Source organism: Myodes glareolus, chromosome 16, assembly GCF_982192425.1.
Source record: "Myodes glareolus chromosome 16, mMyoGla1.1, whole genome shotgun sequence".
Lineage (NCBI taxonomy): Eukaryota > Metazoa > Chordata > Mammalia > Rodentia > Cricetidae > Myodes > Myodes glareolus.
Genome location: NC_142041.1, coordinates 73579951 through 73652039, shown reverse-complemented (window position 1 = coordinate 73652039; position 72089 = coordinate 73579951). Strand labels below are relative to the sequence as shown.

At 38.3% G+C, this 72089-nt stretch overlaps 2 protein-coding genes across 5 annotated transcripts in view; both read right to left on the bottom strand.

The window, feature by feature from the left end:
- Nucleotides 1–10362, bottom strand: part of E2f5 (E2F transcription factor 5) — a 15593-nt gene extending 5231 nt beyond the window's left edge. Inside the window, exons 1-3 of the mRNA XM_085677399.2 lie at nucleotides 10054–10362; nucleotides 2177–2286; nucleotides 1160–1321 (exon numbers count right to left, since the gene is read on the bottom strand). Coding sequence (XP_085533525.1) covers nucleotides 1160–1321; nucleotides 2177–2286; nucleotides 10054–10254 — 473 coding nt within the window. The 5' untranslated portion in view covers nucleotides 10255–10362. The remainder of the gene's footprint in view (nucleotides 1–1159; nucleotides 1322–2176; nucleotides 2287–10053) is intronic.
- A 1624-nt stretch (nucleotides 10363–11986) lies between these two features.
- On the bottom strand, nucleotides 11987–52288 carry Lrrcc1 (leucine rich repeat and coiled-coil centrosomal protein 1). 4 transcript variants are annotated; one of them, XM_048420070.3, is made up of 19 exons: nucleotides 52106–52286; nucleotides 48343–48548; nucleotides 48031–48096; nucleotides 47180–47347; nucleotides 45305–45480; nucleotides 44986–45201; nucleotides 43607–43803; nucleotides 41939–42086; nucleotides 41097–41245; nucleotides 37523–37727; nucleotides 36474–36613; nucleotides 35600–35801; nucleotides 34540–34725; nucleotides 33567–33741; nucleotides 32637–32800; nucleotides 31715–31923; nucleotides 31492–31629; nucleotides 30672–30807; nucleotides 11987–12208 (listed from the first exon to the last, which is right to left on the bottom strand). In XM_048420070.3, exons 1-19 carry the CDS (start codon nucleotides 52192–52194, stop codon nucleotides 12185–12187), a joined length of 2994 nt encoding a protein of 997 aa, XP_048276027.1. In that variant the 5' UTR covers nucleotides 52195–52286; the 3' UTR covers nucleotides 11987–12184. The 4 variants fall into 4 exon arrangements, with proteins under 4 accessions (XP_048276027.1, XP_048276026.1, XP_048276028.1 ...); XM_048420069.3 differs by lacking the exon at nucleotides 11987–12208 and adding an exon at nucleotides 20844–21531; XM_048420071.3 differs by lacking the exons at nucleotides 11987–12208; nucleotides 44986–45201 and adding an exon at nucleotides 20844–21531 and having other exon boundaries at nucleotides 52106–52287.
- Nucleotides 52289–72089: the final 19801 nt, after the last annotated feature.

Genomic DNA, 72089 nt, shown 5'->3' with positions numbered 1-72089 from the left:
AGTTCCTAAAGACAGAAGTGTCATAGACCATATGGGAAACAGAGCAGTGAGTTTAGAAGATAAACAAAGCATTAGTCCAGAATCTTTGTTTGGGCCTTCATATGAAAAGTAAGGCAGGGAAGGAGAAACAGAAACACTTCAGAATTGGTTAGTTTGAATAATTTTGACCAACTCTTTCCTATAAGATCCCAGGTTGCTTTTCCTAGTCCTGGGATGATGAAGTAGAAGGAATATTGCCTCCTGGGTGTATGGGCCAGATGTATGGTCTAAGACTACAACTTCACTCCTGGCTAAGCCCTTGTCATTTTTAAGAATTGGCTAAATGTAGGGCATCCTTTTCCCAGACAGATATATTTTTGACACATCAAAAATCACCACTATAAGTTATATAGTGTATGTACAGTCATAGTTTAGACACTTGTTAAGCTATAAAAAGCAGGGCAACAAATTCTAGATCACTTAAATAGTTTCCAAATCTTCGGTTTCCATGGGATACAGCTTGAAAATTCCCATTGTTCTCACGTGATTATGGAGCTCTAACTCCCACACAAAAGTAACACGACAACATGAATATATTGTATACATTACTGAACTATTTCTGTGAGGTGTGTGGGAGGGTTAGCTGCAAAGGAAGACAAGCACAAGAGATCTCCAAGGTCCCTAAGCATAGACAGTGATGTGAAAGGAACATATAGCCTATGGCATTAACATCCCTTTATGAAGTAGGGGAAACCAGTCTTGGGTTAGTATTAGGAAGAAACATCAAGGACTGTAAACTTATGATATTCCTTAAAAAATTAGTTTTTCAAAACTGAAAGCTGCTGAGTTTTACTGCCCTAGAACTGAACATAATTATTTAAAGTACCTTATATACTTAGCAATAATATTCAGACCCCTGTACTAAGCTACAATACTGCATCCTGCCAGTCATATGCTGAGAGAACATGTATCTTTTCCCCTCAGTACAAGGATGTTAATACCATACAACTTAAAATGATAGTATTTTTAAAATACCAGTCTGATATTAGAGAGCTATAAGATGTTATATTTATTTGTAAAACTTAGTTGCTTAAGCACCAGACAACTGATTTGAGTACTAAAGATGTACTACATATATACATTTTGTGCTATATGATTAATAACTTACTCAGAAGGATATCTGTTATTAATGGAGTCTTCCATCACATTTTTGATGCTTTGTTGCAGCCACAGTTTCTGCTGGTCGAGTTCTCTTTCCTTCAATTCTAGATCTTCAATTTCAGCTTTAAGAAATCTTAATCTATCTATAACTTCTTTAGTATTACAGCCAGCGCCTACACCCCTTAAAAGCATGAGAATAAATACTCACAGGATCAGACACCCATTTAATATCATTTAATTTTATAGTAATAAAATTGACTTATAGGTTAACCAAATGCGTTTACATTCTTCTGAAAACCACACATTAAAATCCTTACAAAATTTAATCATCAAAGCTCTAAACGTACTTGCTTAGGAAATCTGAAAGGGGACTACAGAGATGACTCACAGCAGTTAAAGGCTGTTCTTTCAGAGGACCCGGGATTCAATTCCCAACACCCACATAGGAGCTAACAACTGTCTGTCACTCTAATTTCAAGAAATCTGGCATCCTCACACAGACTTACATGCAGTCAAAATACCAAATGCACATAAGTAAATCTTAAAAACCAAAAAACTTTTGAATAATACAAAAAATTAATGACAAGAAATATGTCTTGGAAATTTTAAGTATATGCTAGAATGCCTTTTTAACACCTGGAAAAATCTAGTGGAACACTGGAAGGCCAATCTAGTGACTGAGGGGCCAAAATCACATCAAAGCTGAACAGTTAGTCTCCTGAGGTGCTGGTGAAGATAACTATATCTGGTTTGGGGGCAGAATTCTAACAAAACAAAAGACTAAGGCCAAGGAAAGTATTCTAAAAGCAGAATGTACTTGTCAGAAGCACACAGTCATGTCATAGCTAATACATGAAACAGTGGAGAGAGGAAGGAAGCATCCAACATATAATGGACAGATAGGCAAGTCCAGAGAGTCTACCCTTGGGGTAGAAGTCTGATGTGATTAGTCGGCTAAAATTGAACATCTGTGAAAAAGAAAGCTCTGAAGTTCATTTTCTACCTCGTATTGGTTTGGGTAGGCTTTGTGACTTACTTCCACTGGATACTATTCTTTGATTTTTTTTCAATTAGATCAATTCCTTCTAAGACGTTGGTGATATCATATATTCTTCGCTTTTGCCTTACAGCCAAAGTATCTGCAGCCTGTTTAGGACAAAAAGAACAAAGAAAGTATCATGGATATATAAAGCCAGAGAGAGAGATGATTGTCAAAGTCAAAACAGTCTAATTAGAGTCTAATCCCAAATATGACCCACTCAGTCTCTTGAGAACATTAACTAGATATATTTGAAGCATTTCCCAGACTTTGCAAATACCAGAGAAATTATTCCATCTAAACAGTAGAAGATGTTAAAGAAAAATACTGTCACAACATAAGCCCTATACCAATAAAACAACACGGTAGTAATTTTTTTCACCTCACAGACTAAGCTGAGGAGGAATTACTAATTGTTAAGTTTTTCACTTTCTATAAGAATCTCATCAAAAGACAGCCTTACTCTTATGTATTTGGGCCTTTTGATAATTAAGGAATAAAGGGAGTCAGCATTATATGCAAAAATTGTAAATTTTTTAAATAATGATTTGTGTTTTAAAAGCTTTATTGCATGGATGAATTTTTCTACCCCAACACTATTAAATCAACAAGAAATAAAAAGCTTTAACATAGCGGAGTTTCTAGCAATTATTTTTTTTTTTTAAAAAAAGCATGGTGGTTTCTTTCCTACAAGGTAAGAGAAACACAAATCCTATCATGATGAACCCGAATGAACATTATGAAGACGCAGGAGTTCCTGTGATCAGCTCCCCACTGAGAAAGAACTTCAGAAAAGAGGCTACTCAGTAGCTGTGTTCAGAGTCAACAGCCTCAATCAGTAATGGAAGGTGCCACTATACAATCATGGTACTAATGAAATAGTAGTTAAATGGCCCTCCTGACAATTGCCAGCACATATTCTATATTAACAAATGTGATTTAGCAGCCTAAGACATGTTTACCAGCTCTCGCAGGTCATCACTACTTGCTTGACTCACTCACCTATCTTAATTAGGGTTTCTACTGTTGTGACAAGACACCATCATGAAAAGCAATGGGAGGAAATATTTGACTTATATGTCCCAATCACAGTCAATCATTTACATACATACATACATACATACATACATACATACATACATTCCGTGTTCAGAACTGACAACTTGCCACTGGACAACCAATTGGATTGCTCTTCCCTAGGGAGAACCACCTCTCTTGCTCCCAACTTTCCTCACTTGCCTATAGTTCTTTGTGTGGGGATGAGGCCTCACTGGCTTTTCCCTGTCTGTTTTGGCATATTTGCTGGTGTCCTCCTTGTTCAGCTCATGTGTGAGCATTTCTGTAGGCGAGAATCTATGGGTGTGGTTTCTGGTAGCACTAAGAGAGAGACAACAGACCTTCTGGGACATTGTGAAGGTATCAGCCTTTAATTCCAGGGACATGGAAAGCCACTAGGCAGTTTTGAGCACAGGGATAATTAGACTTCATACTACAAAATGTCTTCTCTGTTTGCTATCAGAAGAGTCTTAGAAGAAAACAGAGGAAAGGAAATCAATGTGAATGGCATGTCCTACCATGATAATAACGGACTGAGCCTCTGAACTGTTTTTCTCTATAAGAGCTGCCACAGACCAAGAGGTGGTGGCGCATGCCTTTAATAGCAGCACCCAGGAGGCAGAGGCAAGCAGATCTCTGTGAGTTTGAAGCCAGCCTGGTCTACAAAGTGAGCTCCCAGCCCAGGCTCTTAACGCAGTCAAACTTTGTCTTGAAAAACCCAAAATACACAAAAGAGTTGCCATGGGCTCTCTTCACATCAATAGAAACCCCAAGACATGGCACTTTATGCTGATCTATTTCCTTAATTTAATTATTACCGCATTTCACACACAGCTCATTATAATTAATATGTAAAATGCTTGATTTTAACCTGTAGTAATAGGGTAACAGGACTTTATAGATGTTATTTAATGTAAACATCACAATAACTCAGCAAAGCCCATAAAACTAAAGATATTATTCTATCTTTACTTTACCTATTATGGGTAAAATTTTACATTAGTCCTATATTCAAAAAATAAAATTGTGACAAAACATTTTATACAACTTAGAAGACTAAATCATTTGGGCATATGAATTCAGTATATGCTCGACCTAACAGGTGACTTAAGTAAAACTTCATTATAGGTTCCATGAGGGGGTTGATAACGGCAGAAAAGCAGAAATTTTAATTTCCACTTACTTGCTTACTGAAAATTAAAAAAACTCACACATACTTAACTATATCTATGCAGATAGCATCTCATAAAATGGTGTTTAAACATATATAGATACTCCTGGAAATTGGAAGTAGACAAGATCGCCAGGCAAAAGTTGGAAGCATGGGGGCGGCTGGGGTAGAGGGAAGGGGAGAGGGGAGAAGGAAAGGGTTGGGGAGAGCTTGGAAGAGTGGGATGGTTGAGGTGGAGGAAGTATGGATATGGGAGCAGGGAAGGAGATATCTTAATTGAGGGAGCCGTTCTGGGGTTGGCAAGAGGCTTGTCTATGGAGGGATTCCCAGGAGTCCATGGGGATGACCCCAGCTAGGACGCTGGGCAGTAGAGGAGAGGGTTCCGGAATTGGCCTTGTCCCGTAGTCAGACTGATATCACCACAGAACCTTCGTCTGGCGATGGATGGAGACAGAGACAGAGACCCACATAGGAGCACTGGACTGAGCTCCCAAGGCCCAGATGAAGAGCAGAAGGAGGGAGAACATGAGCAATGAAGTCAGGACCACGAGGGGTTGGTTCACCCATTCAGACAGTGTGCTTGAGCTAATTGGGGAGCTCACCAACTCCAGCTGGACTTGGACTGAACTAGCATGGGATCAAACTGGACCCTCTGAATGTGGCTGACAATTGGGGCACACTGAGGGGCCAATGATAATGGCACTGGGATTTGTCTCTATTGCATGTACTGGCTTTTTGATCCTATTCTCTTTGGATGCATACTTTCCCAAGTCTGAATGTGTGTGTGTGGGAGGAGCTTGGACTTCCCACAGGGCAGGGTACCTTGCCCTCTCTTAGGACTGGAGGGAGTTGAGGGGAAGGGTTGTGTGTGGGAGTGGGAGGGAAGTGGGTGGAGGGGAGGAAGTGGGAATTTGATTGGTATTATTTATAAAGTAATAAAAAAGAAATAAAAAAAGAGAGGAAAAAATGGTGTTTAAAGCATCAAGCTGTAGGGACTGAAGAAATGGCCTCGCTGTTAAGAAGAGTACTTGTTGCTCTTCCAGAGGATCTGGGTTTGGCTCCTACATGGAGGCTCACAAGCATGTGTAACTAACTCCAGTTCCAAGGAACCAACGTCTCTACCGACTTCCACTGGCACTGCAAGCAGGTGGTGCACATAGATACGCACGAGGCACAACAATAGTACAAATAAATAAATCTAAGAAGGAAAAGAAAGAAATAGTAATCCAAAACCTACAACGACTGCACTTGCCAAACCTGTGCAGATCCCTAGGTGAAATCCCTAGCACAAAAATAAATGTTAAAAATGCTATGAAACTGGGAAGAAAGGGGAGTATGCAAGGTGAGAGCAAAAACATTCTGTTTCCAATGGGCTTTGTTAAGTTGGGAGCATAGACCCCCAACCCCTTGCATCTATCCTAGCCTCCAGGCCTGAGAGTTTGTATTGGTCTGGACTCCATATCCCAGCAGGCCAGGGGGGTAGGTCAGGACCACTCCCAAGAATGTTTAAGGGAACTCCCAAAAGAGGAACACGTGGTCTCCTTTTCTTCCTCCCTGGGGTCACCCGAGAGTGCAGAACTCCCATTAAACCTGGATATCCTTAATTTTGCTTGTTTTGATTTGGCTTGATTGGGAATTTGCAGAGAGCTCACATTAGGAAAATATTCCTAACAGGCTTGTAGGGTCCGTAAATCAACAAGGAAATGAAATACCAAGAAATGCTGACACGAAGAGCAGAAGGCCCCTCCTGCAGCACCATTTATTTACACAGTAAGTGTTTCAATTGGCATCAGTGCTCTGCCCAAAGAAACTGCACCTAAGAACACCCTCTGTGCTTGGCTACTCTGACTGCTACTGTACTATTTCGAAATATACAAACCTTGAATATTTTTCTGATGCTATTTTTAATCAAATCTTTAAAAGCTTTTAAAAAGGAAGTTCTTTTCTTACACAAGTCACCAAAGAATAATCAAGGAGAATAAAGGTATTTGATAGTGTCTATATAACTAGGAAAATCATAGTGATCCTCTGAAATCTATGAATCGAAATCTGACTGTGCCCACTAATTGCATAGTTTGAAAATCCTTCTTTGTAATTATTATTTTGGCTGGCATACAAAGGTTTGGCTGGTACACTGGGACCTGTTCTTATTTGACGCCCCGTCCCACTGCCCTCCCTCCCTCCTGCTTTGTTCTACTCTATGTGTGAACTGTCCTACTGTCCTGCAGGTCCTGTGTATCCAAGTTTGCTGTCACAGGACACTGATGAGGTTTAATTAGGGCACACCTTGATAATGTCATTTAACTCAACCTTCTTTTTATGAAATTTCCCTCAAATGTGGTTCCATATTAATGAATAGGGTGGGGGGGGGCACTAAGAGTTTTGACAAGTTTTGACTATTCAGCCTAATCCCATTATCAATTACAGAATTTTTGTTCTATACTGCCATATCTTCTGGCAGGCATTCTCCTGCTTTGTTTCTAAGAATTTGAGTACTCTTAAATACTTCAAATAAAAATCATACAACAGGGTCTGGAGAGATGGATCAGCACTTAATGTAAGAGTACTGGCTGCTCTTCAAGAGGACCTATGTTTAGTTCCATGGAATGGCTCTCACCTCATCTGTAACTCCAATTTCAGGGAATCAGATGCCTTTTTCTGTCATCTGCAGGCTCCATACACACATGTAGTACAGACATACATGCAGGCAAAACACTCATACACATAAAATAAAAATTAAGGAAAAGGATTATACAGCATTTATCTGTTTACTCAGTATAAAGTCCTCAAGGATCACCTTCGCTGTATATGTCAGAATTTCTAAAGCAGAAAGTCCCTCACTGGGCCTGCATATCCCAATTGAATACCCATTGAAAGACATCTGAGTTACCCATCTTTTGACTATTAGAGTAACACTGACATGAACATAGATTCTACAAATACATCCTATCCCACACCCCACTTTCTATTCTGCAGGCATAGCAATATCCAGGAATGATGTTGTCCTGAGAAACCTCAAGCAAGCTTTGAATTCTTGAAATGTTTCATGCATACCTCCCTATGTCAACTACCTCAGAAACCTTGTTACCTACCAGAGCCTGTGGATGAATTATGTCTCATCTAGGGTGTATCAGTTTGGTCAATTGTTGCGTATGTGTCTGGATCGGGGAAAGAATGCACCAATATTTAGGTGTCATTCAGGTAACTGTAACTTAGGTTACACAATACACAACCTACACAATCCAGATTATGTATGCAAAGATCAAGACAGCACAAAGATGTTAAATAAAATATAGAAACTCCATCTGTAAAGTATAGTGAAAAGGAACTTTCAGAACACCCACCCACACTCTTGTTCAATTACTAAGCTACAGAAAAAGAAAACATTAGTTTAATCTATCTCTACAGAATCTGCCATCAGTGCCCTCTTGTGCAGACAGATGCCCACTGCCTACCGTAGGAGTAAAATGATGCATTTTTCTTTCCAGAAAGATTCACAGAGACATATGAAAACTTAAGTTCATTTCTAAGTACTACTAGAAAGGCAGTACAGCACAGAAATTAGAAGCCTAGCTTCTAATGCTCACTCTCATTTGGCAGACCTAACCCAGAACTTCCCTAAGTTTGTGTATTAGGCTCACACTGGGGCAGGACGATTTACACAGTCCTCAATATTTTACAGTCACTCAGGATATTTGAGGGGAAAGTTAGTATATTTTTATATTTCTGATTTTTCACAAAATTGAATTCTTTTATTAATTAAAAAAATAGATGCAAAGCCTGGATCAATGGCTTATACAGAAAAATGTTCTTTCCTTAGAGTTAGAATAAAAAATAATAAAGAATGTGTTTTAAATTTTTTAGACAGAAATTTAATATCAGTACAAGACCATCATCAACATATATTGTTACGATATCTTAATGATATTTCATGATGTACTATGAGAAGCATCACTAGGAATGCCTCACTGTAAGTTGTCCTGCATATTTTATATATATTTATAAATATGAAATGTATGTATAAATAAAATGTTTTTCTACCTAGGAAACAGAATAAAATACACTGGTCTCTATAAATCATTAACCCTACATCATTACAGTAATCTGAACATTCCTTTAGGACAGATCCAAGATAACCAAAATAGGATTCTTGCATATCAAACTGCTATTTGATGCCTGAACCTGCTGCCATCCAGGTGAAGGAAGCCAAATAACCAAGTCTGGAAGGGAAGACATCTTGTTCTGAGTTTTGAGCATGTTTCAGGATGAACCATCAAACCCCCATTTTACCCAGAAAGTCCCGGGATTTCCGACTTTTTATTTTATTTTATTTTTTAATATTGACAGTCACTGGCTACAGCTGAATTTAATTCTGAAGAGCAGATTTCAATGGGGATTTGTAACTTCAGTGGTTTTTCTGCTGCCCTCATTACTGTCAGTGAAATTGGAAACCATACCATTTTAATTCATTTCAACCTGAATACTGTAGATGCCCATTAAAGTACTTTTAAGGAGGGAAAAAGATTGAGGCGAAAAGGGGAGGGGGGAGGGAGAGAGAAGGGGAAGAAAAGGGGCGAGGAGAGGGAAAGAGAGAGAGAATCTGAATGAGAATACAGATGAATTTTGAATGAGAATTTTCAAAAGTCCCCCCCCCCCAAAAAAATCCCAGGAATAATATTTCCAAACAAGAAGGGAAGTCTACTGGCATCTACCCACACGAAAGAGGGGGCAATTTCAGAGCAAACAATCCAGTGCCTCCCACTGGACCACAAGAGAAAGGCACTTAGGAGAGTTCTGGACAGCAAACTTCTCCAGCTCGGACACTTTTTCCGTGGCTTGGGCACAGAAGTGAGGATGGTAACCGCTCCAAGCCAGGAAGGTGGCATAGTACTTAGTCCCTGGGTGCTGCGAGTTTTCCCAATACAGCCAGGTAAAGGAGTCACATAGGCGGTCCTCTGTGATTGTAGACGCCTTAGCAATTTTGTTTGTTTTTTTAAAGTAATGGCTCTTTCTTAACCTCAGTATACTGGCTGGATTTTAATTCACATGATCACATACCCCTCCCCCCCCCGCGCTGTGGAATCCTTCCAAGTCCTGCCAGGAACGGTTAAATCACTGTATGACTGAACAGCTTTTGATGAACGTTTTTTTTTTTTTTGAAAAAGCCTGAACCGTAGCAAAGAACAAAGCAAACATTGTAATAAAACCACATAAAGTTTACTAAACAATTCCACCGCTTAGTCTATAAGTCACAAAACTCTCCGTGCGACAGCAAATCTCACATCTAGAAACCCGGAAAATTCCAAATTATGTCAACAAAGCCAATCTCACTTCCTAACTGTCGATGAAGAGTTTCCCCTTCTAAAAACTATTATTTTAGCGGCGAGGTGTGGAAGTTTTCTCGTTTTTCTTTCATTCGGAAGAACTAGCAGGAAAGTTCTTCAAACAGAAATAAAGTCCTATAGAGCGGTCCATTAAGGCGTCCGTTTCCAACATCAAACCAACCTGGAGTGAGTCCAGAGCAAAGCGCCAATTCCTGGGTGCTCTTTGTGGGCAGGGCCGCGCGCCTACCCGCCGGTGGGGCCCCGCATCCTGCACCCCCACCGCGTCCCGGTCGACCTGACGCCACGTCCCCGCCCCCGCTCACCGCTTTGAGATCCAAGACGCCGTCCTGCGCCTCCTGCAGCAAAGACACGAACTTGGTGGTGAGCAGCCCCAGGCTCTTCTCGTGCCGGCTGCTGAGCGCCGCGGGCGGCTGCGAGGACGGCGCCCCAGGCGGCGGCGGCGGCGGCTGGGCCTGGGTTTGCGGCGTGGGCTGGGCAGAGCTCGTGGGCTCCGCCGCCGCCATCGCCGCCGCCCGCCGGGAGCCGCTCTGCCGCCGAGCAGACGAAGAGCTCGGACTCCGCTCCCGGCCCTCGGCGCCCTCGCGTCCACTAGCCGCCGGGAGCCGAGAAGCGCGCGCGCGCACCACAGAGAGCGCGCGGACTCGGGCGAGCGGCCGGCGCCTCGAGGGTGGGCCAGAGTTTAAATGGCAGGAAGTGACGCCGCCGGCGTTGCTTGGAAACGCACTCTCCGCGGAGGGGCGGGGACTCGGGCCCCGCTCAGGGTCTGTGGAGTCTCTTTCACACTTACATCAGGTGCAAGTGTTAAGACTCATTTCTCGGGAATAGAACGCCACATGAATCCTCAGCCTTTCCAACGCCTGTTGAAGGCTGGATTCCCAACTCTTGCCGTACCTGCCTTTAAAAAGCAAATTATATATTTGTTTTCCAGTAATCATATTATTTGGGCAACTCGCAGCATCTTGTGCTTAGTGATACCCTAAACTACGAAGGGACAGTGAAATCACAAAGGTATGAGATGAGGAAATCTGTTTCCACCCTTCATTTTACTTGCAAACTTGAGAATCAGTATAAACATCTTTGACAACTTAGTGTTCACATACATGGAATATTGCTCACATTTAAGTATTAGGTGACTAAAAAACATCATTTGGCAGAAAATAATGTTTCTCCATGAAGGAATAATACCCAATTTAACAGTAGAGAGAAAAAAGTCACTGAAATGAGAAGGAAAACTGATATCATCAACTAGTAAATCCTGAAAACCATTTTAAATAAAATATTGTTTTGCCTTCACAGACAGAAGTTTATTAGCCACTGTTTTAGTGCGAAGAACATAGTAAACAAAAATTTTACTTTTTTTTAAACAAAATTTGGGATAAAGAACTAAAATAAAATGAAAACAATCAGTTAATCCAACTACCTATATAATTTTATATTAAGCAAATCAACAAATTTTACAAATTAATAACTAATATTGATTATAATAAAAACGTGTCTTGAGATTTTAATCAAGGAACATTCTGCTTTGTGTGCTAGGTCAGAAACGGTTGTGAAATGAAATTATTACTATTTATAAAACAATTATGTGTGTGTTACTTAGCTTAGGCTGCCAAACTACATCAGAAATTGGCTATCTAAACTATAAAATTTATAGTCTCATAATCTGAAGGCTGCAAGTCTAAGATCAAGGCCTAGGGATTGCTGAGTTCTAGTCGGGAGCCTCTTCAAGTTTGTGGATGCAGGATTTTTTGCACTGTCTTCGTCTCTGAGAGGCTACTGAACAGCTTTGCATTTCTGCTCCTACAAAAGCTCTAATGCCAGCATGAAAACCTCAGCCTCAGGAAGACATCAACTGGTAATGATCTCCTAGTCTCCAAACAGCTTAAGTTGGGAGGGGGCTGGGGGCCTTAGAGTTTCAAAAGGTTAGTTTTAGGGAAGCAAGCATTCGATTGAACTTTATCACTATTATCATGATGGGTAATTTTGTAAACACATTTTAATATACTATTTTAGATATTTTTAAAAAGGTAATATGACTACTGACTAAACTTTTTAAGTTGTGGTTTTCACAGTGGAATTTTCATTTATTTGAATTTGCTGGATTTCAAGTATTAGAGTATTAACAAATTAGTAAACATTTCAATTAGCCGTAAAATCTTTTGTGTTTTGTTGACTGATATTCTAAAATAAAAAATTACACTGTTTTACAAATTTCAGAGAGAAAACTGTCATAAATGTTTTTTATTCTTTTATTTGTTGTAAAAACATTTGATAGATGTAAAATTTATAGACAATCCAGTCTTTTCATGTGGGTTGTAATATATAGAGCTGTGCAACTGCCATCTGCATACTCAAACGCGGAAGAATAAATGTGGGTACTTAGTCCAAGCCCTCGGAGCACAGCGGCGGATGGGGACGAGGTGCTCTCCAGTCTCAGTCCGCACGCACGCAGTCTCCCTGCGAACAATCAACAGCACAGTGAACAATAAGGACGTTTCTTTCCCACCAAACATTGCTGAAAATGAGATGAATGGTAAAATGTCGTTTTATTACTGCTGGATCTTGTTGAAATTTCTGCTCATTAAAAACCAGAATACAAATAATCTTAAGACACTACTGGCCACTATTGCACACTGTTCACTTAACAGATATTAGGTGACTAAGAATGCACTTTTTGTTTCACTCTGACTTCGATTTTCATGTTCTTTGGCTATAAAGAGACAGTTATCGACAGGGGGCCGGTTACTACACACGAATGACTGCCCTTTTGGAGAAAAACCTCGGATCTCTTTGGCAGATTTTTGTTCACTTGCTAGTCCAGTGGAGCTAACATGTATTTCACTGACTCGTGGAGCAATATTTCCACGTCAGCAATCTTTCAACAAATTTGGGTTAGTCACATAGATTTGTAGGACAGATATTATGATGTGTTGTAATATTATTGAATAAGTTTTAATTCATTTCAGAATAATTATGTAATTCAGGACTAGGTTGAGGAATGAATGGCAAGAATTTGATGATGAAAAGAATAATTTATTTTTTTTAAGATTTATTTATTATGTAAACAACATTCTGCCTCTATGTATGCCCGCATGCCAGAAGAGGGCATCAGATCTCATTACAGATGGTTATGAGCCACCATGTGGTTGCTGGGAATTGGACTCAGAACCTCTGGAAGAACAGCCAGTGCTCTTAACCACTTAGCCATCTCTCCAGCCGAAAAGGATAATTTATTAGGCCAGAACGTACTGGATTTGAAGTATGTGACATTTGTGGAGAATCACACACGCCATTTTCATATATACACATAAATAAAAAATATGTACTCTTCTGCCATAGTAAATATTTAAGAAAATAAAAGTTCTTATTTGATGATGAGAGTAAACTATTTTTCTTTTTCTTTTTTTTTTTTTTTTTTTTTTTTGCCTCCCCTCCAGGGGAGTAAAGCAGTGCTTTGGATTGAAGTTGGGGCACTGTACATGCTAAATAAGTACCCAAGCACTGAGTTACGTCCTCAGATGTAACTGAGTTTTAAATTATTAATTCTATTTAAAGGTCATAAATAATTACAGCTTTCAACTGTTCTCCCTTGAGCTAACAGTCCATCAAAAATTTCTGTATTAACTGTATTACCTCTTTATTTTATTTTTTCTGAAACTAGGTTTGCCTATTTTTCCTTTCAAATGCTTATAACATACAAATATCTGTCTTCTGCATTTTATTTTATTTTTATGTGCACTGGTGTGAGGGTGCCAGAGTCCCCGGAATTGAACTCACAGACAGTTGTGAACTGCCATGTGGGTGCTGGGGATTGAACCTAGGCCCTCTGGAAGAGCAGTCAGTGCTGTTAAGTTCTGAGCCATCTCTCCAGCAATTACAATTACAATGTAAAGGGTAGTTAAGGCTTGGTTGTGGTGGCACATGCCTTCTGTCCCAACACTTGGGAGGAAGAGGCAGGCAATCTCTGTGAATTTCGAGGCCAACGTGGTCTACAGACTGAGTTTCACGACAGGCTCCTAAACCACGGAGAAACCCTGTCTCAAAAAAACCAAAACCAAACCAAAACAACAACAAAAAAAGTAGTTAAAAGACGTTTCAAGGATAGTTAATCCTCTTATGATAAGTGACATGGCTCATCGCACACATGGCACAGCACTATGACAGATAATGCAAAGGCCTTTTGAAAGTTTGTATCCTGTAAAGTACAAATAGCAAGTGCAGATTGTATGTAAACATACAATTTGCATGCACACAGCAGAATGATTTTGTCTTGTACTTCTGTTTTGCCAAAGAGGATACATAATATGTGATTAAAAACATGCTGCCCTGGAAGAGTGGCACTGACAATGTTTTCCATTTTGCCATCCATTTTTAAAGGTAGCATTCAAAGCAATGGTTGTCATCAAGTCTCTCTTCTCTGTTCTCATTTTATCCTCCCATTGCTTTTCCTTGAACCCTCCCATTCTACAGTTGTTTCTTCCATTTTGTCCTTCTGCTTTCCTATTACATGTACTCCATTACTGTTTTTCTGACCCCTGTAAAAGTTCTTCATTACCCCCATCTTGATACATGATTTACAAATATACAAGCACACATGTAAACATAATTTATATATATAACTTAGTTCTTGCATGTGAGGGGAAATTAGTATTTTTGAGTCTGTCCTATTTTGCATAACAATGATTTAATCACACTCATTTCACTACAAATGTCAGTTTTTCTTCTAAAAAGCTGAATAAAATTCCAGTGTTTATGTACCACATTTTCTTTTTTTTTTTAAATATTTTTTATAGTTTATTTAACTTTATTTTATGTGCATTGGTGTGAAGGGTGTCAGATCCCCCGGAACTGGATTTTCAGACAGTTGTGAACTGCCATGTGGGTGCTGGGAATTGAACCCGGTTCCATTGGAAGAGCAGTCAGTGCTCTTAACCTCTGAGCCATCTCTCCAGCCCCCAATACCACATTTTCTTTATCCTTCATCTGTTGATGGTCAACGAGACTGGTTCCATTTCCATAGTGACTAATACAGCAATAATCACCTGTATGCTATGTTCACTTAGAGTCCTTTAGGTATATATCCAGTGGTGTACAGCTGTTATGTGGCAGGAATCTCCATGCTTGACTTCAAAAGTCCTTGCATGAGATTACATTCTCTCCCATTAGTAAATTAAAGATCCTCTTCCCAGCATCCTTCTCGCCCCCACATCACCAGCCTTTACCTTCTACTTTCTTGAGGATAGCATTCCAACTGGGGCGGTATGGACTAGCAAAACATTGAAGTTTTTGGTGCTAAACTTTTGTAGCTCGTCGTATTTCTACCTCTGTCACACAGCTTTTGTTTTCTATTTTATAAGCTGTCTTTTCACTCTGATGGTTGTCTCTTTGGCTGTGATGAAAATTCTTGATTTCATATGATTCCTATTTATTAATAAATCATGGCATTATTTCCTGTGCTGTTGGGGTCTTTTCCAGAAATTTTTGCCTCTACCCATTGATAAGTTAGGAATGTTGTTTTTTTTTTTCTTCAGAAATGAAGTTTCAGAATTGTAGATCTTACATTAAGGTCTTGATTCATTTTTTAACTGATTTTGTGTAGGGTAGTTAATATTGGCATACTTTTACATTTATAAACCCAATTTCCCAGCATCATTTGTAAAGGATTGTTTCTTCTCTAATGTTTATTCTTGAGAACTTTATCAAGTGTTAGGTGCTTCTAGCTCTGTGGACTTCCTTCTGAGTCCTATGACCTATTCCTTTGCTCTCCATGCTTATTATTATACCAGTGCTATGCTGTCTTGTTACTGGGTTCTGTAATGTAAATGGGCATCATATTATGGAGCTTGCACTGCTGTCAAGGACTGCTTTAACTATTCAGAACCTTTTGTGCTTCCACTTGCATTTTAGGATTGTTTCTAGTTCTGTAAAGAATGTCATTGGGTTTGATGAAGGTACATTTATCTGTAGACTGCTTTTGGTAGAATCGTCATTTTCACAGTATTAGTTCTTCCAGTCCTTGAGCATGGATGGTCTTTTGATCTTCTAGTATGTAACATTACTTCTTTAGTATCTTAGTTTTAATTGTATAGGTATTTCTACAACTAAATCTGATTCACATTTATTATTTTTTATACTCTATTGTGGCATATAGATTTTAAAAACTGCATGATGTTTATGTGCAAGTACACACATGTGTATTTATGTGGCGGTCAGGGAACAACTTGTGAGAATCAGTTTTTTTTCTTCCACTATGTGAGTCCCAGGGACCAAACTCAGGTACTCAGGTTTAGCACCAAGTGCCTTTACTAGCTGACCCATCTCACCAGCTCAGCAATGAGATTTTTAATTCTCACCTTCACTAGGGTAGTGTTTATAATCTGATATGTGAACTTGAAGTCATACATATTCATGGATAGAAATCATGTATATTAAAATATAAAGGAATCTAGTTTGTCATAACAAAAAATAAAGAATATACTGGAGGAGCTGGAGAGAAGGCTTGGCAGTTAAGAGCACTGGCTGCTCTTCCAGAGTCCCTGGGCTCAATTCCTAGCATCCACTTGGCAGCTCACAACATTCAATAATTCCAATTTGAGGATATCTAATACCCTTTTCTGGTCTCCATGGGTACCAGGCATACACACGCTGCACAGATTTACATGTAGGCTAAACATTCATACACATAAAATAAAATGTAAGAAATAATATACTGGAAACATCTACTTAAGCTCCAGCAGCTCTTAAGTCTATTGTGGATAAAATAGAAAACCAGATTGTGGTCACTCACTGAAACTGGTGCTACTGAGACCTGTCTCTCATCCCTTACAGTATGGGTACTGGGCAGCAGAAAAAGATTCCCAGCAGAAGGAAATACTACAGATAATTAGGACCACCCTATCATTCCCACTCTTCTGTATGACCATACATGGTAACTCAGATGAGTCTGTCAACTGAACCATTACCACAGTATTGTTTTTATCCCACTGTATGTACATTGCTCAATTATTTGTTACTTTTTTTTTTTTTACTTATCTTGTAATAATAATATTAACCCTAAGACATTTAGCATTATCCACATCAGTGATGTGTAAATGGTACTAGAGTTGGGTGACTGCTCTGTATTCCTGGACACCTTGACAAAGTGTGAAGATTTAAGCTGTTATCCTTCAAAACATTCAGGACATTGTCCCACGCACAAGTATACTGGGATTCCCAAGGGTACCAGTTGAGTTATCTTTACTAGTTATTATTCAAATTATTCAACTAGCCATCTGAATATAACATCTCAGTTTGAGAGAAGCTCAGCAGTCTTGGAGAGTAAATCATGGCTTTGGGAATTTGGTTAGTTGTATAGCTTCCATGCAGGGAAGTAAGTGCATATTAGAACTCAAGTTCATAGCAAAGTGTCTAAGTCCAAAGATCACTAAGTTTATTTGAGGTACTTTAAGTCAAGAATTTGACTTATAGATCCAAAGATAAACTTCTGGATAGAAAATTATTAGAGAAAATCCCCTAGATTCAGAAAACCAAATGATTCCTAAAACTTCTGATATTTCAGTCAATGTATAAATTATCTGACACTCCTCCTCCCAAACAATGGATTGCTGACACTGTTTCTAATCATACCATAATCTACATTCCTATTGTAGAATTAAGTGTTTCATTTCTCCTTCTCACAGATAGGTGAGCCCAGATACTGCCAACAAGCAGAAATGTGTACTCAGGATCACACACTTCGAAATAATTAAGCAAGGTTCATGGGGTATTTGCTTCCACAGGGCACACCAAGGGCTCCATAGCCTTCCTGAAACATCCTCCATATTGTAGCACCCATGCTGATAAATCTGAGCCAAGCAAATTCTGAGCTTACCACCAGATAGAAAACTTATGAACGCACGAAACTGGAAGTATCAGACATTGGTTCTGATAACAATCAGACTTACTGTCAGCTACCATTTGAACTCACGTATTATATTTAATTGACTATTAACAAAAAAGCACAGGAATTGCATATAACACCATCCTTTGGTATATATGAACAGATCTTAACCTGAAGTAGAAATTATGTTTATCTGAGATTTGAAATAGTAGGAAAAGCAGAGTAAAAAAGATGAGCTACATTATACTGTAATGACAAGCTGCAACCCTCAACCACCATTTGCACTAAAATCTTCCTGCACAGAACCATTTGTATAGTCTATGCTACCATAATCAAATCACACAAATAGACCAAGACTTGATTTGACAAATAGTACTACTGATGATATTTGTGATCTGGGGTAGCAGAAATATTGTTCTGGTAAATCGCTCTATCAAAAAAGACGCTATAGTGGTTGTGGCGCACGCCTTTTAATCCCAGCACTTGGGAGGCAGAGGAAGGCGAATCTCTGGGAGTTCGAGGACAGCCTGGTCTACAAGAGTTCGTTCTGGGACAAGCACCAAGGCTATAGAGAAACCTTGTCTCAAAAACCTTTGTCTCAAAAAACAAAAACAAAATATATTACATCTGAAGACTATATCTGAGGTGAAAGCAGGCAAATTAGTATAAGAGCGGTATAGAAACTCCAACAGAGATGGAAAGGCCCTACTCAGGGCAGATACTTAAGAACTTTGTTTCACAAAGCAGTGATAGGTCCAGAGCTAAAGGTAACTGCAGAGCTCTGGGTCAGCCAACGCTTCCTACATGTGAACATTAACTCCTATCACCCCATGCTCCTGTTTCAAAGGTAGGTCTTGGGAGAGGGAAGCTCGGTAGGAGAGGTGTGCTGAGCATGTGAGGTTGTGCTGGGGCCTGAGAATTTTTGTATGCTTAGGAAGTTGCCAAGTTATATTCTCTTGGTTCTCTGATCACATGTTGAACAGCTAAATTCTAAACTATGACACAATTATGCTATTTTCTAGAACACAAAAGAGCAACAAAAAATCAGTTTACAATGTCTTTATACATAATACTGACACATGAAGATCAACACCAGGAAGGTGATATCACACACTATAAACACTGTATTAATAAAGTCAAATACACTTAACATGTTGATTCCTCCTGACCCGACTCTAAGTGGTGCCCCTTTCCATCCTCTAGATGTTGTTCTTATTCTCCTGAGGGGTAAGTGAGTATCTGAGTATTTTCAACTACCAACATTGTAGAAAAATGATCCAACCTGGCCATAAAATACAGTAAATAACTCAAATTTTCTAATATAGATGATTTCAAAATAAAATGGGAAATTTGAGCAAATGCCTCCTGTCCTCTATAGTAACAGGAGACACCTTACAAGAACATATTTATGAAATTCTCAAGTTAGGCATGATTTTCAGTCATCAGTTTCATTTGATAAACTGATAGAGAGTTACATTTACTGCACTTATTAGAGTGGTTAGCTTGAATTTCTCCATTGTTTCAAATAAACTCAATCCCTTCGGGGAAAGTTTTGAGGTTGGCTGTATACAAGTTCAAGAGATTCTACTTCAAGTGCTAGAAGAAAGCAGGAAACCTGGGTCTGGGTCTTCTAGGTTTGCCTCTCCCAAGAGGTAACATCTGATTTGTGACCTGCTTAAGGGTTAGTAACTAGACTCCTAGTATTTTGATGTCATGAGTGGGAGCTGGATGGATGGAGTCCCTTCCCTTTTTGGCTGTGATTATCAATCATAATGTAGCCTAATAACTTTCAGAACTCATGCATAACCCTAACAGCTTGTCCACTCTGGTGAGACTACATCCTTTGGCCAGAAGAAAAGGGAAAAAACCTGACGTGTCCACACCCACAACCATCTACGGAGTTTCATCTGGCTGAAGTGGAGGTGCAGAAAATGCAGTCCCTGCAACATCATCCAGGCCTTTGCTATTGTTTGAGGTTTTTGTTGAATACTTCTTTTATTGCTATACCTAATTAGGACTACTTCTAGAAGTTTTAAAACACTTTTACCATCAGGATTATTTTTTCTGGTAAGGTCAGTAAACCCCTTGTAGCCATTCAAATGTAGAGTCTCCAGTGTGGCTCAGGCTGACATTTTGACTCACTTGAATCTCCTGGTTGTGAGCTGTGTGCCTAGATAGGCATTTTAATGATTTGGGGGGCTTACTTTCCTAGTTAATACTGATTATTGTGTGCATCTGAGCACTAATCATCTTCAATTCAATACTCCTGTAATATGAACAAAACACACATTACAGTTACCAAGCTTCTGGTATTTTCTGTTATCTTCTATGGTATAAATTCAACAACAGTAATTTCTGCCAGCTAGCCAAAATTCTAATCTTTTATATAAAAATTTACCTTTTGTAGTAAACCATTTCCTTTGTTGGGTTTGAGTTGTCAGGTATAATTTCCTTTCTGCCTTAGTTTCTTTGGCATCTTTCTTAGAGGGTTGACTGACAATGTATTTTGTAAGTCTTCATTAATCTACTAATGTCTTTCAGCTATTTTGAATTCTTTCCAACCTGTATATTCTGTATATTCTCTTGTTCCCTTTCAAATTTCTTGAAGTGTAGCTGACATTGTAAGGGTGAAATCCTTTTATAATGATTTTTTAATTAAAAATTTATCTGTTGGGCCAGGCAGTGGTGGTGCACACCGTTAATCCCAGCACTCAGTTCGAGGACAGTCTGGTCTACAAGAGTTAGTTCCAGGACAGGCTCCAAAGCTACAAAGAAACCCTGTCTCAAAAAATAAAAGAAAAACAAACAAACAAAAAATTATCTTGGTTAATTATTTAAAATCAAATTTAGTAGGTTTGCAGCTATTCTTTATCTTGCTTCCAGGATTCCTATTACATGTTGGTTTCTCTGATATTAGCCCAGACTGCAGTATGTTGCTCAGCTGTAAGAACATACAAGACCCTTTCCTTCAAGAACACTTATTATTTGAGTTTTTACTTACTTTTAAAATTTAGTTTACTAATGATACTAGTTTTCAAATGTGTTATATTTTCTTCCTTTCAGAAATGGCACAGGAGTATATTTTCCAGTGTAAGAGGTGGCGGACGTGACATAGCAGTTCAAGACATGCTAGGAAATGAAGAAGTCTCTTCATGTAGTGACTGAAAGTGTGGATGATGGTAGGACTGCAGTGCTCTTCTAGATCAGACAATATTTATAAAAGTATAAATGTCATCTTTAATGAAACAAATACAACAGAAAGGAGAAAACTGAGCATGTGGAGATAGCTACACCTGCTTTCTGAATGACAACACATTTTTTTTAATCATATAGACTTTAAATTTTTGGCTACATGTTAGAGATGCTTTGAAAGAGCAGAGCTACATCAACTAAAGGAGAACCCATAAATATAATCAGTTCTGCACTAGCACAAGTAAACAACAATAATCACTTTCTCTCCTCTCTACTCAAATTCTAACCTTCCTTTACAAGTCTGCAAATAAACGTGTAATTACCAACAAGGTACATACAGGACAAAGACAAGAAAAAGTGCTTGAAGTCTAGTTATTATGATAGGTTATTCTAATATATATAATTATCAATAGTTTATTATAAAAACCCTACACATACAATTATTTCATCAAGTCTCTTAAAAATTCATAATGAAATGTGTAGAAAGAGACATTTCAAAGTCATAGCAGTTACTACGGTTACAGTATTTAATTATTTGTACAATAGGTCTGTTGGTCCATTTCAATTAAATTTGTTCCCACAAACATCACATTTCTTTCTGAATTTCACTTAGAGCACAAGCAAGTTGCTTAATTTTTCCTTCCATTATTTTTTTGTTCTTGCATGTTTCTTCCAGAAGTCCTCGCATTTCTTCTTCAACTTGCTGAACCTAAACCAATGTATACATTTTACATTTTAATTTTCTAAAAAAAAATTTAAGTGCATTTTGAAAGTCAATGATGTATTTTATGTACTCTATATAATTTGTGATTGATTAAATGAAGTTAGCAAGATGCAATTTTTTTTTCAAATGATAGAACTGAAAACTATATAAAGTACTTTTAAGTGTATTACCTATTTAGTCTGAAGATTCCTCTGAAAAAAAATAAAACAATGTGTTTACCTGCATTTTGAGCTTAGAAAATGTGAAATCCCTGTTTTATAGAGAACAGAAACCCAGTGTTCTGATTCCAGCATCCCACTGCTCTGAGCAGCCTGCCAATGCTGAGCTCAGCGTAAAACATTTACCACTTAAAGACCTCGAACACACACAACTTCCCTCCCAAAGCAATCCCTCTTCAATTCGGTCCCTCTACCATTTCTAAAAGTCTGTCTTTCACCTCTGAAATATAATTTTACCATCCATTCATAGTCCACATTCCCTAAGATGCTTGTATAACATACTACAGACTTCTGCTTGATTCTTCTATGTAGCTCACCATGTCTGACACAGCTATGAACACTTTCTTCTATCAATTCATTACTCACCTTAATACAGATCTTCTAATTTCATTTCCTTTAGAAAATAACTTTTCCTAATTTATTTTTTAGATTTATTTTTATTATTTTATGTGCATGTGTGTTTTGCCTGCATACATATACATTTACCACAATCATGCTTAGTGCTAACGGAGGTAAGAAAAGGGCATTGATTCCTTGGGACCAGAGTTACAGTTGATTGTGAGCCACCATGTGGGTGCTGGGGACCAAGCTTGGGTGCTCTCCTAGAGCCTAGTGCTCTCAATTTTAGAGCCAACTCTCCAGTTCCAACGTTTCCTAATTTAAATTGTCACCTTGGTCTGTGACGCCTCAGGATCTATATACTTCCTGCGTCTGATTATTTTAAGCTCTGATTCTATTTTTCTAGTTTTTTTTTAAAATTTAAAGCAATTTTGTTGCTTTAGTACACAAGACAAATTTACGCCATTAAGAACAGACTGTGGATGACTCTTAATTCCAGCTGGATGGAAGGACCCACTTAATCTTATAATAAGGAGTCAATCGGTGAATCCGACTCTATCAGAATCAGGTAGAATTTAATATCCATGTCCTTTCTGTTCATTTCAGAGGCTTGGGAACAGGAACTGCGTTTTTAGTTACATGGTAGAGATCTTCAGGATGATCAGGAGCAAAGCCTTTGGATTTAAGTTACATCATGAAATAAACCATGCAGCACCAGGAAGTCCCTCAGGAACATCCTGAAAAGAGAAGCTTGTAACTTCTAACACAATACAAACTTAACTGTGTAATAACCTCAGGAAGCAGGAACAGGTTATTAACTGTGTAATAACCAGAGTTTGTCTGTCAAAAACCAACATAAGAAAGCATTTCTTGCTTTTGTCTGCGAGGTCCTTGGAACCCTGCAGGAGACCCTGCTCCCGTGCTGAGGGGAACTGGAGAGGTGAGTAAGGGACTACACGGCCAGATATCCTGAAGTGCCACTCTCTAGGGCAGTCCCGAGGAACTGAATCCACGCCACCTCCAATTCCCTAAGCTTTTCTGGCCATCCAGCGGGGAGTTCCTGCTGCTTTCTTTACCCCATTCCACCCTGCAGCAAACCCGCCTTTTCATCAGAAAGGTCCTTGAAACCCACAACACAGCCTGTTTCAGGGCTGAGGGGATCTGAGAGCCTGCAGCAGTGCTGAGGGGACCTACATGAGGGCAGACCCAAAAAACAAAAACAAAAAACAAAACAAAAATAAACAAAAAAACTCCCCAGTACTCAGTCAGCCACAGCAAGGATTGGACCAAGACACTAAGACTCTGCTGACCCCATTTGAAGGAAGAGATGGTTGGTGCCAATGCAAGAATGCCTCCAACATTCTGAAAAGCAACATGATAACACCAGAATCCAGCGAACAGGAAGAGTTGAACATCCTCACCCAAAAGAAGTAGAAGAAATCAACTTTAAACATAACCTTATGAAAATGATGCAGACCTTTAAATAGGAAGTGAAAAACTCCCTTAAAGAAATGGAAGAGAAAACAAACAAAAAGTTAGAAGAAATTAATAAATCCCTCAAAGATATCCAAGAAAACCAAGAAAAAGCAATCAAACAGGTAAAGGAAACAGTTCAACACTTGAAGACCGAAATGGAGATAATAAAGAAAACACAAACGGAGGGATAGCAAGATATTGAAAATCTAGGTAAACGAACATCAACTACAGAGGCAAGTATAACAAACAGAATACAAGAGAGAAGAAAGAATATCAGGCGCTGAAGATACTATTGAGTAAATAGACTCATTGTTTAAAAAAAGCAACAAACTCAACAAATTTTTAACACAAAATATCCAGGAAATCTGGGACACCATAAAAAGACCAAACCTAAGAATAATAGGGGTAGAAGGAGAAAACCCTAGCTCAATGGCCCAGAAAAATAGAATCAACAAAATTATAGAAGAAAACTTTCTCAACCTAAAGAAGGATATCGCTATGAAGGCACAAGAAGCTTACAGAACACCAAATAGACTGGACAAAAAAAAACAGAAAAAAAAAACAAAACACCCTCTTGCACGTCATATACTAATCAAAACAAAAAACATACAGAATTAAAGAAAGAATTTCAAGAGCTGCAAAGGAAAAAGATCAAATAACATATAAAGGTAAACCTATCAGAATTACACCTGACTTCTCAATGGAAACCATGAAAGCCAGAAGGTCCTGGATAGATGTGTTGCAGACACTAAGAGACCATGGTTGCAAGCCCTGACTACTATACTCAGCAAGGTTTCTTTTACCATCAATGCAGAAAACAAGATATCCAATGACAAAAACAGATTTAAACAATATGTATCCACAAACACAGTCTTAAAGAAAGAACTAGAAGGAAAACCTCAACCCAAGGAAGCCAGCAACATCCACAATAGCACAGACATCTGTTAATCCTCCCCCAACACAACTCAAAGAAAGGGAAACACACAAACACTACCACTAAAAAATAACTGGAGCTAATAACCACTGCTCATTAATATCACTTAATATCAATGGACTCAATTCACCTATAAAAAGACACAGGTTAAGAGAATGGATATGAAAACAGAATCCAGCATTTTGCTGTTTACAAGAAACACACCTCAACCTCAAAGACAGACACTACCTCAGAGTAAAGGGCTGGGAAAAGGGTTTTCAAGCAAATGGACCTAAGAAACAAGCAGGTGTGGCTATCCTAATAATTAACAAAATTAATTTCAAACTAAAATCAATCATAAAAGATGGAGAAGGATACTTTATACTCATAATAGGAACAATTCATCAAGATGAAGTCTCAATCCTAAATATCTATGCCCCTAATATAAAAGCACTCACATATGTAAAAGAGACATTATTAAAACTCAAATCACACATCAAACCCCACACACTAATAGTGGGAGATTTCAACACTCCTCTATCACCAATGGACAGGTCAACCAGACAGAAACTTAACAGAGAAATAAGAGAACTAACAGATGTAATGAATCAAATGGACTTAACAGACATCTATAAAATATTCAACCCAAATAGGAAAGAATATACCTTCTTCTCAGCATCTCATGGAACCTTCTCAAAAATTGACCACATACTCGGTAACAAAGCAAACATCCACAGGCACAAAAACAAAATTTAGTAACCATCTGTGTCTTATCGGATCACCATGGAGTAAAGTTATAATTTAACAACAATATTATCCACAGAAAGCCTATAAACTCATGGAAACTGAACAATAAACTACTGAACCAGCCCTGGGTCAAGGAAGAAATAAAGAAAGAAATTAAAGTCTTCCTTGAATTCAACGGAAATGAAGACACAACTTACCCAAACCTATGGGACAATACGAAAGCAGTACTAAGAGGAAAGTTCATAGCACTAAGTGCCCAAGTAAAGAAAACAGAGAAAGCTCACATTAGTGACTTAACAGCACATCTGAAAGCTCTAGAATAAAAAGAAGCAGACTCACACAGTAGGAGTAGAAGACTGAAATAATCAAATTGAGGGCTGAAATCAACAAAATAGAAATACAGAAAACAGTCCAAGGAATCAATGAAACAAAGAGCTGGCTCTTTTGGAAAATCAACAAGATTGACAAACCCCCATCCAAATTAATCAAAAGGCAGAGAGAGAACACTAGAATTAACAAGATGAGAAATGAAAAGGGGACATAACAAAAGACACTAAGGAAATTCAGAGAATCATTTGTTTTTATTACAAAAGCCTGTACTCCACAAAATTGGAAAATGTAAAAGAAATGGACAATTTTTTAGATAAATATCATATAACAAAATTAAATCAAGACCAGGTAATCAATTTAAATAGACCTATAAGTCGCAAGAAAATAGAAGCTGTCATCAAAAACCTTCCAACAAAAAAAGTCCAGGGCCAGATGGTTTTAGAGAAGAATCCTACCAGAACTTCCAAGAAGAGCTAATAGCTAATACCTATACTCCTTAATGTGTTCCATATAATAGAAACAAAAGAGTCATTGCCAAACTCTTTTTATGAAGCTACAGTGACCCTGATACCAAAACCACACAAAGACTCAACAAAGAAAGAGAATTATAGACCATGAACAACGATGCAAAAATTCTCAATTAAGGACTGGCAAACCGAATCCACGAACACATCAAAAAGAAAAAAAAATCATCCATCTTGATCATGTAGGCTATCAATGTAATCCATCATATAAATAAATTGAAAGAAAAAAACCATATGATCATTTCATTAGATGCCAAAAAAAAGCATTTGGCAAAATTCAACACCCCTTTATGATAGAGGTCTTGGAGAGATTGGGGAGATAAGGATCATAACTAAATATAATTAAAAGCAATATACAGCAAGCTGACAGCTAACATCAAATTAAATGGAGAGAAACTCAAAGTGATTCCACTAAAATCAGGAAGAAGACAAGGCTGTCCACTCTCTCTATATCTCTTCAACATAGTGCTTGAAGTTTTAGCAATAGCAATAAGACAACATAAAAAGATCAATCTGATTCAAATTGGAAAGAAAAAAGACAAACTTTCATTATTTGCAGATGATATGATAGTGTACATAAGTGACCCCAAAAACTGTACCAGAGAATGCCTATAGCTGATAAACACCTTCAGTGATGTGACAGAATACAAGAGCAACTCAAAAAAATTAGTACTCTTCTACACACAAAGGATGAAGAAGCAGAGAGGAAAATCAGAGAAACATCACCTTTCCCGATAGCCACAACAAACAGCATAAAGTATCTTGGGGTAACACTAACTAAGGAAGTGAAAGACCCATTTGTTTTTGAAGAAAGAAATTGAAGAAGATACCAGAAAATGAAAAGATCTCCCATGTTCTTGGATAGGAAGGATCAACATAGTAAAAATGGCAATCCTACCAAAAGGAATCTACACATTCAATGCAATCTCCATCAAAATTCTAACAAAATTCTTCATAGACCTTGAGAGAACAATAATCAACTTTATAAGGAAAAACAAAAAACCCAAGATTTCTAAAACAATCCTATACAATAAAGGAACTTCCAGAGGCATTACCATCCCTGACATCAAACTCTACTACATAGCCACAGTAATGAAAACAGCCTGATATTGGCATAAAAACAGAGACGTTGACCAATGGAATCGAATCGAAGACCCAGATATTAATCCACAAACCTATGAACACCTGATTTTTGAGAAAGAAGCTAAAACTACACAATGGAAGAAAGTATCTTTAACAAATGGTGCTGGCATAATTGGATGTCAACCTGTAGAAGAATGAAAATAGATCCATTATCTATCACCATGCACAAAACTCCCAAATGGATTAAAGATCTCAAAATAAATCTGACCACACTGAACCTGATAGCAGAGAAAGTGGGAAGTAGCCTGCAATACTTGGGCACAGGAGACCACTTCCTATGTATAACCCCAGTAGCACAGACAATAAGAGCCACAATGAATAAATTGGACCTCCTAAAACTGAGAAGCTTCTGTAAAGCAAAGGACAGAGTCATTAAGACAAAAAGGCAACCCACTGAATGGGAGATCTTCACCAACCCCACATCAGACAAAGGTCTGATCTCCAAAATATACAAAGAACTCAAGAAACTAGACATTAAAATTCTAAATAACTCAATTAAAAAACGGGGTACTGAACTGAACAGGGAATTGTCAACGGAAGAATTTCAAATGGCAGGGCTGAAGAGATGGCTCAGTGGTCAAGAACACTGGCTGCTCTATCAGAGGTTCTGAGTTCGGTTCCCAGCACCCACATGTTGGCTCATAACCATCTGTAATGAGATCTGGCGCCCTCTTCTGGCCTGTAGGTGGAACACTGTACACATAATAAATAAATCTTTTTTTTAAAAAAAGACTTCAGTTTAAAAAAAAAAAAAAGGATTTCAAATGGCCAAAAGATACTTAAGGACATGTTCAACTTCCTTAGCCATCAGGGAAATGCAAATCAAAACAACTCTGAGATACCATCTTACACCTGTCAGAATGGCTAAAATCAAAAACACCAATGATAACCTAAGCCGGAGAGGATGTGGAGAAAGGGGAACACTCACCCACTGCTGGTGGAAATGCAAACTCGTAAAACCACTTTGGTAATCAGTGTGGCCGTTTCTCAGAAAATTGGGAATCAACCTCAGAATCTAGCAATATCACTCTTGGGAATACAGCCAAGAGATGCCCAATCATACTACAAAAGCATTTGTTCAACTATGTTCATACCAGCATTATTTGTAATAGCCAGAACCTGGAAACAACCTAGATGCCCCTCAATGGAAAAATGCATAAAGAAAGTGTGGAATATATACACATTAGAGTACTATTTAGCGGTAAAAAACAATGACATCTTGAATTTTGCATGCAAATGGATGGAAGTAGAAAACACTATCCTGAGTGAGATAACCCAGACCCCAAAATATAAATATGGCATGTACTCACTCATTAGTGGATTTTAGCCATAAACAAAGGACACTGAGCCTATAGTTTGCGATTCAAGAGTACCTAAGTAATAAGGGGAACCCAAAGAAAAACATATATAGATCGTCCTGGAAACTGGAAGCAGACAAGATCGCCAGGCAAAAGTTGGGAGCATGGGGGTGCGGGTGGTGTGGGGGGAAGGGGTAAGGGGGAGAGAGAGGAGTGAGGGTTGGGGAGAGCTTGGGAGAGTGGGATGGTTGAGATGGAGGAAGGACTGATATGGTAGCAGAGAATTAGATATCTTAATTAAGGGAGGCATTGTGGGGTTGGCAAGAGGATTGACTCTAGAGCGGTTCCCAGGAGTCCACAGGGATGTCTCCATCTAGGACCCTGGGCAGTGAAGGAGAGGGTTCCTGAACTGGCTTTGTCCTGTAGTCAGACTGATGACTATCTTGAATGTCACCATAGAACTTTCGTCTGGTGACAGATGGAGACTGAGACAGAGACTCACATGGGAGTACTAGACTGAGCTCCCAAGGTCCAGTTGAAGAGCAGAAGGAGGGAGAATATGTCCAAAGAAGTCAAAACCATGAGGGGTTGGTCCACCCACTGAGACAGTGTGCCTGAACTAATGTGAGCTCACGAAAGCCAGCTGGACTGGAACTGAATGAGCATGTGATCAAACTGGATCCTCTGAATGTAGTTGACAATTGGGGCAGACTGAGAAACCAATGATAATGGCACCGGGATTTGTCTCTACTGCATGTACTGGCTTTTTGGGATGCACAACTTCCTGGGGAGGGCCTTGGACTTCCCACAGGGCAGGGTGTCGAAGAGCAGGGGAGGGTGTGTGGGAGAGCGAGAAGTGGGAGGAGGGGAGCAAGTGGGAATTTTGATTGGTATTATTTATAAAGTAATAAAAAAGAAATTTAATAAAAAAAGAAATCATTTCTTCAACTCTTTACCAAATCATGTTTGTAGTAGGTCCAACATCATCCTCAGTATTTTCAGCCAAAAGCCTAATTCCTGTTTTATTGCCTATAGCACTTTTATATCATGTTAAATAAAATACCTGAAATCGCCACCGACTTCAAGTGAAATAACTTAGTCATTATTCCCATTAACTATTATTTATATAAGACCGTTTTCTCTCTTGAGAGTTCTAAGGGTAACTCTACTTTCCACATTCTAATTGAGAGTGACTTTGGGTCTTTAAGACTTACTTATTTTTGTGTACATGAGTTGGTATGTGTTTACATGAATATGTGAATGTATGTTGAGGATGGATTAGGGCAGTGGATCCCTCAGAGCTGGAGTTATTGGCATTTATAGGGTGTGATAACCTGGCTTTTGCTATGTGGATAACAGTATCTGAACTCTAAGCCTCATGATTGTTCAGTGCTATTAACAGCTGAGCCAGCTTTCCAGCACCTCCCCGTCTTCTGGATAGATATCTTTCTGTTTAGTCCAGTATGGCAGAACATTCACCTTCCTGCCTCACCCTACACTAAGATTACAGGATAAGCAGATACTACTGTGCTTTCTGCCCTTGAACGCTTTTTGGTTGCTCATTTCTGAATCTTATACACCTTCATTTCTGTTTGCTTTTTTCCATTACTACTTGAAAATTAATGAAAAGTTCTTACATATTTTTGAATCATGTGGATCTCAAAAGTGTGGCCATATTGGAATATTTGCGTGATTGTTAGAATACCTTGGTTTGACCATTTTTCTTCTGAGGTGAAGTACCTGATGTCTGTACTGGCAGCACCAGGAACTCATTCTCATCAAGATGACAAAGCTGACTGATTTAAGCCCCAATGAATACGGAAGCAATAGCTGAGAACTTTCTCAAGGCAGTGGTAGACTACATTTACACTTTTTCCTTGTCACAACCAAAGGGAAATTCACAGAAGACTGCCAATATCGTGGACAAGTGCAAATGGGATCTAACTTTGCACTTAGTTCACAGGAGTTATTACTGAGAAATGACCCAAGTGGTGCCTGGGTGCAGGACAGCTTTGACAACGTGTTCTTCAGTAGTTATAGCATTAAAATGTGTAGTTTCTACTAATTTTCAAAAATCTAATTTTTTAACTATAATCATTTAATATTAATTTTTAAAGTAAATCTTAACTCACAGTACCTTTAAATTCGCACAATCAATATATTTCTGCTTCTCATTTGTTAGTTGTATTATTTCAGCTTGATGAGCTTCAACAATAGCATCAACTTGTTTCTTAAAAGCATCATCCATGCTTTGAAGCTTTTCTAGTGCATCCCTTTAAAAAAAAAAAAACAGGAGAAAATACCCCTATGCATATGGATACACAGATTAAGTGGGCTTTTTCTTAGGTGCAGTGGGAAGTCATCTGCAGACTGCTATTAATAACACTCTGCATCTTGAAATCAGAACCAGCCATTAAATTGTAATACCCATTTTTCATGGAAACTTCTATTTTACAAATTATTTTTAAAATAGATTTATATATTAAAAGGTAAATCCTTATTTCCCATTGAGTAATTTTTTAGAACGAATCTAAAAAATTGCAGTTAGCTATATAGTTTTTTTGCTTTCTTTTAAAATTATTTCTCTTCCTCAGTTTATGCAGGCTAATTGCCATTTAAATCTACATTGCTCTTGGCAGTCAAGTAACTATCTGAATTCCATTTACACCAAGCAAGATTTTATTCAGATAGTAACAGTAATGTTAGTAATAAAATGTACATATAATGATTACTATGTTTCAGGCACTATGCTATATGGAGAAATATATATTTATCAAGTTATTGGGGAGGGAACTATTACTTTCTATTTTATAGATGGCATGAAAATAATTTTCTTAGCAAATTAATTATGTCCGCCATGACTTTGGCATCCTTTTCTTTCTTTATATGTGTTTTACCAAGACCTTGCAGTATGTATGTTTAAAGGGATCCCACATCCTTCATGATTTAATGCTTACTTTTGCAGCTCAAGGCTTTTGTCTCTCTCTGCTTTAAGTTTCTTTTCCTTGTTTTCAAATTTTTCTTTGACTTCTTTTACTTGTGTTTCAAGATGACAGAGTAGTTCTCCTTTATCATGCCATTTCTGATTTAACGTGCTAAAAAGACAGAAAATAACTTTAAAAGCGAAAACCATGAAATCATTAGTCTAAAACTTTCTCAGTGGCAAGTATTATACAATACCTGTAAGCTTTTCTGATTTCTTCAAGTTCTAATTCCTTTGTTTTCAACTGTTGTTTTAGTTTTTCCTTTCTCTCATTGTGTCTTTCTAATTTTTCAATCACATTATCTAGTTGTGAACATTTTTCATTAAGTTGCTCTTGAGTACATTTTTCTACGAAAGTGATCTTTTCTTGTAATAATTTGATTTGCTCATCTTTTTCTTGTAAGCACTTTAAAAAAATCAGTAATTTATTTTAGATGTTGCATATGGTAAAAATTAAGACCTAAAAGGATATTGAACACAATATTATATATAATATTAAATTTTCTTGTCATGGCTAATCTTTTACAGATGCCTCATATTCTGTTATTTCCAAGGCAGGAAATAATAAGCCAGGCATTGTGCCACACGCCTTTAATCCCAGCACTCAAGGCAGTGGCAGGCAGATCTCTGTGAGTTTCAGGCTAGTTTGTTTCCTTGCCACCCAGGAATACATAGATACATAGACTCGGTCTCAAAAAACAGTAAAAACAACAACAACAACAAAAAAAAATTAAATTAAGATTCAAGTTAATAACTACCACATAGTACTTTTGAGTGCAAGGTGAAAAACTTAAAAAGAAAACATGATATTCTTTCTCTCTTTAAAATCTACAACAGTTAGCTGGTTGGTAGTGGTGTACACCTTTAGTCTCGGCACTCAGGACGCAGAGACAGGCGGATCTCTGTGAGCTTGAGGCCAGCCTGGGGTAAAGATAGCGTTCCAAAACAGGCTCCAAAGCTACAGGGAAACACTGTCTTGAAAAACAAAACAAAACAAAAAAACTCAAAAGCCCAAAACCAACCAACCAAAAAAAATCTACAATTGAAAATTAAAAATATAAATTATTATTTTTAGATCTGACACCAGCCTTTTTCCCCAAAAGAAAACATTAAGCTTACATCTTTTAATTTTCTGATGGTTTCAGTTTGGTCCTCGATGATTTTGCACTTTATTCTCAAGGCATCGCAGTCACTTTCGTGGCTTTTTCTCAGAGATTCATTCTCTCTGCATAAACTTTCAATTTGGGCTTCTAATTTCCCACGGCTCTGAGCTAGTGACGATCCTAAGAAACAAATGCCAGTTAGAAACAACACACCTTGGTAATTTTTGTAATTTATGAAAACCTAGCCTAATAAGGAGAAAAACAGAAAAATCGCATTTAAAATCCAAAGCATACAGTAATGCAAATCAGCAGGAAGGAAAGCTTTCTAAATATCTCAGCTGTTATAGACCCTGTTAGGTGAGACGGAGCAGACACACCACATTAGAAATTACTATAGAATAAACAAATAACACTTTGTTTCAAACAGTACCTAACAATTCAAAATTTCCAAGTTATTTGTAAATGTTGAGATACGGTTTTTAATTTTCCTTTGCTATGTAACAATCAGAAAAGGAACAAGACTAAGAATTTACCTACAATGTACAGTGGTTTTCATTCACACAAAATTTTACTTCTGTCCATGCAAAATACTGTAAATGTCACAAATATGAATACTCATTTTAGATGTTACTATTAATATAGAGCAGTAACAGCACAGTATCCTGCGAAAATATACAATTTTACTGTTTTTATATATTAATGAAAAATAAATTCAAATAGAAAACTAAAGGTATCAAAGCTACCATTTCCTCATCTGCTCTCGAGTCCTTTTCTTTCTCAGCTTCCAGAGCTGGGCACTTGTACTTCCATGCCTGGGCACTTTAACAACTTAACTGCTGAAGTGATTTCTTACTTCCTGAGAGGTGTGTGTTCCTCTCTGGCTGGTAAATGCGTATTTATTGCTTTCTCACAAGAGCTATTTTCCATCTAAAAACTTGGGACTTACCCTGATGTGCTAGTTCATGTCCCCATACTTTTCGTTCTGTCCTTAAACCATAGATCAGTGACTCCTTGGCTGCTAGCTCAGAAATAAGCTGCGTTTTTTCATGCTTAAGAATTTCTATTTGAATGCTCTTCTGCTTGTCATCTTCAATCAAAATTTCCAGAGTGTTGATTTGATTCTATATACCCCCAAAACACAAAATCACCAATTATTTCACTTAACTATAAACATTAAAATTATATACACAATAAATTTTTATTAAAGTACATTTCTTTTTTACATCTTTGAAAAAGAGCGCTTTAAGCAATTAAAAAGTAAATATTACCAAAATTTACACCAAGTTTTAAGACACATGCTATAAAGCAAATGTCATCATCTAAAAGGTTACTTTCTATAGCTTTTACTCTATAATTGTTAAAGAGAAAAACTGAACCTACAATTGTCAAAATTTCTCATGAAATATTTAAATTATCTATAACTTTACAAAAGTTGAGTTCTTAGGTGAAAGAATATAAATATTCATAGACATGAATTTAAAGGCTAATAATTAATACCAGTAACAAGTGGCACTTCTCAAACCTTAACACCTTTTGAGTATCACGTGCAACTGGTAACACCTTCATAAAAGTAAATTTACTTCAGTAATTTATTTACATATTTTATTTATTTTTTGAGACAGAGTATCATGTTTACTAAAAGGGTCTAGAACTCAACATGTAGACCAGGATGGACTCTAATTCAGAGATCCCTCTGACTGATTCTGTCTCCTAAGAGCTGGGCTGAAAGTGTGCATCACTATACCTGACACATTTAGATAGATATTTTGATGAAAGCAACATCATCTATGAAATCATTCATTTCACGAGGTATACTTTCATCAAGAATATCTCCAAATGAATCCTGAGTACCCCGAACTCCACTGCTCACACTTGAGGTGATGCGAAAGCTCCAAGGAAATGACACTCCAGACTCTTGCCTGTAAATTCGCTGCTGCTTCCTGTTTCAATTTGGAGACTTCTGAGAGTTTTGTCTTTTGTTCCTTCACCATACAGGTCAGATCTTTAATTAAAGATGATGATTCATTTTCTTTGCGTTGAGCCCAAATAAGAGCATGTTTGCTCTTGGCTAACTCAGTTGCAACATCTTCAAAGCCATCTTGAACCTATATTTCAAAATCATATTATAAACAACAGCTTCCCAAATAGAAAATATTGCTTCTAGAAACAGTTTACAATTTTCATTTAAAAACCTTGCATTTTAGCAAAACAAAAATCAGAGGTAGTTTGTTTCCATCTACTAATTCCCAGCAGATAAAACACAGACCCAAGGAGTTTGCTCCTCATTTGTTTAGTTACCCAAGAAACTAAGTAGTGAATGTAAGAACCGAGATTCATTTGTATGACACATATTCACTGAGCAATTGCTATAGGTCAGCCGCTGTTTGGCGCTGCAGTGTACTAATGGAGAAAACAGACTAAATTGCCTTGTAGTAGTTAGGGACTAGCAGTATACCAACAAGAAGAAACTATGCATCATGAAACTATATAGATGGCATAAGCTTAGAGGGATGTAAACTACTGTAAATGACATTGTTATTGAGAGGTTGCCAGCACACAACAAAGGATGCGAATGTACGTAGAGAAGGTGTTCTGGGCAGGAAGGTGCTTCCAGGAACAGTGTAATACATGGTGATAGGTGCAGCATAGGTAAAGGGGAAAATGGTAACAACATGAAGACAGCTACAACACAGAGTTCTGAATTGTTCTGAATAAAATGGAAGGGCAAATTAGTTGAGGAGTGGTATAACATCTAACTTACATGTTAATACAAAGTTGGTAAGACTATATTCTAAAAATAACACTACAAAAAGCTTGTAAGGTACTCATTATGGAGTATCAGAGAAAAAGGAGTCAATGTTGGCATTAGTTTTTGGCATAAGCACTTAGAAGACAGGGAATAGCATTAACAGAGATGGAAAGACTGTAAGATTCTAAAATGTGGCTCTCTTATCAATAGAGCTACACATCAATCCTTACATCTTTAAATCTTCTGGCTTCAACAGTTAAAGCAATACGGAATTCGTTTTCTAAATCCAAATACTGCTGGTTTAATATATCAATTTTTTCTTGGTATTCTTTTACTTCTTGCTCATGTTTTCTTTCTTCTTTGGACATTTCTTTAGCTAATGCATCCTGAAACTCTGCATCACTGAAAAACTCTCTAGTTTCAATTTCTTTCCTGGAATGGAAACCAAAGCAATGCAGTTCATGAAAATAAAAATTCAAAGGTCTTTAAATAGCCTTTAACATTTTGCATCACCTAAGGTTAATGGAAGATTAGTTCTTTGCTTTAAAACACAAAAATGTACAGACAGAGAAAGTTCATAGACTACTGTTTTAAAGAATACTGAGTAGTCTTACAATAGTTATTTGGAAGTTAACAGCTACCTCTACAGGATGGGCAATTTTTGTTAAGCTTGAAGAAATGTAGAAATAAGGTGCATTATTTATAAGAATCTTCTTTTCATGCTGACACCAAAGCCACACATTTGTTTTTCAGCTGCTATTTCTATAAGACTGAATTTAATAGAGGCGCAAATATGTTTTTTCATAATTTTTTTCTGATTTTAATCTTTTTTTAAACTACATTGATTGGCTGATAGATTACGTGTTATGTCATACATAGATGTCAGAGGACAACCTGCAGGAGTTGGTATTCCTTGTGTCACAAGGGTCCCAGGAACCATAATTTTCAGGCTTTGGTGTTAAGCCATGTTGCCAGCCCTCCATGAGTTAATTCTGTCAGACGTCACTAAATAGTCAATTGTTGGGTAGGAAGGAGGGTGGACAGAACCAGAAACTTTCTTTTATACTTATGAATATCAATATTGTGTTGACACGTTTCATTCACCTGTGTTCCTCTTCTTTCAATGCCAGTAGTTCATGAAGTTGTTGCACTTGCTCCTTTTCTTGGTGAAGAGAAGTTCGAAGTAAGTTTATTTCTCGATCAGCAGCGGAGGCTTTGAGCTCCACCTCTTGGATAAGTCTCATCTGAATGAGGTACAAATGATTACAACAGTCCCACAATCATCCCCCTGCCTCTAGATCTAAAGTCACTTGTCTCATTTGTGTGTCGTACACATGGTGACAGCACTTACAGTCACTGCTCTGCTTCTACTTTCTATGTGGTCAGTTTGTTTAAAGGTCAAGGGCAGTTTCATTAGTTTGAAAGAAAAGCCACAGGGCAGGCAAGCTGTAGACCCTGGCAGCTACCTGGAGCGGGGAGATAGCGAAGGGGAAAAGTCATGCCTTTTGAGTTAGGTACAGAGTCAAACAAGCAGACTGCCAGACACACAGTGAGTGGGTGAGTGAGAGTGCTCTGGGGCGTTCTGACGCTCAGAAGATCAGAGTCTGAGAGAAAAGGGAAAGTCCTTATACAGAGAAGCTGGCAGACCTAAGAGCTTCGAGAGCGAGCAAGGAGCTTCACGGCCACCCCTGCAACTACCGGCTTGTATTTTATGGCAGCTTCTCTAAATGTTGATTAAATGGCATAACTTGATAACTGAGCTCTTTTCAAACTTTACTGAATTAAGAATGATATTGTCAGACAAAGTTGAAGCATCAAATATACTGACACCAATTATTATTGATTTGCATCACATGTTTTGACAGATTCCATGGCAAAAGCATGAAAGTGAAAACTCTTTCAAGTACCTTATAGATTTGAAAGCTATCTCTCAAAAATATGAGCCTACCTACCTGCAATATTTCTGACAATTCTTACAAATGCTTTATGTATTGGTAGAATAAAGAGATAATCCGCAGGCTATATGAATGCTATATTAAAAACAACAGTGACTTAATTTCTGCATAGAGCCTAGTATCTTTTGAGTTTACTATACTATTCAATTAGGTTCGGGGAGGAAGCCATGAACCCACATCATAGATTCATTCAGATACCTGTGCCTGCTGCTGCTGTGCTTTCTGCTTCTCCATTTTTTCCAATGCCTTTTCCAGGGTTCTCAAGTGTTTGATGTGATCTTCCTGTTGATATTGTGCTTTCATTAGTTCAATAGTTAGCTTTTTAACTTCATTTTGAAGTCTGTGAACTATAATTTCAAGTTGAGCCTTGGAATGTCTCTCCTTAAAAATAACATCCTTTAGCCTAAAGCATAAATTATATATGCAATCGTAAGAATGTTATATGTACAAAAATAATGAAAATTGTAAAAAAATGTTAAGGCTTAAAATAGTGATCAGTATCTGAAATAATATATGCATTTGTCCTGACTCTGAAACTAATGTTTTGCTGTAACAGAAAAACATTGGTCATAAATTAAAGAAACTTGGATAAACTATTATTATTATTATCACAGCAATACTTTACCCCTAATGTGTTTCAATTCTGGGCTAGATGTGAAGTTTTTAAAAGCATTCAGTATAAATAAGGTATAGTCACCGCCCTCAAGGGAGATCAGTATCAGAGGAGATAAATAATTTAAGATTCAGAATCAAGAAGATATTAATACCATTTGGCTTTTAGAAAAAGGTGGTAGAACAATTATTTCTAGTTTTGGTAGCTGACAGAATATTAATGGCACACCATTTACTAAGTAAAGAATACAGAGTAAGAAGCAAGATGCTCCTTTCTCAGGATGGGCCGACCTGAAAACACACAAAACATAGGAAAGGCACTTCTGCTAACTCATTAGACCAACAAGTCTATTGTCCAAGGAGGTTGGAAGAATAAAGATACTATAATAATGAGATTCACGTTGTTGACATAACATTACTCATAGTATGACCCCTAGTCTTCAGACTAGGTGATGGATACGAGGTACACACAAGAACATCAAGAGCTGTGAGGCATTAATCTCAAGATACCAAACAAACATGGGTGTAGATAAAAGCGGAGTCAGAACAACTGAGACTGTCTTCTCTAGAGAGCAAAGAACATGGACCATTGACATCAGGTACAAACGAGAGATTGGATAGAGCTAGAAAGGAAGTGTGTTCCAAACATCCCAAATTCAATGAAATCTGGTGAGCAGTTGAGATTAGCTTCTTAAGTGTATTTAATTAATACCTATATTATGAAATAAAACAAAAAATATTCACATATAGCCCCAAACAAGAGACAAAGTATGCCCCACCAGGCCTGGAGGTCCACACCTGTATTCCACGTGCCTGGGAGGCAGAGACAGGTAAAGAAAGCTCTTTTGAGTTCAAGGTCAGACTACTCTACTTAGTGATCTCCAGTCCAGCCAGAGCTATGTAGTGACATGCTGCCTCAAAAACTCAATACAACACAACCAAGCCAAGCCAAACCAAACAAAAAAATTGTCAACACTAAAAGGAATTTCAACTATAATGCAAAGGAAATAAAATGCAATAAAACAACCCCTAAAACAGCTTGGTTTTATTTTGAAGAGGAATCCTGTCCTCTATAGTATCCCTGTGACTCATTCTGGATCTCTATAAACCTGTCATGTAACAGGGCTCTTTTCTTGAAGATATCTGAGCCTTATTCCCTTTCCTATGCCATTCACTCATTTCCTGACTGGGATTTTTATCGGAGGCCACAAGTATTACGCAGTAAATGTACAGCTGACAGGTTCATAAAGGTAGACCCGCAAGAGTACAACTTATGGGGCATCTGTTTTGCAGAGCCTGGTGGGCACTTGTCTTTTGGATAAGCTGCTGCCAATTCTCTAAAATCTTGTGAAATCATGGTGGTTCTCCTTTCAAAAACAGTATTCACCCAAAAATATTTCAGCACCATACAGGCAACAGAATGACCTTTCCATTCCCCACACCATGAGGTTTTAGAAAGACAACATTCATTCTTTGTTCTAACAGTCAAATTTACACAGTGTCAATTCCACAAAACTGCTTGCTAACAGATCACATAGAAATTTCTATAGAAGACAGGCACTGTTCAGGAAGGTAGTATGCCCCAGCCTTACCAGACAGACAGGTCTGGGTGTGGGTGAGGTCCAGGTTCAGGGATGTTTAGTAACTTTGTCTAATGCTTTGGAATGTCAGGTCTTTCCCCTTGGATGCTGGTTCTTTCCTACGCGGTGTCACCTGGGGAGTATTACTGACTTATCAGGATCTACCTGCCCTTTTTGTGATTTTGATATACATATTATCATTGCCCTTGCCTATAGAATTTCCCAACTACAGAAACCTCCTGAAGACCACCCTTTCTTCTTTTTCTTCTTGTTGCTTCTTCATGCAAAGGAATACAGAACATGTAGCAGTAATGTACTTGAGTTAATTTTATTTTTTTTTAACCCTCAGATTTTTTGCTTGCCTTAAACATCCATTCTGAGCCATGAGGGGTGCTGAGGCTGGAACTCTAGGCCCCTGGTAGGTTCTCTTCCATATATTCAGTACAGTGATCCCGCAAACACAAGTAAGGCAGGAAACTGACAGAAGTACTCACGTAAGTGTCAAAATGTGCAGCTACAAAGTTTCTCACTGTAGATGTGTAAGGTGGTTTCTTTTTTCCTATCACACAGGTACAACACACAAAACAAGCAGGTAGGACAGGAGTTTGTTTTTTAAGTATCAGTATTATAAAACCAAATGTCTAAAATTAATTAGGGATCAGGTTGGAAACAGTGTACCTCGATTTAATATTCAGAAGAGATTTTTTGTTGTTGTTCTTTTTTGCTTGTTTGTTTTTTGAGACAGGGCTTCTCTGTGGCTTTGGAGCCTGTCATGGAACTAGCTTTTGTAGACCAGGCTGGCCTCGAACTCAAAGAAATCCACCTGCCTCTGCCTCCCGAGTGCTGGGATTAAAGGCGTGTGCCACTGCTGCCCAGCTTTCAGAAGAGATTTTATAGGAGGAATTATCCATTCTACAGACACAACACTAGTAGCAACTTCCCAATCCACTTATGACCAATAGCAAGTCTGGAGGCCTAGTGTTTTTGTAGAGATAAGAAAAACAAACACAACAAAAATAAAAACCAACCAACCAACCAAATAAACAAAAACCCGAAAGGAACTCTAGAAAAGAAACTTAATAACTATTTCAGAAAAGGGATCATGTCAGAATTAACTATAGAAATCAATGTATTTTCACATAATGAAATAAGATAGAGTAACATTAAATAAAGTACTGGGGTAAAAATAAAAACCCCCAGACAAACAGGAGACAGACTAGACAAGAAAAAATAAGAAAAGAATTAGGAAACTTGGGCTATGTGGTACTACCAAAGCTAGCAGAAAGTTAGTATATAAAAAGAGACTAGGATTCATAAACCTCAAAGAGAAATTTGCCAGCAAGTCACCCGACCCCACAGTCTCATCTCATTGTTTATGTCTAATACTCACCTGTCTGACACTTCCCAGTACAAGTGGTCAACTACATGTGCCCAAAATTCCCCATTTATGTAACAAGAATGCACTAAATCTTAAACTCAAGTGAAAGTCAAATGTATTCATTCCCCCTAATTTTTCCCGGTTCCAAGTCTAGTAATCTTCAGGCTCTGAGGGATATCCTTAAGGGCATATTTTGTCTTACCTGTCTGTGGTAATGAGAGCCAGGCTGTGAACATCTTTTTTCTCACTTGCTTGCTTAAGCAGCTCATCAATATAATCCATAAGTTTTTTTTCAGCTTGCTCAGCTTTCCACCTCATCTCTCTCTCTTGGTCTAACTGTTCCAAGAGGGACTAAAAAAAAACAGCAACGCTTCATGAATTTGAAAAGTTACTTAACTTCTCACTGCCTCAGTCTTTTCATTTATTTTATAATAAGAGTACCTGCTGTAAAAAGCTACGGTGAGAGTTAATGAACTCAAAGCACACAGAATAGCACAGGGTACACAATCGTAACAATGAATAGTTAGTTGCTAGGGTCATGACAGTTATAGAAGGCAATCCAACTATTAGAACATTTTTTTTTTACAGAGCATAGTAGAATAACCAGTACTCCAACATATAAAATGAGAGCAAGTTATCTAATACAATCAGCAAGTCTTGAATTTTTAAAATATTTTAAGCATCTCTGAATGCTTTTCCAAAACTGGGTTTTAGGACAACCAACAGGAAAGTTACACAGAATACTTCTTTGAGAAAACATGGAGATTTATCTTTATATTTGAAACGCTACAGTATCGCCCTTAAACTAGAAACTATTTCTTTGGGAAAAAGGAGCTGGAAAATTCCTAATAGATACTCCTTCAAAAGAATGGAGCATCATTTCAACTAATCTCATCTTTAGCAAATGTAAAAGCAGTAATATTACACAAAGTCTGGAAATCAGGAAGCATAAAAGAAGTCAATTCCCATCAGTGATAAAACCACAAACATGGCTAACTTTCTAGGATTTTATATTTAAGTTTTTCTTAACTTTCTAAACCATACCCGGTAAGTGTTGTCGTCCGAGACACTTTTGTCTACTTTATTTATGTCAGTCTTCTGCTCGTCTAAGTCTCTTAAAACATTGCAGTTAACTAAAGACGATCTTACATATAAATCTTTAAAGTAAGGCTGTCTCATTTTGCGATTACAACTGCAAAGAATAAAACGCAGAGAAAAATCCAAAGTACAGTTTTCCAATACAAACACCTCTAGTTACATATGTAAGTAATATTTTTATAAAACATGTCAAGTAAGGGGCTGAAGAGATGGGTCAGTGGTTAAGAGCATTAGATCCCCTTCCAGAGGATCTGGGTTCAATTTCCAGTACCCACATGGCACAACGGTACAACAATTTGTGACCCCAGTTCCAGGGGATCTGATGCCCTCTTCTGCTCATTAGTGGGCACCAGGACACGCTACAGACATACATGCAGGTAAAACACTCACACCTATACAATAAATAATTTTTTAAAGAAAAAATGTATTAAGTAAGGTAATAGTTACTTGGACAAGCTAATTCATAAATTTCACAATGGATGTGCTTTGTTGACTCACTATTTATAGTCAAGAATTTTAAAAAAGATTATGATTTTATATGTGTAGTCTTTCAACATATTCAAGATGAAATAGACTATGATTATCTAATATTAAATTTGAAAAGATGATTTAAATACCTTATGGTACTTAAAAGTTTAAACTTGACACAGTATAGCATAATAAACAGATTCTATCAGTAGTATTAAGAAGTATATTCTTACTATTAAGAGGACTGAGTGAGTTTTATACATGATACTATAATTGGATCACTATAAAGAATTTAAATAACAAACATATAAGAAAAGAATTATGCAGGCAAAAAGTGTAGTCTTTTTAAAATAACTGTCATGGTTGATATCCCTGCAATGGAAATACAGACATCAAATTTCTAAATCCTCATGTCAAAAACATAATCATTACATTTGCCTCTGACCCTTGCTTAGTTGGTACTGGTTAGATAGGCCTTCCGGCTAGATGAGCCTACATATAGAGTAGAAACTTGTCAGGAGAACTCAAGTGTATTAGCCTTTCTTCTCACTGTAAGTAATATAGTAGCATTTTGGTATTTGTATTAATTTCTCAATTTGATAAGTACAAAGAGAAAGCAATCTTTTATATGAATACACCATTCTTAAAGTTTCTGCAGGGATTGGTTCCAAAACCACCCTCAAATAACAAAATATCTTAATGCTCAAGTCCATTATATAAAATGGCATTGGCATAGCATTTTTATATATAACATGCATATGTGAGTATATATCAAGTTGTATAACTAATTTTTATATCCAATACAATATCTGCCATAATACCTAATATAATCTATTTATTATACTACATTATTTAGAAAATAATTATAACACAAAACAGTTTGTGAATGTTCAATCAGAAGCAATTAATTTTAAATCTAGTAAATAGTTCATGTCAGTAAACATGTAATTCTTTGGATTGATTTTATTTGTTCAGTAGTGGGTTAAATCCATGGATGCAGACACTGTAGTACTGGGGGCAAGGGTTAGGTTTATGCCCTAAAATTTGATGATAAAACTGACAGGCTTATCATCGTGAGACAGTAAGACGTCAGTCAGCTACTCCAGCCTTCGTCACCTCATTTGCTCTTTAAGACCAAGCATGTACCTTACGAATGCACCGTTGTTTTTATTGTGATGCTTAATAGTTTGAATAGTTCTGGCATAGTATGGGATTTTTGCTCTTCTAGGAATTCTTCGACTGTACTCTTTTCTGTTCCCATAGTCACTTTCAGAAGTCATGTCTGTGTCTCTTTTTGGTCCGAGGTCTTTCTCGGGAACATTATCTATTAAAGAATTAGAAGTCTAAGAACATAAAAAAAGAAACAAAGATATAAAGCCTGTTAAAAGTTCTGCTCAGTATAATTAAAATTTAGAGCCTTCTTAAATATTAAGACATTTTATAAGACTAAAGATTTATAAATTGTATCTTTGAATCTGAAGGCAAGAAATTCAGTTCTGGCCCAGAAAGAAAAAAAGAGCTTTCAGCAGCTCAAATCTGTTACAGACAATTATAAACTCTGGGAAAATGAAAAAGAAACAAAACAAAAATAGAAGTTAAAACTAAAGACATCAAAGTGATAAAAAGGTAAGACTAGTCTACATGGCAGCTGATACTTGCAAAATGGACCAGAAAAGACAATGTTTCAATTTGAGACTATCAGTTTTCTACGGAGAAACTATAATAGCCAAATATAAAAAGTAAAGACTTTTGAGTTAAAAACTAGAGGAAATAAAAGGCAATTTCTAAAAACAAATGAAATATGAACTGATACTTGATACGTTTTTTTTAGACAAAATTAGAGTTTAAGTTAAATCAAATTAATGCTAAATACAAGAATGCCAACATTTTTTAGAAGACTCCAACAGAATCTAAGACACATAACATTCAGTGTCCAGGATATATTCCAAAAGAGCTAAAAGGAAGATTTACAATGAAAAAGGCACTTGAGAGCAAGGTACGATGGTATATGCTTGTAATCCCAGAGCTCCAGAAGCAGAGGTAAGACATCGAGGTCAGTCTGGGTTACAGAGTTAGGACCTCAAATAAAGTAAACCAAGGAAGGGAAACTAGAACTCTGATCAACCGCTATTAGGGACACAGAATGTTCCAGCATCTCCTACCCAAAAGGTAAGATAGGGATAAGCAACATGTAGGTACACACCAAAGAGAAATCAAAACTTGACTATAAAGCTCATAATCATATATCATAGCCAAACATCTATTAACTGATGCTACAGCAATACAAGTACTGATACTCATGAAGGAAGGCAACAAAGAAAATGAGTGAAAAAAAAACATATTCCACAGTTTTCTACCACTGTCACTATATGTAATCCTGTATCTGTAAAGAAAACAAAAATAGAGATATAGTCAATATGATGTTTTTGGTTGGTCAACTTAGGTATAATTTCTACTTCATACTTTCTTAACTACCTTTTCTTTAATAAACATATTAGCCGTCAGAAAAATAAAAATAAAATTACTTCATTGAGAAGCTGTAAGATTTGATCATCTAATTTCTGAAGTTTCATTTCATTCTGAAAATCGTTTTCATGATTAATTTTTTCTGGTTCAGAAGATGGACACACAGATAAGAGCGAGGTCAAAACATTATCTTCTGGTGTGCTGGTGAACTGCTCCAAAGGAGGTAATACGTCCATGGGTGGTGCTGCCATTGGCACCACCATACTGTCAACGACCTATGGCACAGAAACAAACCCGACCCTTGAAATTCATATTCTGATCCATTAACACTTGAAGGTATCTTTTTATTTTTTTTAAGAAAAACCACCAATACTCTACCTCATCCTCACTTATATTCAGGGGGGAATCAGATGAAACTAAGTTATCCAAAAGTCCTTCGAAGCACTGTAGGCGTGATGAGTTTATTTCTTCCAAGTTTACTGGCTCACCAAATATGTTCTTGCAATCTAAGATCCTCAGCTGTGGCAAAGTCTGGAGAATGATTGCTCGGTACCCTTGGAAACAGAGTTCAAAACCAAAGCATAAATACTTTAAGAGATTATTTCTAGAACAAACCAAGCTAGTAGGTATACAATGCCTGAACAATAAAGTCAGTCTGATGAAGGAATAAACATTATGTACTCAGCATCTTCAACACGCAATCAGTAAATACAAAAGAGGCAAAGCATCCCCCCCATCCCATACCAAACACTATTCCTGGTATAGTCAAATCACTGAAACCATCTGGTCTGAAAAATTACCTTAAGATTATAAATGTATGAAATCAACAGCATTTTACTCTGAGAAGGAAGATAAGCAGTTCTTTTGTTTATATTAATATGACCATCATAAGAAAAAAATGGTAATTGGAGTGGTGGAATTCTCCATAGTGAGATATTAGTGAAATATCCCACCTTTTCTTCTTAATGACACGTAATATTAGGATATGCAAAAGCAACTATTTAAGACAAAAATATTCACGTTTCTTAAGAATTAAACAAGAAAACTGCCAAATTAACATTACAATGGTATGCAACCCAACAGAAACATTAAATTTTACTCAAGTAATTCCTTCACTTTCTTTTTTTATTAATATTAAAAGTGTAAAGGCATTTGGGCTGCATGAATGTCTGTTCATGTGTGTGCCTGGTTCCTACTTTAAAGGAAGTCAGAAATGGAGTTACAGACAGTTGTGAGTCATCATGTAGGTACTGGAATTGAACTCAGATCCTCTCAAAAAGTAGCCAGTGCTCTTAATCACTGAGCCAGCCATCTACCTAATTCCTCAACCAATTTCTTTCTCTTTCTCTCCCTCCTTTTTATTTTTAAACATGTGTAGGTCAAGGAACAGCTTGTGAGAGTCATTTCTCTTCTTATACCATGTAGGTTTTAGGAACTTAACTCCAGGTCATCAGGATGGTGACAGGCTACATCATCTCACTAATCCCTCAAGTAATTTCAATACTAAATATTTCTCAGAAGGTTCAATTAATTGGTTGGAAAGACCTCAAAAGAGAGATAGAGATCTAGCAAATCAGTGATTGAACTTTTTTTAAAGATTTATTTTATGCATTTGAGTATTGGTTTTATGTATGCATGTACCACATGCATTCCTGGTGACCACAGAGGTGAAGAAACTGTATTGAAATGAAATTCAAGTTATGAACGGTTGGTGGGCCACCATGCGGGTGCTGTGAAATGAACATATAAGTTTAAGTTTTCAAAAGCCACAATTAATAATGTAATCAATTCATATAGTGCATAACTGCAATCCCAGCACTTAGAGAGTGGAGGGAGGGTTCATGGTTACCCTCCACTACATATCAAATTTGAAGCCAACCTGAACTAAAAAAGATACTGTCTCAGGAGGGGAGAGGAAGGAAGGAAGGAAAGATGGAAGGAAGGAAGGAAAGAAGAAAGGAAGGAAGGAAGAAAGGAAGGAAGGAAGGAAGGAAGGAAGGAAGGAAGGAAGGAAGGAAGGAAGGAAGCCAGTTTATTCTCTATACTTTTAACAAAGAAGCAATTTAGGGTTATTTTCCAATAAATTCTTTATATTTTTCTAAACATACTAAAACAAACAAACAAAAAGCAAAAACCTAAAACTGCAAAGCTTAAGACTGAAATGAAAGTGGGTCATGAACACCAAATTCAGGAAATAGACGCTTTTACATTTAAGTGTTAGAAAAGCATCGTAGTAAATTAACTACTACCTACCTGGTACAAGACAGATCGGATTACCTTCTCCATCTTTCTCTAAAATAAGATTGGTTAGGAAGTGCAGGCCCACTGTGCACTGAAGTAAGTGATGGATACTATCTATACAGTTACTATGTAGGTCAATATATCTAAGTTTATACTTCAGTCCATGAAGAGGCATCAACCCTGCAACAGTGGGAGAAAAAAAAAAGTTTTTAAAGACACCAGCATATGAGAATTAGTGAAATTTTGTTAGTTCTAACTGGTAATCCTAAGAATTTTGAAATTTTATTAGTTATATCCCTTTAATAAAAAGCAGATAACAATTTCAAAACCTTCTTAGACATGCTGACCACGACTTTAATTTTTAAGATACAAGTCCCTGCAATCCTTCATGTCTATATTGTGCAATGTAGTAGTAGTCATTAGTTGCTTTTATTTAAATTAAAATTTGATTAAATATTCAGTCCCTTGCCCCACCAGTCATATTTCATGTCAATATTCACACCTGGCTACTGGCAGCCACACAAGAAGGCACCAGATATAGAAAGTTTCCAGCACTGTCGGAGGTTTTACTGTAACTACCTCTTTCTATGTGACTACAGTGGTTAACTACTTAAGATTAAGCACATCCTCCTAAAGTAGGTTTTCCTCACTTTAGCTTTTTCTGCTACTGATCATCCTCTTCTTTATCTCTACTTTTGACATGGGTATGGTTTTGGAAGCAACAATGTTTTTGATAGTAGTACATCATTTGGATAAAACCCTTGGTCAAAACATCACTATTATTTGGAGTTTCTCAACACTGAGCTAAGTCCTAACACACTGTAAAGCTTAAACCTTATAGAAATATAAGCACATCTACTTACCACTAAGATCATTTATATTATTGTAAGACAAATTCAGTCTAGTCAGATTAACCAGTGCTTCAAGTCCTAAAAATGAGGGGGAGGATAACACAGCTTTTATAAGGTTTAAATAAAGAGACATAGCACCATTTCAGATTGATAGCAGTGAAATCAACTGCTGTTTTATGGGAAAATAAAAAATTCATAGTAGGTTTTATGGTCAATTTTCAAAAGTTTATGATTCTATTAATTCCTTTCATTGTAAGAAAACAAATACACATAATTTTCTTTATTTTCATTTACACAAAATACCACATATAATAGTTTACAAACCTTCTACTCTTGTGATCAAATTGCAGGATAAGTTTAAAGTGCATAGCTTTGTCAGTGTGTTTAGTCCTTCAATTTGACTTATTTGATTAGATGACAGATCTAAATGTCGTAGGTTCCAAATGTGATCAATGGATGTGATCTTGGAGATGTGATTACAATGCAGATTGATGGCGTGAAGGGATGAATCTAAAGATAACTCTGATATACTATAAAAGAAAATGTTATAAAACATATTTTAAAAGCATGACCAAATAGTTAAAATTAATCAAGTAGCATGATTATAATGAATACATTGTCTACTCACTTTAGAAAAAAGTCCTTCCTATTTTTTCCTTGCAATATTTTATTACTTACCACGCATACTAGCATTTTGGTCCATTTATACAAATACAGAAAGATGAGGAACTCTGGGTACTTTCAGCTTGCATATGCAAAGCCACTGTCGTATAGAGTAAAGGGAGATTTCAACAGTCAGTAAGTAGAAAGGCTCCTAAACGCTAGCATGTATCTCTGATTTTCTTCTTTTGTGTGTGTGTGTGTGTGTGTGTGTATATATATATATATATTAAGAACTTCATTCAAGTTTTTATACATATGTATTTTAATCATATTTACTTTCTCTCACCTCTTCCCAATCCATTCCCTCTTCCTTTCCTACTCATCTTTGTCCATTTTGGTTTGTTTCCACAACCAAGGCCAAACTGAGCTGCCCAAATATCCTTGGATGTGTAGTCTTCTACTAGAGTATGGACAGAGACTACTCAGACCATAATCACACAGAAACTTTATCAATTACAGCACTGCTTTGCCAATTACTCAGGCATATTCTTAGCTAACTATCTTAAATTAATCCATTTCTATTAACCTGTGTATCGCCACATGCTGTGGCTTACCAGAGAGGTTCCAGTGGTTGTGGCATCTTTCTCATTGGCAGCTACATGGTATCTCCTTGACTCTGCTTACTTTCTCCATCTCTGTTCTGATTTCCCATCTGGCCATACTCTGCTAAGTCTTTAGCCAAAACAGCTTTATTCATTAACCAATAAAAGCAACACATATACAGAAAGACATCCCACAGCATCTGTAGACTTATTAGGGGTGGTGGCATTCTTAGAGAAAATTGACCCTTCCTCTTCTCATAGTTAAGAATGAGCAACTGCAGCCTTTAAAGCTGTTCCCTTTTCTCATTTAATTTTCACAACTCTTAAGCAGTTGGTGCATGTTTATGGCAATTAATCAGACCAACAGACATAAATCGACCTGACATAAATCAAGATTATATGCATGAGCTTCTAACTTTAATTACTTTAAGGTCTGTGATAACTAGTTAGTCTAGAATTTAGTTGATATCTAAGAAAATCACCAATTATTGCTCTTCCTGGTGGGAAGGCTCTTGTCTGTTCTAACTGCAAGTTACAACACATTTCCTCTAAACAGAAACCGTCTCTCTACCCCCTCAATTACCACTTATAAGTGGAACTTGCATAGCAGAACACAGCAATAGTTCCATTGAACTACAGTGCACAGAGCAGATGTGCTGGATGGATGCAGCAGGAACAGCACAGCAACAGTGACAGTCGTGCTGGCGACCATGAAGCTGCAGGGAACCTACGAACTAACTGGCAGCAAGCAAACACTTTCAAACCTCAAACCACCAATTTCTAAAGATGCCTGTTTGACATATTTGCCAGTTATCAAGCTTCTATCATTTACAGAATTATTCAGGGCCAGATCTTGTGCAATTACCATATGCTCTTAATAGTCATCTGTTTTCTGACACATCAGAAATGAATATTGCTGAATTTAATTGCTCACTGGCCACAGTGTCAGAAATTATATAATGTATCTAAAATAAAATAGAAAATCCCATATCCATTGCTTATTAGAAAAGCGACCTTGCAGAATTGCTGTGGGCATTAGTAATGATGCATATAACATTCACACAGACAGCATCCTGGAAATGATAACCAATGTTAAATATAAATATAAGCAATCCTTTGAAAATCCTCTTCCCTGACAAACTGCAGATTTAGCCAAGACTAAGCTGTTGTATTTCATTATAAGTGCCAAGGTTCATGGACAGAGTAGGGCACCCCAACAAAGACAGGGAGACTCCTGCAGTGGAAATACCTATAATAGGATATCCAAAAAGAGACTCAGTGAGGACCCAGCATTGATGGTGTAGTAAAAACCAAAGGCCTCGAAACAGTCCAATGGCTCTTTGCAAGGAACACTTGTAAGCAAGACATATGGACAAAGAGATTCACTGGGTGACGATGTAACACAACTTCCATGACGAGATTTTTAGTTTTTTCCTTTTTTTTTCTCTTTAGTTTTCTTTTATTTTGGGGGGCTGCAGGGACACGATGAAGGAATGGAGAAATGAATACGATCAAAATGTATGACGTGAAAGGCCCATTGAATAAACAAAAAGAAATTAAGAAAAAAATAAAAAGGAAAAGTCTAGGATCTTTACAAAAGCACTGAATGGTCTGGATACCATGAAACAGGTTCAGCTAGAAGAATTGTGTGGTACGTCCAACAAATATATGGATGTGTGTCTAATGGTGCCTCGTGCATAAGAAATTGAAAACCGGTCAGAACTGAAGCCGGGCACAGAGCTGGCTTGCTGAGTGGCTGGCCCAGGATGCGAGACCAGTTGCCACTTTTCAGGCCCAGGGAAGGGTAACAGGAAGAGCAACAGGTAGCTGGTATGAAAAGGGAGAGGAGAAGATAGGACTGAGGGGCCTGGAGCTCAGTAGGGGTTCAAGGAGGAACCCCAGTTTCCATGGGAGGAGAGAGGAAGAAAACCCAGGCTCTGCGAAGAGGATACAAAAGAACCCCAGGGAATGCAGAGAGGGCAGGGAGGACCCCAGGCTGTGCTGGGAGGACAGGGAGGACCCCGGGCTGTGCTGGGAGGACAGGGAGGACCCCAGGCTGTGCTGGGAGGACAGGGAGGACCCCGGGCTGTGCTGGGAGGATAGGGAGGACCCCGGGCTGTGCTGGGAGGATAGGGAGGACCCCGGGCTGTGCTGGGAGGACAGGGAGGACCCCGGGCTGTGCTGGGAGGATAGGGAGGACCCCGGGCTGTGCTGGGAGGATAGGGAGGACCCCGGGCTGTGCTGGGAGGATAGGGAGGACCCCGGGCTGTGCTGGGAGGTCAGGGAGGACCCCGGGCTGTGCTGGGAGGACAGGGAGGACCCCGGGCTGTGTTGGGAGGACAGGGAGGACCCCGGGCTGTGCTGGGAGGACAGGGAGGACCCCGGGCTGTGCTGGGAGGACAGGGAGGACCCCGGGCTGTGCTGGGAGGACAGGGAGGACCCCGGGCTGTGCTGGGAGGACAGGGAGGACCCCGGGCTGTGCTGGGAGGACAGGGAGGACCCCGGGCTGTGCTGGGAGGACAGGGAGGACCCCGGGCTGTGCTGGGAGGACAGGGAGGACCCCGGGCTGTGCTGGGAGGACAGGGAGGACCCCGGGCTGTGCTGGGAGGACAGGGAGGACCCCGGGCTGTGCTGGGAGGACAGGGAGAAACCCAGGCTGTGCTGGGAGGACAGGGAGGACCCCAGGCTGTGCTGGGAGGACAGAGAGGACCCCGGGATGTACTGGGAGGACAGGGAGGACCCCGGGCTGTGCTGGGAGGACAGGGAGGACCCCGGGCTGTGCTGGGAGGACAGGGAGGACCCCGGGCTGTGCTGGGAGGACAGGGAGGAGCGCCACCACTTCAGCCAGCCGACCCGAGGTCCCATCGGGTGGCCGCAGCTACCTCTGCAGGCCTTTGTCCATGAAGCACACGTCCGCGCAGCTGCTGTCGCCATCCTCAGGTTCGACTTCGGCATCCACCGCCGCCTCCATGACGCAGGCGACGGGGACGGGGAGTGGGTGTTAAGCGGCGCCCAGCGCTGGGCCCCAGTCTGCTCACGCCTCCTTCGCAACGCTGGGAAGCGGGCGGGGGCGGGGCGAGGACTCTTCAACCGCCCGCCCGCCTCGCTTTCCCGCCTGGCGCTGCCGCAAAGCAGGACGCTCCGGCTGGCTGGAGGCCTCGACTTTTACGGCATCCGCCTTTAAAGCTCAGCGTTGGCGGCTCTGGGTTTGGGAATAAGTGGTTCCTTTCTAGGTCCCTGCAGAGGCTCTGCTTATAGTCTTCCGTCTTATGACGGCTTTTTCTCGGCATTCTGGTTTTATACTTTGTGATATGATCTTACAAACAGTACCGTTTCCCCTTTTGGTCACCGCCTCTTCTGGTAATTCGTTAAATATTTCTATAGTTCCTTTATGTATGTTGGTCCCAATGCCTCACCCCAAGTGCTTAGTTTTTCTTCATAAGAAATTTACTCATGAGACACCCTTTATGCCTCTGCAAAGCAAGAGCTCCAAAGATACTTAGCAGAACTGTTACTAACTGTACAATTGGCAATGAAATGAGTTTGCATTGTGGATTTAAAATTTAAAATCATGGAATAAGTTGACTCCTTCTCCCATATTGTTAGGAACATATTTCTCTTAGACGATCCTCTCCGTCCACGCAAATAATTCCATTCAGACCAAATTAAACCGAATTAAAAGACGCCCATGTTTAATGCAGTGCTCCGGGGTGGAGAGGGGAAGAGAGGAAAGGGGAGAGCACTCTAAACCCTCATTCTCTGGGCGGCAGTTTAAACAGTCTGTGGGAGTGGTCTTGCCCTTCCTGGGGAGGGATCTTATTTCAGGACCTGGGGTGAAGCCCCCCAGCAAAACAACCTCGGCTTTTTATATAAAGGAGTGTTAGGGAGCTGGGATAATGTTTTCTACCAAACATATCGTGGACTGATCTCCTTTCAGGGTCTTCATTTCCACAGTCCTTCAAAAAATGGGAGGGGATGCTGAGAGTATGATGAAAATGATATTCTAATAGAGGCAAGGCATTTGTATACCTTTGTTAGTGCACAGTTGTGGGTACGCGTCCTGATTGATAGCTTTGGTACAGTGGGGAAAACCTATCTACCCACCACAAAGGGGCATGGCAGAGGTAAGAGGACAGCCATCAAAATCGTTTTCTTGGTTACCACACATGTAACTCATTTTGAGACTGCTTAAGGCAGTGATTGATATCATGACAGTTTGTTCATTAAAATATTTTGTTATTTTTAAAACAGAAGTTTTGAGGCTGTAGAGATGGCACAACAGTTAATGATATTTGCTGTAGAAACAATTAAACTTGAATTAAAAATCTCAGACCACAGATAAAAATTGGATCCTACTTAGGCATGGCTTGTAACTTAAGCACTGTTGGAAGACTGGAACAGGATAGTTTCTAGGACTCCAGGTTCAACGAGGGACACTTTCTCAGGGACATAAGACAAACAGTGGTAGAGTATGACACCCAAAGTCATCTCAGGATCATATGTGTAAATATATCTGCACAGGTCATGCGTACACCACACACATGCACTAAGCTCACATTTTTTACACATACACATAAGTACACAGAGAGAAAGAAAATTTTAAAATTGAGGATTTTATTGACATCAAGGTAAAGTTCTGGAGTAGATTGATAGGCTGGACAACAGGAAATAGTACTTAGGCTGTCTGTAGGACTTTCTTCATTCAGCTATATTACGGCACTGAAAGTGCCAATGATGCATTTTAAACCACGATGACCAATACCCTGGTCATTCTGGCCAGCTATGCAGGTAGACTAACTGCCGTTCTTCACCACTCCTTCCTCTCCTCCAAACCCAACCCCCTGAGTCTCACCCCCTAACAGTTTTGTCCTCCTCCTTCTCTCTGCTTCCATCCACAATGGGTCACATAGACCTTTCCCCCAAACTTCTTCCTCATTCATCATGCTATCCAACACCCTAAGACCAACAGGCATTCCTACGTAAGCAGAAAAAGAGCCTCAGACACTGACCTTGGGAGACTTCAATATCCCTTTCTCACCAATAGATAGGTCATCTAGACAAAAACTGAACAGAAACACTGGCACTAACAAACATTATAAACCAAACAGACCTAATATATTTACAGAACATTTTACCAAAATGCAAAAGAATACATCTTTTGTTCAGCACCTCATGGAACTTTCTCCAAAACTGATCAGATGTTCTGAAACTAAGCAAGTCTCAAAAGATACAAGAACATTGAAATAACACTCTATTCTATCTGGCACCACAGAGTGCAGCTGGATATCACCACAACAGAAAGCTTAATGTCATGGAAACTGAACAACTCTTGACTAAATGATCAATCTTTATTTGCAAATGCCAGAGTGAGGTAACACAACTCCAGAAAGACAAATACGGTCTGTATTTGATCACATGTGTGTCATGGTTTGAATAAGATGTCCCACATAGGCTCATATATTTGAATGCTTAGTCACCAGAGAGTGCCACCATTTGAACAGATTAAAGAGATTAGGGGGTATGACCTTCTTGTAGGTGTGTCCTCTCTGGTAGAAGTGTGTCACTTGGGGTGGGCTTTGAGGTTTCAAAAACCATGGTAATAAACTAAATCTCTGAAACTGTTAGTAAGCTCCCAATTAAATGTTTTTTTAAAAAAAAAATCAAAAGAATTACTTTAATCATGGTGTCTCTTCACAGCAATAGAACAGTGACTAAGACAAATGGGTACCAGGGACTGGGTATTGGTGTGACAGGCCTGACCATACTATTTTTTTAGAGGAATATGAAAGACTTTGGGACTTTGGAGTAGAAAAATGATAGAACACTTTAAGCAGCTCTGAATGGACCATACTAGTAGGAGCTCGGGAACAGTGCTGAGCCTGATTTGAACTGTGACGTACAGCTGAAGAAGTATCAGAGCAGAAGGAATATTAGTAAGTGGCCTAGAGGTAACTCATGATATTTTGGCAAGGATGTGGCTACTTTATGCCCTTGTCCTAAATATATGCCTAAGTGTGCTGAATAGTTTTATGTCAACTTGACATAAGCTTAAGTCACTTGAGAGGAGGGAACATCAATCAAGGCAAAAATGCCTACACAAAATCAGGCTATAAGCAAGCCTGTACATATTTTCCATTTTCTTAATTAGTGATGGATGTCCTGGGCTGGTTGTCCTGGGTTCTAAAAGAAAGCAGGGGCTGGGAGGTGGTGGTACATACCTTTAATCCTAGCACTCACTTAAGATACAGAGGCAGAGGCAGAGAGGCAGAGAGGCAGAGAGGCAGAGAGGCAGAGAGGCAGAGAGGCAGAGAGGCAGAGAGAGAGGCAGAGAGGCAGAGAGGCAGAGGCAGAGGCAGGTGGATCTCTGCGAGTTCCAGACCATCCTGGTCTACAGAGCTAGTTTTAAGACAGCTAGCACTGTTACACAGAGAAAACCTGTGTTGGAAAAAAAATGAAAGAAAAGAAAAGAAAGAAGGAGAGAGAGAGAGAGAGAGAGAGAGAGAGAGAGAGAGAGAGAGAGAGAGAGAGAGAAGGAAGGAAAGACGGAAGGAAGGAAGGAAGGAGGGAAGGAAGGAAGGAAGAAAGACAGAGAGCAGGCTGGATAAGCCATGAGGAGCAAATCAATGAACCTCTGTAACCATCCCTAGGCAAATGGGCCTTGTCTTATATAGATAAGAAAGGTAGCTGAACAGGAATCTGAAGCAAGCAAGCCAGTAAACAGCATCCCTCCATGGTCTCTGTTTCAGTTCCTACCATCAGGTTACTGCTTTGAGTTGCTGATGTCTTGGTTTCCTTTATCATTGTAATCTGGAAGGAAGAAAAAAGCCTTTTCCTCCCTCAAGTTTCTCTTTTTTCTCTCTCTGTGTTTTATCTCAGCATCAGGACAAATTAACACAATTAATTTGTGTTATTGAATATGTGTTATATTAATCTGTGATTGAATATGTGGTGCCACTGACTCTTGATCTTTCAGCCTCTAAACCTGTCAGCAAATGAAACTCTTCAAAAATCCAGCTTCCCATCATCTGTGTACTAAAACAAAAAGACAAGCAAAAAACAAAATGAAAATTTTCATTTTATATTCATTTCAATCTAATCACTGAGATTCCAAAAGTATCTTGGTAACCAATTTGTCTGTTAGTTTTCTGAGATGGTTGTAATGAATCTCACCAACTTGAGGGTTTTGAGCAGTTCACATTGATTTGTTCATTTCTGGAGGTCGGTAGTTGAAAACAAATTTTACTGTGGGAAAAAAAGAACCGAGAAGGGTAATTCTTCCTCCACAGGTTCTCAAGAAAAGTCCACTTTCTTTTTTATTTCAATTTTCCATGGACATTGACCTTTCTTGGCTTGTAGTCACAGCAATTCAATGTCTACCTTCATGTCCACGTGGTTTTCTTTTTGCTGTGTGTGATGAATCTCTTTCTAACACTTTCTTATAAGAACATCTGTGATTACATTTATAGCCTATTTAGATTGTATAGTAAAATATCTTTCACCTCAAGATACTTAACCATATTCGCAAGAATCCTTTGTAACATAAAGTTATATTCACCAGTTCTGTGAGTTAAGATGTGAAATTATCTTTGAGGACCATTATATAGCCATTATATAGTTTTTGGAGGGTGAACACAGGCTTGAAAGCAACATATTATTTTGATATGTATTATAATAAAGAATTTGGAACGGTAAATGGGAAGCAACTTATTAAATCTTATAATTGTATTTGTTAATGTATTATGAAACACGAATTTTAAAATTACATTACATACAAAGGTGAGCAAAGATTAAGTGACTAAGAAATTTTCACTACACGGTATTGGCTTTATATATGCTTATTCTAAAATTCTTAACTAGAAGAAAGTGATGAGAAAGATATCGAAAGAAATACTCAATGATTGTAGGTGGAGACTCTGCTCCTTTGTTCCTGGCCGCCCAGACCTAAAATAATCACACAGAAACTATATTAATTACAACACTGCATGGCCTATTAGCTTAGGCTTCTTATTAAATAACATTACATCTTAAACTCCATAAAAGACTCCAGAAGGATATAATATTACCTAAGTAAACAGGAAGTGCATTGTAAGCAACTTCCAAAAATTTTAAATTGACAGAGACATCTAGCTGCCTGGATAGTCATCTCAAGTTCTTCTGTAACATCTTCAACCTACAGGCCCATAGCATCTGACAGACTTTTCCATTAAGTAGGAAATTTCAAAGGCAGTTTGGCTTATATTGGCAATTTGTCAGTCACGTTCTTCTGTATCCTACAGAATGTCTGGTAGACTCTTTCATGAAGTAGAAACCTTGAAGGACTTTCCCACCTTCTTTAGGCAACTTCAGCAGTCATTTCTCTGTGGGACTTTTTCAAATTAATTAATTAATTAATTGATTAAAAATTTCCACCTTCTCCCCACCTCCCTTTTCCTTCCCCCTCCCCACCTCCCCCCCCCCAAGTCCTAAGACCAGTCAGAGTTCTTTGCTCCGTGGGAAGTGCAAGGTCCTCCCCCCTCCATCCAGGTATATAAAGGTGAGCATCCAAACAAACCAGGCTCCCACAAAATCAGTCCATGCAGTAGAATAAAAACCCAGTGCCATTGTCCTTGGCTTCTCAGTCAGCCCTCATTGACAGCCACATTCAGAGTGTCCAGTTTGATCACATGCTCCATCAGTCCCAGTCCAGCTGACCTTGGTGAGTTCCCATTAGATCAGTTCCACCATCTCAGTGGGTGGACGCACCCCTCGCAGACCTGACTTCCTTGCTGATGTTCTCCCTCCTTCTGCTCCTCATTTGGACCTTGGGAGCTCAGTGCAGTGCTCCAATGTGGGTCTCTGTCTCTATCTCCATCCATCGCCAGATGAAGGTTCTATGGTGATATGCAAGATATTCATCAGTGTGACTATGGGACAAGGCCAGGTTCAGGCACCCTCTCCTCTGCTGCCCAAGGAACAATCTGGGAACCTCTCCTTAGACCTGGGAACCCATCTAGGGTAAAGTCTCTTGCAAACCTAAAATGGCCCCCTTAATTAAGATATTTACTTCCCTGCTCCCATACCCACCCTTCCTCCGTCCCACCCATGCCATTCCCCCAAGCTCTCCTAAATCTTCCCCTTCTCCCTTCTCTCTACCCATTTCCCCTTACATCCACCCCTCCCACCCCCATGCACCCAACTTTTGCCTGGCAATCTTGTCTACTTCCAATATCCAGGAGGAAAACTTTGGGTTTATCTTCTTATTTAGCTTCTCTAGGATCATGAATTATAGGTTCAATGTCCTTTAATTATGGCTAAAATCCACTTATAAGTGAGTACATACCATATTCCTCTTTTCGGGTCTGGGTTACCTCACTCAGTAAAGTGTTTTCTATTTCCATCCATTTGCATGCAAAATTCAAGATGTCGTTGATTTTTACTGCTGAGTAAAACTCTAATGTGTATGTGTTCCACACCTTCTTTAACCATTCTTCTATTGAGGGGCACCTAGGTTGTTTCCAGGTTCTGACGATTACAAATAGTGCTGTTATGAACATAGTTGAACAAATGCTATTGTAGTATGATAGGGCATCTCTTGGGTATATTCCCAAGAGTGGAATTACTGGGTCCTGAAGTAGGTTGACTCCCAGTTTCCTGAGAAACCGCTACACTGATTTCCAAAATGGCTGCACAAGTTTGCATTCCCACCAACAATGGATGAGTGTTCCCCTTACTCCACATCCTCTCCAGCATAGGCTATCATTGGTGTTTTTGAGTTTAGCTATTTTTACAGGTATAAGATGGTATCTCAAAGTTGTTTTGATTTGTATTTCCCTGATCACTAAGAAGGTTGAGCATGACCTTAAGTGTCTTTTTGGCCATTTGAACTTCTTCTGTTGTGAATTCTCTGTTCAGTTCAGTACCCGGTTTTTAATTGGGTTAATTAGAGTTTTAGTGTCTAGTTTCTTGAGTTCTTTATATATTTTGGAGATCAGATCTTTGTCTGATGAGGGGTTGGTGAAGATCTTCTCCCAGTCAGTAGGTTGCCTTTTTGTCTTACTGACAGTGTCCTTTGCTTTACAGAAGCTTCTCAATTTCAGGAGGTCCCACCTATTCATTGTTGCTCTTATTGACTGCGCTACTGGGGTTCTACCTAGGAAGTGGTCTTCTGTGCCCATGTCTTGTAGACTACTTCCCACTTTCTCTTTTATCAGGTTCAATGTGGTCAGACTAATATTGAGGTCTTTAATCCATTTGGACTTGAGTTTTGTGCATTGTGATGAATATGGATCTATTTTCATTCCTCTACAAGTTGACATCCAGTTATGCCAGCACCATTTGTTAAAGATGCTTTCTTTCTTCCATTGTATAATTTTAGCTCCCTTGTCGAAAATCAGGCATTCATAGGTTTGTGGATTAATATCTGGGTCTTCGATTCGATTTCATTGGTCAATGTCTCTGTTTTTTGTGCCAATACCAAGGAGTTTTCATTACTCTTGCTCTGTAAGAGAATTTGAAGTACTTTTATTGTATAGGATTGTTTTGGCTATCCTGGTTTTTTTGTTTTGCCATATAAAGTTGATTGTTCTTCTCTCAAGGTCTGTGAAGAATTTTGTTGGGATTTTAATGGGGATTGCACTGAATCTATAGATTGCTTTTGGTAGAATTGCCATTTTTACTGTTGATCCTCCCAATCCAAGAGCATGGGAGATTCTTCCATTTTCTGGTATCCTCTTCAATTTCTTTCATCAAAACCTTAAAGTTTTGTCAAATAGATCTTTCACTTTTTTGGTTAGTTACGCCATGATACTTTATGCTATTTGTAGCTATCATGAAATATGATGATTCTCTGATTTCCCTCTCTGTATCTTTGTTCTTTGTGTATAGGAGGGCAACTGATTTGTTGGAGTTGATCTTGTATCCTGCCACAGCACTGAAGTTGTTGATCAGCTGAAAGAGTTCTCTGGTAGAGTTTTTGGGGTCGCTTGTATACACTATCATATCATCTGCAAATAATGAAATTTTGACTTCTTCCTTTCCAATTCTAATCTTCTTGATCTCTTTATGCTGTCTTATTGCTATTGCTAGAACTTCAAGTACTATATTGAAGAGGTATGGAGAGAGTGGGAAACCTTGTCTTGTTCCTGATTTTAGTGTGATGGCTTTGAGTTTCTCTCCATTTAATTTAATGTTTGCTGTCGGCTTGCTGTATAATGCTTTGATTATATTTAGGAATGAACCTTGTATCCCTAATCTCTCCAAGACCTTTATCATAAAGGGGTGAATTTTGTCAAATGCTTTTTCAACATCTAAGGAAATGATCATATGGTTTTTTCCTTCTTTTTTTTATATGATGAATTACGTTGATAGATTTTTATTTGTTGAACCAGCCCTGCCTCTCTGGGATGAAGCCTACTTGATCATAATGTATAATTTGTTGGGTGTGTTCTTGGATTCTGTTACCAGTATTTTATTGAGAATTTTTGCATCGATATTCATGAGTGATATTGGTCTGTAATTCTCTTTCTTGGTTGGGTCTTTGTGTGGTTTTTGGTATCATGGTGACTGTAGCTTCATAAAAGGAGTTAGGCAATAACTCTTCTGTTTCTATTTTGTGAAACACATGAAGGAGTATAGGTATTAACTCTTCTTAGAAAATCTGATAGAATTCTGCATTGAAACCATCTGGTCCAGGCCTTTTTTGGTTGTGAGGTTTCTGATGACAACTTCTGTTTTCTTGTGACTTACAGGTCTATTTAATCTGCTCATCTGGTCTTTACTTAATTTTGGTATATGGTATTTATCTAAATGTGTCCATTTCTTTCACATTTTCCAATTTTGTGACATACAGGTTTTTATAGTAAGATCTATTGATTCTCTGAATTTCCTCTGTGCCTGTGGTTATGTCCCCCTTTTCGTTTCTGATCTTGTTTATTTGTGTGTTCTCTCTCTGGTGTTTGATTTGTTTGGATAGGGGTTTGTCGATCTTGTTGATTTTCTCCAGGAACCAGCTTTTGGTTTCATTGATTTTTGGATTGTTTCCTGTGTTTCTATTTTGTTGATTTCAGCCCTCAGTTTGATTATTTCCAGTCTTCTACTCTTCCTGGGTGAGTCTGCTTCTTTTTTCTAGAGCTTTCAGGGGTGCTGTTAAGTCTCTAATGTGTGCTTTCTCCATTTCCTTTATGTGGGCACTTAGTGCTATGAACTTTCCTCTTAGCACTGCTTTCATAGTGTTCCATAGTATTGGGTATGATGTGTCTTTATTGTCTTTGAAATCAAGGAAGACTTTAATTTCTCTATTTCTTCCTTGAACCAGGGATGGTTCAGTAGTTGACTGTTCAGTTTCCATGAGTTTGTAGGCTTTCTGGGGTTAGAATTGTTGTGAATTCTAACTTTATTCCATGGTGATTCGATAGTACACAGGTGATTACTACAACTTCTTTATATCTATGGATGTTTGCTTTGTTACCAATTATGTAATCAATTTTTGAGAAGGTTCTATGAGATGCTGAGAAGAAGGTATATTCTTTTCTGTTTGGGTGGAATGTTTTATAGATGTCTGTTAAGTCCATTTGATTCATTACCTCCATTAGTTCTCTTATTTCTCTGTTAATTTTCTGTCTGGTTGACCTGTCCATTGGTGAGAGAGGAGTGTTGAAATCACCCACTATTAGAGTGTGGGGTTTGATGTATGCTCTGAATTCTTGTAATGTTTCTTTTACATATGTGGGTACTTTTATATTAGGGGCATAGATATTCAAGATTGAGACTTCTTCCTGATGAATTGTTCCTGTTATGAGTATAAAGTGTCCAATCTCCATCTCTTCTGATTGATTTTAGCTTGAAATCAATTTTGTTAGATATTATTATAGCCACACCTGCTTGTTTCTTTGGTCCATTTGATTGGAAAATCTTTTCCCAACCCTTTACTCTGAGGTAGTGTCTGTCTTTGTGTCTGAGGTGTGTTTTTTGTAGACAGCAGAATGTTGGATTCTGATTTCATATCCATTCTCTTAACCTATGCCTTTTTATAGGTGAGTTGAGTCCATTTATATTAAGCAATATTAATGACCAGTGGTTGTTAACTCTGGTTATTCTTTTGGTGGTAGTGTTTGTGTGTTTTCCTTCTTTGAGTTGTGCTGGTGGAGGGTTGTCAGATGCTTGTGTTATTATGGGTGTTGTTGGCTTCCTTGGTTTGTGGTTTTCCTTCTAGTATTTTTTATAATTCTGGGTTTGTGGCTACGTATTGCTTAAATCTGTTTTTGTTCTGGAATATCTTGTTTTCTCCATCGATGGTGAATGCAAGCTTTGCTGGGTATAGTAGTCTGGGCTTGCATCCATGGTCTCTTAGTTTCTGCAGCACATATATCCAAGACCTTCTGGCTTTCATGGTTTCCATTCAGAAGTCAGGTTTAATTCTGATAGGTTTCTCTTTATATGTTACTTGACCTTTTTCCCTTGCAACTCTTAATATTTGTTCTTTATTCTGTATGTTTTGTGTTTTGATTACTATATGTCGAGGGGATGCATTTTTTGATCTAGTCTACTTGGTGTTCTGTATGCTTCTTATACCTTCATAGGAATATCCTTCCTTAGGTTGGGAAAGTTTTCTTCTATAATTTTGTTGAATATATTTTCTGGACCTTTGAACTGTAACTCTTCTCCTTCTTCTACCCCTATTATTCTTAGGTTTGGTCTTTTCACAGTGTCCCAGATTTCCTGGATGTTTTGTGTTAAGAATTTGTTGGATTTATTTGTTCTTTAATCAGTGAGTTTATTTCCTCTATAGTATCTTCAGTGTCTGAGATTCTTTCTTCTATCTCTTGTATTCTTCTGGTAATACTTCTTTCTGTAGTTCCTGTTCGTTAACCCAGGTTTTCCATATCCAGCCTTTCCTTGGTTTGTGTTTTCTTCATTACCTCCATTTCATTTTTCAAGTCTTGAACTGTTTCCCTTACCTGTTTGATTGCTTTTTCTTGTTTTTCTTGGGTGTCTTTTAGAAATTTAGCCATTTCTTCTACCTTTTTGTTTGTCATCTCTATTTCTTTATGGTAGTTTTTCACCTCCTGTTTAAGGTCCTCTAATATTTTCATAATGTTCCATTTAAAGTCAATTTCTTCTATTTCTTCTGGAGTAGGGTGTTCAATTCTTCTTGTTTTATGATCCCTGGTTTCTGGTGATGTCATGTTGCCTTTCAGGTTGTTGGAGGAATTCTTGCATTGGTGCCTGCCCATCTCTTCCTTCAAATGCAGCCAAGAGAGTCTTCGTGTCTTGGTCCAACCTTTGCTGTGACTGACTCTGGGTGGATCTCCTCTGTGCAGGTGCAGGAATTGTTCCCTGGTCAGCCAGTCTGAAAGATTGTCCTCAGTACAGAGACAGGACTCTTGGAGGTCTAAGAACCCTGTAGACAAAAGGGCAAACTCGAGGGATAGGGGAGAGTTGTGCGGAGCCAAGAAGCCCCTGCAGCAGGAGCTGGAGGTGCTGTGCACTCCCCTCCAGCCCGGCAGGTGCGCACTCACCCCTCTTGGTGGGTAGCATCAGTGAAGGAACAGGACCTGTTTTTGTTCCTGGGCCAAGGACCTCGCAGACAATATGGCAGGCTTGGGGGTGGGGTGGAGGATGGGCATGGAAGTGTGGAACAGAGAAGCCCCTGCAGCAGGAGCTAAAGGGTCCAGTGCTCCTTTCCAGAATGTTCCACCCTGTCCCGAGATGGCACCCACTCACCCATCTGAAAGGTTGTCCTCAGGACAGGGACAGGACTCTTGGAGGTCAAAGGATCCCACAGACAAAAGGGCAAACTGGGGAGGGGGATTTTTGCAGAGCCAAGAAGCCCTTGCAGCAGGAGCTGGAGGTGCCGTGTACTCCCCTCTGGCTGCCGGTCTCTGTGGGTCGTGTATGTCCAGTTTATACAGCACATCATCAAGCAGTCCAGACAAAAGCAGTTTCTTGCCCAGATGGCTAACCAATTCTATAAGGAGCCTCTTTGATGCTCATCATCCTCTTGAAGTAGATTGGTGCTATGAGGAGCAGATGTGTCTCATTGTCATAAAATGTCCTAAGTTCTTAAAACATTTAAATGCCATATTCTGTTAGTCTTTGAAAGATTTGAAAAATGCCTATCCATCTGAAATATATCTCTGTACATCTAGAAACCTAACTAATAAGACTACAAACTTGTCTATTATAAACGGCTATTGATTAGCCTGTATTTTTTTTTCTTTTTTGGATTTTTGAGATAGAGATTCCCTGTAACTTTGGAGTGGTGTGGGAGAATTGTCTGTATTCTGTCAATCATATTTTAAATAAATGCTGATTGGCCAGGCAAGAAGTATAGGTGGGAAAACCATACAGGAAGTAAAGGTGGAGCAAAGAGAATGGGAGTATTCTGAAAAGCAGGAAGCTCCCTCCGCAGTTCTGCTCAGACCACCGGAGAGTCAAGATGTAAGCTGCCCCGCTGAGAAAGGTACTGACCTGTGTGGCTAACATAGATAAAAATAATGGGTTAACATAAGAGCTAACAAGTAGCCTGAGCTAATGGGCCAATCAGTTTATAATCTTACGGAGATCTCTGTGTGATTTTCTTTGGGACTTGTCGGCTGTGGGGTACTGGGCGGGACAGAAACTCCAACAAGCCGGCCCTCATGTTACATTGGAGCTTGTCCTGGAAATAGCTTTTGTAGACCATGCTGGCCTTGAAATCACAGAAATCTGCCTGCCTCTGCCTCCTGAGGGCTGGGATTAAAGGCATGTGCCACCAACGCCCAGCTTAACCTGTATTTTTAAATTATACATTACAGTTTTAAATGAGCTGCACAAACACAATACCTTAATTAAGAGCAGAAATATATATATAACAAAATTGACCTTAAATTTGAATCAATACACCAAGATCCATATTAATGCAATGTATTTATCTCTATGTCATATCCCCCTATTTAAATAAAAACAAAAATTTATAAATAATGTTTGGGAATTTTGGTATAGTTCTCTCCGAACTGCTCTTTGTTTTTAGTTGGGTGAAGTATTTGTGTTTTGTGGAGACCTTTCAGGAGTTCTTGTTCCATCCAACCACATTAGTCTGGAAGGAAACTGTGGAAACAAAAACAGAACCACTTTTCCAAAGCAACATATTCTTAGACCCAACTTTTAAAGTCAATATACCTTTATGTTGGTTTAACTTAGCAGATGTCAGAATCAAATGTCTCTCTGCAGTCAAAAACTATTGTGGAAGTTTTAATTGGTATTACAAGTAGAAACTGAGAAGACAGATAAAGAAGGGTCCTATCGAGAAATTTAAGCATTTTTGTTCAGGTTTATACCTTAGCCACTTAGGGAATCTGAACCTCATAATGTTTCTCTCTAAAGTCATTATGAGGACCACATTTATTATTATTCAGGACAGTGTACTACACAATATTTTTGTATTTTACTTATCAGTTTTCTATGACATAATTAAGATTGTGATGTAAAATTTATCCTCATTTCTCTGAATCACTCATATGGATGCCTGAATAAAGGAGGCACTCATTATGTATTTTGTGATAAATAAGTGATTCAAATTTAATATACCATCATTCAACATTTTCAAAATGGTAACTGGTTTAGAAAGGGCACTATTTTAGGAGGAAAACTGTGAAAGATTGAATAGAGTCATATCTTTTTAAGCAATGGTTCTCAACCTGTGGATTGTGACCTCCTTAGGGGATCAAAGATCCTTTAACAAGGGTTGTATATCAGGTATCCTGCATATCAGATATTTGAAGTATGATTCATAACAGTAGCAAACTTATAGTTGTAAAGTAACAAGGAAATACTTTTATGATTGAGGCTTTCACAATAAAAGGATTGCTGTATGAAAGGGTTGCAGCATTTGGATGGTTGAGAACCACTGTAAAAGTATATCTAGTATACAAATCTGTACAAGAATCCCATAATAATTAATATTTATATAGTCCAATAGAGAAAAAATAAACCTGTATACCCATGGAGCAGTCTGTAAATTTAAATTTCAATAAGAAAACTCAAATGACTATTAAAGTGACTGATAAGAAATATCAGATCATCCGTTTAAGTCACTTCATCTTAAATATGTTGATAACATGGTTAAGTCATAATGTCTATCAGAACTCAAAATATACGTATTATAGCACTGTATGGCTTATATTATACAAGGATAAAATTTGGGAAAAGAAGAAACAGAGCTGAAGGAAATAAAGAAATACAGATGATCCATAAAAATGCATGAACTCAAACTATCTATGAATTCTGAAAGCCGATACAATGAGGTAATGTAGAGGTCAAAGTATCTCTATGTGAAGATCAGATGAAACTTCCACAATATGTTATTTAAAAAAATGACATATTCATTATGTTAGGATATAAAAATATGCTTGCTGCACCCTTTTGTAGTGAGTTTAGTATTAGACCTACAATTATTTTGTATGGAGGGTTATTAAAGAACACAAACCAACTCTTTGGGCTGCATCAGTTCTTGTCTGCTTCTTGTTTACGGGATACTCTGTTGTCAGCAGAGTCTTTTAAAGTAAGAGCTTAGCTTAGTCTCATTCTGTGGTCTCCTGGAGGCAGGATCATCAATTTCAGATTGTGCTTAAGCAAAAGAGCAACCTCTGCAGGATCAGACCCAACCCAGCAACTTCCTGCAGAGCAGGCCTGAGTCAGTGACCCCCACTGGAGTATGCCTGAGGGAGCAACCTCCTCCAGAGCATGCCCAAGCCAGCAACCTCTGTGGAAGCAAAGCTGAGCCAACCACCTCTGTGGGACGAGGCCTGAGCCAGCAACCTCCACAGGAGTAGACCTGAGGCAACAGCCTCCATGAGAGCACATCCAAGCCAGCCACCTCTGTGGAAACAGGCCCAAGTGATCTCCGGGATTGCAGAGCGACCTCTGGGAATGCCAATGACCTCTGGCATTTCTGAGTGACCTCTTGGGTGAATGGACTGTGGCCCAAAATCCACCATGAGGAGCACCCATCTGAGCTTTGGATCCATTGGAAGAGTGATCACCCTCAACTACACCAATCAGAGGAACAGATCAATAGACAAGGCAAGAAGATACTCAACACCACAAAGTTCAACAAGATACCAACAAAAACTATTGACTGTAAAATGGAAAGGCTTGAACATCTCAATAGAGATGAAGCAGAAAAAAATAACCTAAAAAATAACTTTAGGAGAATGTTTGAGGCCCTTAAAGAAGAAATGAAAAATTCTCTCAAATAAATGGAGGAAAGGACAAACAAAAATTGTAAGAAATCAACAAATCCCTCAAGAAAAAGCAATCAAACAGGTAAAAGAAATGGTTTAAGACTTGAAAACCAAAATAGAGACAATAAAGAAAACACAAAATGAAGGAATTCTGGAAGTGGAAAATATGGGAAAATGATCCGGAACCACAAATGTAAGCATAAATAGCACAATACAAGAGATAGAAGAAAGAATCTCAAGCATTGAGGATACAATAGAGAAAATAGACTCACAAAAGAAAATGTTAAATCTAACAAAAGCTTAATACAAAAATATACAGAAAAATATGTACACTATGAAAAGACCAAAAATATGCACAGTATGAAAAGACCAAAACCAAGAATAATAGGGATAGAAGGAGAAAAGTACAATTTAAAAGCACAGAAAATATAGTAAGCAAAATCTTAGACAAAAACTTTCCCAACCTAAAGAAAGATATGCATCTGAAGATACAAGAAGGTTACAGAACACCAAATAAGCTGGATTAAAAAAAATCCCCTCATCACATAATAATGAAAACACTATACATACATAAATAAACAAAGAATATTAAGAGCTGCAAAGGGGAAATGTCAAGTAACATATAAAGGCAGATCTACCAGAATTACTTCTCAGTGGAAACAATAAAAGCCAGAAGGCTCTGGTCAAGTGTTATGCAGACATTAAGAGACCACAGAAGCCAATCCAGACTACTGTACCCAGCAAAACTTTCAATCACCATACATGGACAAAACAAGATATTCCATGACAGAACCATATTTAGCAAAAACCTAGCCATACACAAAGTACTAGGAACCCAACCCAAGGAAGCTAGCTATATCCACAAAAACATAGGCAACAGATGATTTCACAGCAGCAAATCTCAAAGAAGGGAAAAACACACACAATCACATCACCAACAAAGTAAACTAAAATAACAGAACTAGCAGTTACTGGTCGTAAATATTCTTTAATATAAATTGACTCAACTCACCTATAAAAAGACACAGACTAACAGTTTAAATATGAAAACAGAATCCATCCTTCTGTGGCATACAAGAAACGCACTTCAACTAAAGACAGATATCACCTCAGAGTAAATAAAGGATTGGGAAAAAATTTTCTAATCAAATGTTTCTAAGAAACAAGCTGGTGTAGCTATCCTAATATCTATCAAAATAGACTTCAAGCTAAAAACAATCAAGAGACAAAGAAGGACACTTCATAGTAGTCACAGTAAAACTACATCAAGAGGAATTCTCAATACTGAACATCTATGCTCCAAATACAAGGGCACCCTCATATATAATAGAAAAATTTCTAAAGCTTAAATCACACCATAAACCACAAACACTAATAGTGGGAGTCTTCAACACTCCACTCTCACCACTGGACAAGTCTGCCAGACAGAAATTTAACAGAGGAATAAGGAAACTGACAAATGTTCTGACTCAAATGGACTTAACAGAAATCTACAGAACATCCAATCCAAACATGAAAGAATATACCTTCTTCTTAGCCCCTCATGGAAGGTTCTCAAAAAATTGACCACATACTTGGTAACAAAACGAACCTCAACAGATGCAAAAAATTGGAATAACTCCGTATATCTTATCAGATCACCATGGCTTAAAATTAGAATTCAACAGCAACACTAATTCCAGAAAGCCCACAGACACTTGGAAATTATACAATGTTCACCTGAATCACCATTGGGTTAAGTAAGAAATAAAGGAAGAAATTAAAGATTTATTAAAATTCAATGAAAATGACCACATACCCAAATTCATGGGACACAATGAAAGCAGTACTAAGAGGAAAGTTCATAGCACTAAATGCCTACATAAAGAAGATGAAAAAATCCCACACTAGTGAGTTAACAGACACCTGAAAACTCTAGAAAAAAAAAGAGAACCAGATGGCAGGAAATAATCGAGTTGAGAACTCAAATCAACAAAATAGAAACAAAGAAAACAATACAAATAATCAATTAGACACAGACTTGATTCTTTGAGAAAATAAACTAAATAGACAAACCTTTATACAAATTAACCAAAAGGCAGAGAGAGAATATCCAAATTAACAAAATCAGAAACAAAAAGGAGGACATAGCAGACACCAAGGAATTTCAGAGAATCACCAGGTCATACTTGAAAATCAGTACTCCACAAAATTGGAAAACTTAAAGAAAATAGACAATTTTCTGGACAAATATCACTTACCAAAATGAAATCAAAACCAGATAAGCAAATTAAATAGACCTATAACTGCTAAAGAAATAGAAACAGTCATCAAAAGTCTCCCAACCAAAAAAATAAAACTCAGGACCAGATGGTTTCAGTGCAGAATCATACAAGATTTTCCAAGAAGAATTGTAGTTGTAGGCTGCTTGTTTGCTTCCTGGCCATCCAGATCCAAAATAATTACTCAGAAACTATATTAATTACATCACTGCTTGATCAATAGCTTAGGTGTCTTTTCTAACTAACTCTTGTATCTTAAATTAACCCATCTCTTTTAATCTGAGCATGACCACAAGGTTCTGGCCTACTGGTAAGGTTCCAGCATCTGTCTCCTCCAGTAGCTACATAGTGTTTCCCTGACTCCACCTACTCTTTCTTCCTCTATCTGCTTAGAATGCCCACCTTGCCTTATTCTGTGCTGTAATATGCCCCAAACCACTTCTTTATTAACCAATGGTAATCACAGCATAAGAGGTGAACCCCACATCAAAGAACTAATACCAACACTCCTCAAATTGCTCCACACAATAGAAACAGAATATTGCTAAACTCTTTTTATGAGGCTACAATGATCAATCCAGAAAGACATTAATACAAAAGAGAATTTCAGACCAATCTCACTCATGAACATTGATGCAAAAATACTCAATAAAATACCGGCAAACTGAATCCAAAAACATATAAGAAAAAATCATCCACCATGACCAACTCAGCTTCATCCCAGCGATGCAGGGATGATTCAACATAAGAAAATTTGGCAATGTACTGTATAAATGTACTGTACAAACAAACTGAAAAAAAGATTTGAACATCTCATTACATGTTGAAAAAGCCTTTGACAAAATACCATATCCCTTTATGATAAAGGTCTTAGAGAGAGCAGGGATACAAGGAAGATACCTAAACATAATAAAGGCAATACACAGCAAGCCAACATCAAACTAAATAGACAGAAACTCAAAGTGATCCCACTGAAATCAGGAATAAGACAAGATTGTCCACTCTTTACATATCTATTCAATATAGTACTTCAAGTTCCAGCTAGAACCATAAAACAACAAAAGGAGATCAAGGGAATACAAATCCGAAAAGAAAAATTCAAACTCTCACTATTTGCAGATGATAAGATTGTTTACATAAATGACCCCAGAATATTTACTAAGAAACTTTAACAACTCATTAACACTTTCAATAATGTAGCAGAAAACAAGATTAACTAAAAAGAAAAATCAATAGCCCTCCTTTACACAGAAGATAAATGGGCTGAGAAAGAAATCAGAGAAACAACACCCTTTACAATAGCCACAAGTAATGTAAAATATTTTGGAGTAACTCTAACCAAACAAGTGGAAGACCTGTATGGCAAGAACTTTAAATCTTTGTAGAAAGAAACTGAAGAAGACACCAGAAGATGAAAAGATCTCCCATGCTCTTGGGTAGGTAGAAATAACACAGTAAAAATGCAATCTCACTAAAAGCAATCTACAGACTCAATGCAATGCCCATCAAAATCCCAGCAAAGTTCTTCACAGTCCTTGAAAGAACTTCAGCTTCATGAGGAAAAAACAAAAACATCAACAAAAAATCCAGGATAGTCAAAACAATCCTGTACAATAAAGGAACTTCTGGAAACATTACAATCTCTGTCTTTAAACTCTCCTATAGAGGTACAGTACCAAAACAGTCTGGGATTGGCATAAAAACAGACAGGAGAACCAATGGAACCAAAATGAAGACCCAGATATTAATCCACACACCTACAAGCACCTTATTTTTGGCCAAAAAGCAAAAAATATAAAATGGAAAAAGAAAGCATATTCAACAAATGGTACTGGCATAACTGGTTATCAATACATAGAAGGCTAAAAATAGATCCTTATCTATCACCATGCACAAAACTCAAATCCAAATGGATCAAAGACCTCAGCATAAAACCAACCACATTGACCCTCATAGATGGAAAAGTGGAAAGTATACTTGAAGGCATTGGCATAGGAGACCACTTTCTAAATATAACCCTAGTCGCGCACTGAGAAAAACAATTAATTAATGGGACGTCCTGAGCTGAGAAGATTTTGTAAAGCAAGGGACATGGTCAACAAGACAAAACAGCAGTTTACAGGATGGGAAAATATCTTCACCAACCCCACATTGGACAGAGGGCTGAACTCCAAATTATATCAAGAACTCAAGAAATTGGTCATCAACAGAACAAATAATCCAATAAAAATGCAGTGCAGTTCGGTGCTCCAACGTGGGCCTCCATCTGTATCGCCATCCAACGCCAGATGAAGGATCTATGGTGATAAGCAAAATATTCATCAGTATGGTCCCGGGCCAAGGCCGGTTCAGGCACCCCCTCCTCTGTCCAGAGAACAATCTGGGGATCTCTCCTTGGACCTGGG

What these genes read in the sequence shown, in the direction of transcription:
- Lrrcc1 (XM_048420069.3), bottom strand. Translation starts at nt 52,194, where the DNA reads ATGGAGGCGGCGGTGGATGCCGAAGTCGAACCTGAGGATGGCGACAGC. An exon ending in ATGGACAAAGGCCTGCAGAG is followed by an intron (nt 48,549 to 52,105) that starts GTAGCTGCGGCC and finishes TTTCTTTTATAG; the next exon opens with TATATCAGAGTTATCTTTAG. An exon ending in GAAATCAGAAAAGCTTACAG is followed by an intron (nt 31,630 to 31,714) that starts GTATTGTATAAT and finishes CTGTCTTTTTAG; the next exon opens with CACGTTAAATCAGAAATGGC.